Source organism: Protopterus annectens, chromosome 2.part1, assembly GCF_019279795.1.
Source record: "Protopterus annectens isolate FY-2018-M chromosome 2.part1, PAN1.0, whole genome shotgun sequence".
In the NCBI taxonomy this organism is placed as follows: domain Eukaryota; kingdom Metazoa; phylum Chordata; order Ceratodontiformes; family Protopteridae; genus Protopterus; species Protopterus annectens.
Window position 1 is genome coordinate 1,355,211,206 of NC_056729.1, and position 72,089 is coordinate 1,355,283,294.

A 72,089-nucleotide genomic window follows, 5' to 3' on the forward strand; every position below is an offset into this window, starting at 1 on the left:
TCTATTAACTTTTTAGATGTAACGGTTAATAGAAATGTTGATCACACTCTCAACACTAGGACTTACCACAAATATCCCCAATATAATACCTTATTGCACGCCTCCAGCATGCATCCACGCCACACAATCCGCAATATTCCTAAGTCCCAATTTATGCGGATGAAACGTATCAACTCCACCAATATTGGATATGTGAAAGCTAGTCAGGATTTGTTCCAGAGATTTGTCAGCAGAGGCTACAGACAACTAGATTTAGTCAAGGCCTGGGATTGGTCAACAAGTTTGGATAGGAACACACTATTGCAATATCAAACTGAGCATCGGGAACCATCTGCATCTTCTATCAGATTGGTTACTTCTTATGGTAGAAACCATAATGCGATTCGCAGCATTATTAATAAACATTGGAATATTTTATTGGCCAATGATCAGTTAAGACCTATATTGGGATCCCAGTGTCAATTCAGCTATAGAAGAGGCAAGACTTTGGGTTCATTGTTCAGTCATTTCAAACATAAAGAAAGTGGTTGGGCCATATACCAACAACTTACATTGTCTGGAGACAAACTACTGGGAACCTTTGCGTGTGGACACTGCGGGTCTTGTAAACAAATTTGCAAATCCAAACATTTTTCTAGTCAAAACACCAGCAAAGTGTATGATTGTAAGATATTTGGTAATTGCAGTAGCAGTTGGGTGGTCTATTTGGCCACCTGTCACTGTTCTGCTTTCTATGTGGGTCAGACATCCAGACCATTGAGGACACGCATTAATGAACATAGAAGTGATATCAAAAACAAGAAAGACCACAATGCTCTTTTTCAACATACTTTGAAACATCAAATGGCCCAATACACATTCATGATCATTGACAGAATTATTGGAGATCGTAACAACACTCAAGGTTGGCATAGCATTCTAAACCACAAAGAAAGATATTGGATTACCACATTGGGAGCACTTTTTCCACCAGGTTTGAATGATCACTTATGATTAACATTTTTGTGTTATATCATGATTGTATGATCATTTATTACTAATAATATGTATAGTCACTTCAAGTGTCTTGATACAAAATGAAATATTTTCATATTTATGTTTTTCAGGTTCCTGTGGATACCCTAGTAGATGTTGGATAATCGTGATTGCTCACTAATAACCACAAATTTATTGGGATCTTTCGTGTCACTAATTTATCATTGGTTTTCTGTTTGATTATATACATATATATTTTTTATATATATAATACACCTGTATTTGTGGTGTATTTCTTTATTATTTCTTTATCATTTATTATTTCATCAACAATGTATTATTAATATGTTATATAATCATAGGCTTTAATGTGTTGAACCCATGAACACACTGATTTTATAATGTTTATCAACAGTTTTTCTGTTTCTGTAGAAAGAATATACCATTAATTATGCAAGGTTACAATTCTCATTGGTCAGGCACTCTTATAAATATTCATGAGAAATGTCCTGAATTTGCTCTGTATCACTGATGAAGGCTTATATTTTATTGCCGAAACTGGTCTGATTATTAAAAGATATGTTTAATCAGCAAACTACTTAGTATATTTTTTCACTGTTTCACGCTTCTGCTGGCCAACAGTGTTTTTTGTTTCGATCCGACCGCGCAGTATCTACGTGCATAGCATAGTGTTTGATTGCAGTCTTTTGGCTATGCTGTAGGTTCATGTTCAGTACTGTTTTCATCAAGGAGGAATCTTCCCTTGAATTGTTACATCCAGCTTATGAGAATTCCAGCATCATTTGAGAAGCATTACGTTTATTCAGTGTGTTCCAGTGTGGTTCACCATTTTTTCGTTTTTACTTCCATGGTATACACGTGGCAGATGATAGCGTTTTTCACCAACGTCTGGGCCTTTGGATTACATTCGTTTAGTGGGGCTTCAGGACTACATTTACGTGTATCTCAGTATTTCAGCATTTCTGGAGGGATTTAACTAAACATTGTGTGTCATGATGTCGCTTCTGTAATTTGGAGCTAATAGATATTGACTTTTGTTTAGCCACTTGTGCTTTTCAAACCAACGTATATGTACATCGTTTCTCTGATTCTTGGACATTTTTTGTTCGGGATTGTGTATCATTTACGTATTTGGGCGGAGTTCTGCAACTTTTGTACACTTTTTTGATTTTCGTGCTGACATTTCTCATCGGAGGTTTGTTTTACATCCAGCAGACTAAAACTTGGATTTATTGATTACAGTTTGGTGGATTGTTATCTGAACCAATGAACATATTACTATTGCCATAAGGGAACTAAACTACGAAGGCCCTGGTATTGTAAGTCTCAACGGTTCTTCTGGAACATTGACATTTTATTTCAGTACAGGGACAAGAAAGTTTCTATATGTTCTGTGTGTACTAGGATATACAAGCATTTTTCTTATTTTGATTGTCTTCCTCTTTGCTTAAAAGGGACATATATCTTTGTGGATACAGATATTTAATTAATATTGTGATCTGTTTATCTGTTTATTTCAGTTTTTTATCTATCAAGACCCTGTGGTGGCATTATTTGTGGATTTATATGGCGAAAGTTACATCTGCAAGACATATTAATATACTAATTATCAGGGCAAGGTTATATATGCCTTGGTGAACACAGTTTGAGATTTTGCACACATCAATATATTGTTTTCATTCAGGTACCAGCTATCAGGTTATTTGCACTATTGGCTTGGCAACCTGGTTTCATTTTCATTGAACTGTTACTCTATGTGTTTGGAATACTGTTTTTTGCACTATTTTTGTGTATAATCACTATATTCAAGCCTTATTAGGGGAAGGTGAATTTTATATATGCTTTGGTACAGTACACTAAGTCACATATCTTTTAGGGTCTATCGATTACAGTTTGGTGGATTGTTAGATGAACTAATGTACACATTACTATTGCCATAAGGGAACCAAACTACGAAGGTCCTGGTATTGTCAGTCTCAACAGTTCCTCTGGAACATTGACATTTTTATTTCAGTACATGGACAAGAAAGTTTCTATATGTTCTGTGTGTACTAGGATATACAAGCATTTTCCTTTTTTTTGATTCTCTTCCTCTTTGCTTAAAAGGGAAATATATCTTTGTGGATACAGATGAATAATTAATATTGTGATCTGTTTATCTGTTTATTACTGTTTTTATCTATCAAGACCCTGTGGTGGCATTAATTGCGGATTTATATGCCGGAAGTTACATCTGCAAGACATATTAATACACCAGTTATCAGGGCAAGGTTATATATGCCTTTGTGAACATAGTTTGAGATTTTGTACAGATAAATATATTGTTTTCATTCAGGTAACAGTTATCAGGTTATTTGCACTATTGGCTTGGCAACCTGGTTTCATTTTCATTGAACTGTTACTCTATGTGTTCGGAATACTGTTATTTGTACTATTTTTGTGTATAATCTCTATACTTAAGCCTTTTTTAGGGGAAGGTGAATTTTTTTATATATGCTTTGGTACAGTACACTAAGTCACATATCTTTTAGGGTCTATTTCAATTTCAGTTCATCATTATTATTTGTCTTTGGGTCAAGTTATTGTACCCATTTTAAGACACATTGCCTATATTTCCTGTGACTTACTGGGTACATGCTACACCACTGTCATTATTGCGTTTTGATTGATTGCAATTTACTATTGTGCAGTATTTGGACTATCACATGTTTTTGAACTATATTTAAACATATACTGATCATAAGTCCTTTGATTACTGTTGTTGTGCCCTGCTTAGCATTGATAGTATTTATAGTTGGTTGTTTTGGACATCTTAGATTATTGTCTCTGGTATTGTTTACATGTTTGGCCTCAACACTCCGTATTGGCAGCATGGATTTAGACAAAATATTGTCAGGGTTATGTGCCGATCGGGAGAACATTGGTGTTTTTGGCATTGGGTCCTCACCAGGCAGTAACCCTTCTGAGTCTGGACAACAACTACCCCAAGACACTGATTTGGCATTTCAGTCCCTTACCAAGGGACTAAAAAATTTAAGATCCAATATTTGGCACCTTAAATTGTTTAATGCTTATTTAAGCAAGAATATTTCCCCCAGAGGACATAGGGTCCGGTTACAACCTTTAGTAGGGAGACCAGAGGACAGACTTAATCAAGAATGGAGAGAAGCCTTGCAACAGGCATCCATGCTATCTGTCAATATACTTGCACAATACTATGGTAGAATGGTTGATACTAATATGCGTGAGGTCAAAATTATGTGTGATGAATGCAAAAAATTCGAGTCACTTCCCACTTTTCAGCAATATATTAACAAATTATCAAAGGATTTGACAAATCATGAGACAATAACTAAACAAAGGAAAATCAGAAAATTTAATAGGGATAGCTTAGATTACCAAAGAGGATGCCCATTTGATATTCAAAGGCATGTTAAGTTTGTCAATGCTGATCAGGGCACAACAATGGTTAGGACAAAGAAACGACCAAGGTCGATTCTTAAGACTAGTGATAGAACAAACACTAGCACTTCAGGGGAAGATTCCTCCTTGACTGATTATGACAGTACTGGACACAGAGAATCCCCTACACATAAAAGAACTAACATGTCTGTCCCTTTAGACATGGTGTCAGGCATAGAGGGGGACGTAAACACAAACATAAAACACAATTCCCTAGAGGGACTGATACAGAAATTCATAACCTAACTTGTACTGAATATCATAATGTTTTAAACTTGTCTGATGTTAATTTGTCTGATGAACAGGAACAACTATTGAATAAAGGACTTGGATATGTACCTGGGTTTTTTTCAGATGAATATCATACTGTCAATGACATTATCAGCCTTTGTCGTAATTTAAATTTGAAATTGTTTTTCCAAGACAGGGAATCTCAATGATCCACAGAGTTTAGATTTCTTAAATCTAATTTCAAGCCACCCATGAACAAACATGTTTCTATTTTTATGCAATCAGTTCTTAGGGACCTGCATTTTGAACTCAAGGATTATTCCATACTGGGCCATAATTTATCACCTCAGGAAATATTGGCTTTGGATCAATTACATCATAATCATAATATTGCAATTTTACCAGCTGATAAGGGTGGAGCAGTTCTGGTTCTCAACATGAATTATTACCTTAGTGAGGGCAGATCACAATTATCAGATACCAAATGCTATATGCATATGGAGATTGATCCCACTCCTGTTTTCAAAAAGGAAATTGATTCCTTTTTAAATTTAGCTGAGGAAGAAGGGATCATTAGTAAGACTTGTGTCATGCATCTCACTGTTCAGGATCCACAAAAACAGATTTTGTATCTCCTTCCTAAGATTCATAAATCACTTTCAAAGCCACCTGGTAGACCGATTGTCTCTGGTATAGGTTCATTGACTGAACCATTATCTATGTTTCTGACACAGTATCTCAAACCTTTACTGAATTTAGTCAGGGCCAGATTACAAGATACCACACAATTTTTAAAGATCATACAGGAGGTTCAGTTGGAACCTACTTGGCTTATGTGTTCTTTGGATGTTAAGGCCTTATATACAAGCATTCCACATTGGGCGGGTCTCCAAGCATTAAAATAATGGTTAGATCGATCTGCTTTGTATCCGCCTGGTTTTAACACACTACTAATATGTATGACCGAACATGTGTTAAACAAAAATGTGTTTTATTTTCATGGGGAATGCTATTGGTAGCTTCAAGGAACGGCTATGGGAGCCTCATTTGCTCCCATATATGCCGATCTATTTATGGCCTTCTTTGAAGAATGTATGATTTATGAACCATTACATAACATCTATTTGGTGGAAATTGATATCTGGCGGAGATATCTTGATGATTGCTGGATGGTGTGGCGTGCAGATGCCACGTATCTACAAGAGTTTTTGGGTTACCTTAATGGCAATATCTGGGGTATAGAATTTACGGTGACCTATGATTTACAATCTATTAACTTTTTAGATGTAACGGTTAATAGAAATGTTGATCACACTCTCAACACTAGGACTTACCGCAAATATCCCCAATATAATACCTTATTGCACGCCTCCAGCATGCATCCACGCCACACAATCCGCAATATTCCTAAGTCCCAATTTATGCGGATGAAATGTATCAACTCCACCAATATTGGATATGTGAAAGCTAGTCAGGATTTGTTCCAGAGATTTGTCAGCAGAGGCTACAGACAACTAGATTTAGTCAAGGCCTGGGATTGGTCAACAAGTTTGGATAGGAACACACTATTGCAATATCAAACTGAGCATCGGGAACCATCTGCATCTTCTATCAGATTGGTTACTTCTTATGGTAGAAACCTTAATGCGATTCGCAGCATTATTAATAAACATTGGAATATTTTATTGGCCAATGATCAGTTAAGACCTATATTGGGATCCCAGTGTCAATTCAGTTATAGAAGAGGCAAGACTTTGGGTTCATTGTTCAGTCATTTCAAACATAAAGAAAGTGGTGGGGCCATATACCAACAACTTACATTGTCTGGAGACAAACTACTGGGAACCTTTGTGTGTGGACACTGCGGGTCTTGTAAACAAATTTGCAAATCCAAACATTTTTCTAGTCAAAACACCAGCAAAGTGTATGATTGTAAGATATTTGGTAATTGCAGTAGCAGTTGGGTGGTCTATTTGGCCACCTGTCACTGTTCTGCTTTCTATGTGGGTCAGACATCCAGACCATTGAGGACACGCATTAATGAACATAGAAGTGATATCAAAAACAAGAAAGACCACAATGCTCTTTTTCGACATACTTTGAAACATCAAAAGGCCCAATACACATTCATGATCATTGACAGAATTATTGGAGATCGTAACAACACTCAAGGTTGGCATAGCATTCTAAACCACAAAGAAAGATATTGGATTACCACATTGGGAGCACTTTTTCCACCAGGTTTGAATGATCACTTATGATTAACATTTTTGTGTTATATCATGATTGTATGATCATTTATTACTAATAATATGTATAGTCACTTCAAGTGTCTTGATACAAAATGAAATATTTTCATATTTATGTTTTTCAGGTTCCTGTGGATACCCTAGTAGATGTTGGATAATCGTGACTGCTCACTAATAACCACAAATTTATTGGGATCTTTCGTGTCACTAATTTATCATTGGTTTTCTGTTTGATTATATACATATATATTTTTTATATATATAATACACCTGTATTTGTGGTGTATTTCTTTATTATTTCTTTATCATTTATTATTTCATCAACAACGTATTATTAATATGTTATATAATCATAGGCTTTAATGTGTTGAACCCATGAACACACTGATTTTATAATGTTTGTCAACAGTTTTTCTGTTTCTGTAGTAAGAATATACCATTAATTATGCCAGGTTACAATTATCTTTGGTCAGGCACTCTTATAAATATTCATGAGAAATGTCCTGAATTTGCTGTGTATCACTGATGAAGGCTTATATTTTATTGCCGAAACCAGTCTGATTATTAAAAGATATGTTTAATCAGCAAACTACTTAGTATATTTTTTCACTGTTTCACGCTTCTGCTGGCCAACAGTGTTTTTTGGTTTGATCCGGCCGCGCAGTATCTATGTGCATAGCATAGTGTTTGATTGCTACAGCAGTGTAATAAGCCTGAAAACCGACACACAGAATGCTGGCATTGCTACATCAGTGTACTGAAAACTGACACGCAGAATACTGGCATTGCTACAGCAGTGTAATAAGCCTAAAAACTGACACACAGAATGCTGACATTGCTACAGCAGTGTAAAAAGTCTGAAAACTGACACGCAGAATGCTGGCTTTGCTACAGCAGTGTAAAAAACCTGAAAACTGACACGCAGAATGCTGGCATTGCTACAGAAGTGTAATAAGCCTGAAAACTGACACACAGAATGCTGACATTGCTACAGCATTGTAATAAGCCTGAAAACTGATACGCAGAATGCTGGTGTTGCTACAGCAGTGTAATAAGCCTGAAAACTGACATGAAGAATGCTGGCATTGCTACAGCGGTGTAATAAGCCCGAAAACTGATACGCAGAATGCTGGTGGTGCTACAGCAGCATAATAAGCCTGAGAACTGACATGCAGAATGCTGGCATTGCTAAAGCAGTGTAATAAGCCTGAAAACTGACACGCAGAATGCTGGTGTTGCTACAGCAGTGTAATAAGCCTGAAAATTGACACACAGAAAGCTGGTGTTGCTACAGCAGTGTAATAAGCCTGAAAACTGACATGCATAATGCTGGCATTGCTACAGCAGTGTAATAAACCTGAAAACTGACATGCAGAATGCTGGCATTGCTACAGCAGTGTAATAAGCCTGAAAACTGACATGCAGAATTCTGGCATTGCTACAGCAGTGTAATAAGCCTGAAAACTGACACGAGAATACAGGTATTGCTACAGCAGTGTAATAATCCTGAAAACTGACACGCAGAATTTTGGCATTGCTACAGCAACGTAATAAGCCTGAAAACTGACATGCAGAATGCTGGCATTGCTAGAGCAGTGTAATAAGCCTGAAAACTGATATGCAGAATGCTGGTGTTGCTACAGCAGTGTAGTAAGCCTGAAAACTGACACACAGAAAGTTGGCGTTGCTACAGCAGTGTAATAAGCCTGAAAACTGACATGCATAATGCTGGCATTGCTACAGCAGTGTAATAAACCTGAAAACTGAAACGCAGAATTCTGGTACTGCTACAGCAGCGTAATAAGCCTGAAAACTGACATGCAGAATGCTGGCATTGCTACAGCAGTGTAATAAGCCTAAAAAACTGACATGCAGAATGCTGGCATTGCTAGAGCAGTGTAATAAGCTTGAAAACTGACACTCAGAATGCTGGGGTTGCTACAGTAGTATACTGAAAACTGACATGCAGAATGCTGGGGTTGCTACAGCAGTGTAATAAGCCTGAAAACTGACATGCAGAATGCTGGCTTTGCTACAGCAGTGTGATAAGTCTGAAAACTGACATGCAGAATGCTGGTGTTGCTACAGCAGTGTAATAAGCCTGAAAACTGACACACAGAATGCTGGCATTGCTACAGCAGTGTAATAAGTCTGAAAACTGACACACAGAATGCTGGCATTGCTACAGCAGCATAATAAGCCTGAAAACTGACACGAGAATGCTGGTATTGCTACAGCAGTGTAATAAGCCTGAAAACTGACACGCAGAATGCTGGCGCTGCTAGAGCAATGTAATAAGCCTGAAAACTGACACGCAGAATGCTGGCGTTGCTACAGCAGTGTAAAAATCCTGAAAACTAAAACGCAGAATGCTGGTGTTGCTACAGCAGTATACTGAAAACTGACACTCAGAATGCTGGCATTGCTACAGCAGTGTAATAAGCCTGAAAACTGACACACAGAATGCTGGCATTGCTACAGCAGTGTAATAAGCCTGAAAATTGACACGCAGAATGCTGACGTTGCTACAGCAGTGTAATAAGCCTGAAAACTGACACACAGAATGCCGACGTTGCTACAGCAGTGTAATAAGCCTGAAAACTGACATACAGATTGCTGCCATTGCTACAGCAGTGTAATAAGCCTGAAAACCGACACACAGAATGTTGGCATTGCTACATCAGTGTACTGAAAACTGACACGCAGAATACTGGCATTGCTACAGCAGTGTAATAAGCCTAAAAACTGACACACAGAATGCTGGTGTTGCTACAGCAGTGTAAAAAGTCTGAAAACTGACACGCAGAATGCTGGCATTGCTACAGCAGTGTAAAAAACCTGAAAACTGACACGCAGAATGCTGGCATTGCTATAGAAGTGTAATAAGCCTGAAAACTGACACACAGAATGCTGGCATTGCTACAGCATTGTAATAAGCCTGAAAACTGACACGCAGAATGCTGGTGTTGCTACAGCAGTGCAATAAGCCTGCAAACTGACATGCAGAATGCTGGCATTGCTACAGCAGTGTAATAAGCCTGAAAACTGACATGCAGAATGCTAGTGTTGCTACAGCAGTGTAATAAGCCTAAAAACTGACACGCAGAATGCTGGAGTTGCTACAGCAGTGTAATAAGCCTGAAAACTGACACACAGAATGCTGGCGTTGCTACAGCAATGTAATAAGCCTGAAAACTGACACGCAGAATGCTGGCATTGCTACAGCAGTGTAATAAGCCTGAAAACTGACACGCAGAATTCTGGCATTGCTACAGCAGCGTAATAAGCCTGAAAACTGACATGCGGAATGCTGGCATTGCTACAGCAGTGTAATAAGCCTGAAAACTGACACGCAGAATGCTAGCGCTGCTAGAGCAATGTAATAAGCCTGAAAATTGACATGCAGAATGCTGACATTGCTACAGCAGTGTAATAAGCCTGAAAACTGACACACAGAATACTGACGTTGCTACAGCAGTGTAATAAGCCTGAAAACTGACACACATATTGCTGGCATTGCTACAGCAGTGTAATAAGCCTGAAAACCGACACACAGAATGCTGGCATTGCTACATCAGTGTACTGAAAACTGACACGCAGAATACTGGCATTGCTACAGCAGTGTAATTAGCCTAAAAACTGACACACAGAATGCTGGTGTTGCTACAGCAGTGTAAAAAGTCTGAAAACTGACACGCAGAATGCTGGCATTGCTACAGCAGTGTAAAAAACCTGAAAACTGACACGCAGAACGCTGGCATTGCTATAGAAGTGTAATAAGCCTGAAAACTGACACACAGAATGCTGGCATTGCTACAGCATTGTAATAAGCCTGAAAACTGACACGCAGAATGCTGGTGTTGCTACAGCAGTGCAATAAGCCTGCAAACTGACATGCAGAATGCTGGCATTGCTACAGCGGTGTAATACATCTGATAACTAACACACACAATGCTGCTGTTGCTACAGTGGTGTAATAAGCCCGAAAACTGACACGCAGAATGCTGGTGGTGCTACAGCAGTGTAATAAGCCTGAAAACTGACATGCAGAATGCTGGCATTGCTATAGAAGTGTAATAAGCCTGAAAACTGACATGCAGATTGCTGACGTTGCTACAGCATTGTAATAAGCCTGAAAACTAACATGCAGAATGCTGGCATTGCTACAGCAGTGTAATAAGCCTGAAAACTGACATGCAGAATGCTGGCATTGCTATAGAAGTGTAATAAGCCTGAAAACTGACATGCAGAATGCTGGCATTGCTACAGCAGTGTAATAAGCCTGAAAACTGACATGCAGAATGCTGACGTTGCTACAGCAGTGTAATAATCCTGAAAACTGACATGCAGAATGCTGGCATTGCTACAGCAGTGTAATAACTGACATGCAGAATGCTTTTTTTTATTGAAATAGAGAAGTACTAATGTTCATCTTTGGAAGATGCACACAAGCATAGACCATCTCTGTTTGGGCATGTTTAGGATTTTAGGATATTTTTGGTAGAAACTGTGTAACTATACATATTTATATGCTTTATATAATGTACATCTCCATGTATTAGTCATATAAAACTTGCTTAAGACTCTATACATCTTGCTTTGTGTTGGTAAACCCATATTATCTGCAGATGTTCTTCCCAGGCCTATATGGAAAAGGAGTTTTTCTGCCCAGCTGAGCTATCCTAGTAACAAATATAAACAAATTATGTTAAACTTACTGATCAGTTACAATAATGCTCTGCCGCTAAGTGCTTAAAGCTGGACTCACAAACCTAGTACAGTGTAAGCATTAGTGTCCAACTGCATTTCCCCAGGAAACAGCAAACAATGTTAAGAGCCTTACTTCATACATGTTTGCACCAAATTCAGATCTGCAGTGGCTTTAAGACTGCATCTGCAAAACTCATAGGTTCACATTAGTTAGTGGGCTTGCAGTTCTGGGGACCATTTAGGAGCTAAGCTCCCAAATTCATAAAATTTTAATATTTCCAAACACATTTAGCTAAGGGAAAACGCACAGATGACTACTTCGTTCAGGATGTAAAATACAAAGCCTTAGAAAAACATAATACACTTCACTGCTATAATACCACACTTTAATGTAATACCTATTCCTAAAAGCTGAGATCCTCAACGTTCATAAATGCTACAGGAATAAAATGACACAAAATAAAAAGTACGGTCCCTTTTGCACTTAAGATGGAGTTATGCCTTTGAACTAGAAAGGAAAACCAAAGAACATGTTATATAACAAGTGCCCCTATATTACTGAACTTTTAATTAGAATATGTACATCCATTTTCCTGGCATCCATATTTTCATATTGTAAACTGCTTCTAGAACTAAATTTTGTAGCATATTCTTGCATTGGTACAAATATATATATATATATATATATTTTTTTTTTTTTTTTAGAAGATCCTTTTGTCAGTAAATGTGTTTTGTTCATTTCTTATGTGATACTATTCTCCCAGGCTGTACCTGCAAATGGTCCATTGAGCAAACAAATATACATTAAAAAATACATGCGTGAATAAATAAACTTGCTAAGCCATTTAGCAGTATTCCACATAGTTAGTGAATGACAAAATCAGTGCTTTAAAAGTCAAGCCATATGGGTAAAATACTGGTCAAGCAACAGTACACAACAAGTCAGGGAAGATGTAATTTATTTGTCCCAATACTAGTTACCACTGATATTTTACAGAACTCTGTATTAAAGGTAACTTTTTCTCATACATAAAAATAAGAAACAGAGATTGGATAACCCAATATGTTAATGCCTGTGAAATGGGTAATATGATTACTTCAGTTAAAGATGACACAATAGTCAAAGAGTTTTACAAAAATAAATACGCATTAAAAAATAAATAAATAAAAGTAGGTGTTTTAGTAATGACCTCATATAAATTTCTAGGAAATGTAGCACTATTAGACTTGGCAAAAAAAACATAACATAAAGTATTATTACAAAATAATTAACCAAAGTCAAATCATAAAAAGTAACACCATTATTAAAGACTGAAGGCTAAAGGCAGACAGTTTAACTGCTGACTAGCTTAAAGCTACCAAAATCAGAAAATCACGTTCTTTACCCCATCTAATCTAAAACAGCATGTTAAGTATCTCCAGAAATATCATTGCATCTCTTTATGCCTCTTTCATAAAATTTTGTTTTTAAAGCTAATTAATAGGTGACCACTGCTAGCTCTTTTTAAAACCCAATACCTCAGACTGGGAAACCTACATACTGCCACCACATCTATGAGTCTGTAACAAACACAATTAGTCCTAATACTGGCAAGTAATGGATGCTGACCCTGCTTGAACTGCTGTGTGCATAACCTCTGAGGGAGATGCATTGGCAGTGAATGGAATGTAGTTACAGACATTATCTAGTTTTACCAAGACGAGTTTTCTTCAACTCCACCTTGGACACTGTAGTAAGCAGTCATCAGAAGGTAGATTTCTGAAAATGTGATGGCTCATGGAGATGATAGAAGCACTAAAATGTGTGGCAGAGCATGTCATTATTTTGTGGCATTTCCAACTCATTTGATTAAAGTGTATAATTTAGCATGTATGTTTTAAATTGTGCACCTCAACCAAATGAGCTGAATACATACATGTGTGTGTGTGTGTGTGTGTGTGTGTGTGTGTGTGTGTGTGTGTGTGTGTGTGTGTGTGAGCATAGGTGTGTATATAAATAAATACATACACACACACACACACACACACACACACACACACACACACACATGTATGTGTGCCTGTGTCTGTGCATGTGTCCATGTACACACAGAGGTGCAGCGGTTAATGTTGTTGCTTCACACCAAGAGGTTCTCTGGTTTGATTCTCAGGTGGAGTGCCTTCTGTGCAGAGTCTGCATGTCCTCCCTGTGTTTGTTTGGGTTTCCTCTGGGTACTGCAGTTTCCTCCACCCACATTCCAAAGACATGCATCTAGAGAGTTTCTCCATGGGCTTCCACTGAAAATAGTTTCTGTCCTAGTCAGGCATTCCCGGTCAACAAATGTTAAATAAATAAATAAATGTGTGTGTGTGTGTGTGTGTGTGTGTGTGTGTGTGTCTATATACAAACACACACACACACACACACACACACACACACACACACACACACACACACACATATACATATAAATATAAATATATATATACAAATATATATTTTATATATATATATATATATATATATATATATATAGATAGATAGATAGATAGCTATTTATGTATTAACTTATTTACATATTTGTATTTGTTAACCAGGATATAACAATATAACACAGCTCCACAAACCATTTTTGGATTCAGCCCGAGGAACATTATCTTATAATGTAACTTCCTCTGAGTTGCACAGTGCACACACAGACAGAGGTTGAGGCAATTTTACTTATATTTACTAAATTTATAAAGTTCCTTTCATAGGTTCATAGGTAGGTACTAGGCTATTGGCCCTAGGGCCTATATAAGCCTAGCCAAAAAGGTACCCTGGCTATCGCCACCCAAGAAAATTATTTTCCTGTCCCCGTCGAGCAGAGCCACAGAGGTGATCCCCGGGGTGAATTTCCTATTTCCCATCCAGTCATCAAGATTTTTCATGAAGAATGCTAATGAGGAGCTTTGTTTGATATAGATAGGTAGATGGTTCCAGAGTATGGGACGTCTCTGGGACAGGAATCTATCCCTCCAGCATGTTCTGTTTATTGTGGTGACAAGGTTTAGGTCCCTAGAGCATGTAACTCGGAAGGATTGGGATTTCTTTAAGTGCAGCATGTCCAACAGCTCTGGGTTTGACATAGCTTTGTATGTTAGGCAGAGATCACCTCTGAGTAGGCGATATGCGATGGAGTAAAGCTGGAGATTTTTGAGATGGTCTGCGTAGGGCATCTGTTTGAGGCCAGTAATCCTCTTTGTGAGGTATTTCTGTGGCCTTTCCAGTTGTTGTAGATGTCTTGTGAGGTACATACCAAAAGGGGCATTGTACTCTATAATGGGTCTAATGAGTGATGAGTAGAGGGGAACAATGACCTCTTTTTTCCTGGATGAGAAACCTTTTGTGATGAGGTGTGCCATGTAGAAGGATTTCCTGACTACAGTGGCAATGTGATTATCAAAGGAGAGACTACTGTCAACCTGTGTCCCAAGGTCTCTTATCAGACTTTTGGTGTTAAATAGACTACCACCTATGTGGTAGCTCATGGGTACAGAGTTTTTACCAAAGGGGATGACAATGCACTTTTTGGCATTGAGCTTAAGGCCATGGCTTTGACACCAGGAATCTGTCTCAGTGAGGGCCTTTTGTAGGATGTCCATATTGTTAGGAGTTTTGATTATGGCTCCTAGTTTGCAGTCATCTGCGAACTTCATTAGCCAAAGACCTTCTGTGTTACCCTGTACTTCAGAGAAGTAGATACCAAATAGGAGAGGACCCAGGACTAAACCCTGCGGTACTCCACTTGTCACTGGTCTGAAGTTAGATTTGGAGTCTGCTACTTTCACAGTGTGGGTTCTGTCAGTCAGCCAGTTGGCAACCCATCTTGTGACATAGAGATTTATACCTAGTCTAGTGAATATATCTATAATTCCAGAGTGGAGGATGGTGTCAAAAGTCTTGGCGAGATCTAGATAGGCTGTGTGAACCACCTTACCCTCGTCTATGGCTTTGGTGACTGCTTCAAAGAAGTCTATCAGGTTTAGGTGACATGATCTGCCTTTTACAAACCTGAACTGGGTGGGGTCCAGAGTTTGGAGATTGCCAATGTCTTTGTTTATAAGCTCCATGATGATACGTTCCATGGCCTTGCAGACCAGGCTCGTTAGGCTAATGGGTGGTAATTCCCGGGGTCCGTGGTGACTCCCCATTTGTGGAGTGGGATAACCGTCACTGTGTGCCATTCAGTGGGCACAAAGCCTGAGGTGAGGCTATCATTGAACATGGTGCTTAGGTGGGGTGCTAGATCATTCTGTAGTTTGTGTAGAATGCAGCCTGGGATGTTGTCAGGTCCCATGGATGCTGTGTTCTTGGCTTTGAAGAGTGTGTTTTTTACCTGTGCAGCTGTGATTACAGGAACTTTGCATTCTTCTGGTACAGAGATGGGCCCTTTAGGGAGTGAGAGGGGGATAAAGTTAGCACTGAACCTATCTGCCAGGATGTTGGCAATATCAGTTGGTTCTGTGTATTTAGTACCATTGTGCTGTAACTCAGAGCAGATCTGAGTGTTGCCATTGAGAATTCTTGACATAGCTATAGAATGCTTTGTGGTTGTCTTTAGAATCACTGGCAGATTTGTTTTCGTAATTAGCTTTGGAGGATTTTATGAGGGATCTCAGCTTCTTACTGAAGCTGACTAGGCAGTTCTCCAATCAAGGGATTTTACTATTTTTTGCAACAGTTTCTTTCTTCTGTTGTAGAGTTTGTTTATGGGAGGGGACCACCACATTGGCTTCCTTTTTTTGGAGGATAGCATCTTGGTTCTGTTAGGGATAGCACAATCCATGCACTCATGTAAGTGCTTATAAAGTGCATTTGTGTAGGATTCAGCAGTAATACCTCTATTGTACTTCTGCATGGGTGTAGTGAAGTTTGATACTTCTGTCTTAAGAAGCGTGAAGTTGGCTTTGGAGAAATATTTTAGGGTGGTTTCCCTAATGGGGGGTGGGGGCGGGATGTGGATATCTAGGGTGCTTAGCTTGTGGTCAGAGCTGACCAATGAGGAATTGACCTCTGGTGTGGATCACCAGTCGCCCATGTTGGTAATGACCAGGTCCAGGATATTGCTGCCTCTTGTGGGGGTGTGGATAAGTTGATCAAAGGCGTTGGAATTTATGAATTCCTAGTTAATGGTGGGGTAGTTGAAATCACCCATTATTACAGCATTGGGTTGTACCCTAATATTTTCCAATGTATCAAGAAATGAGGAGTGGGAATCCTGGGGCATGGTGGGGGATCTGTAGAAAGTTACAATTTGAATTGCGGTCTTGCCCAGAGTTAGTTGCACTTGGATAATCTCGGATATGTTATGCTGAGCAACTAGCCTGGAGGTGTGGATATCCTTAATGAATATGGATATGCCTCCACCTTTAGTATTTCGGTCCAGTTTAGGTGGCTGAAAGGTGTGGTATGAATTATAGTCTGGTAATGCAGGGGTGCTCTCTGGAGCCTTGAACCTGGGCTCTGTCACTGCACAGATGTCAATGTTCTCCATTTTAAGAAGTACCTCGACTGAATGCGTTTTGAGGTTTAGACTTCTAGCATTGAGTAGCATTACCCTCAGATTTTGCTTGCTTGTACCTGTTACGGTGGTGAATTTGTCATTTGAACTTTGCCTAAAAAAGGCACTATAGGGGTGATAAGAGCCTTAGCCAGTATCTGGAATCCCAAGGGTGACAGGTGCAGGCCATCTCTGGCAAAGCATTGTGGTGTGTCGATCATGTCATCCCAGGCAGACAGATACTGGATCCCCTTAGAATGACACCAGAAGTTTAGCCAATTGTTGAAGTCAATCATTTTGTCCTTGTACTGTGTTATCATTCTGGGTGATGGCAGGATGCTGCTCAGGGCTCGGGTCATACCTGCCTGGGCTACAAGATCGTAGAGCTCCTCCATGTCTCTTTTCATGTAGTCCAGGAGGTACGTCTCAGGTCATTCATACCAACATGGACAATGACAGAGTTATATTTGTACTTGTTGTGGAGTGACCTGAGTGCATATGTTATGTGGCGGATCCTGGCACCTGACAGGCAGCTGACAGTAACTTTCTCCTTGTTTAGCCTTGTTAGTGGAACATCAGTGTGCCTGACTATAGAGTCACTTAGAGTGTTGGGTATGTTGTTATGCCTTATGGGCTGTGGTTGAGTGGCACACTGAGTTTGTGGGCTATGTATCATTTGGGTTGTGTTGAGGGGGTGGAGGTTGGTTGCATTTCTGCTTTGGAGGTCTCTGTGGCTTGAGCAGATTTTTGTTGAGAGCCTCTGTGAATGTAGGTGTGTGTTTTGTATTGTTATGTGCGTGTTTTGGTGGTGTAGGTTTAGAAGGAATATGTGATGAGTGTGGTGTGGTACAAGTGTATACCTTCTCCTCTTGACTGTCTAGTCCAGTCTTGGGTGAAGAGAGCTTTGCTTCCAGTTTGGCTATATAAGTGCATCTCTCACAGGTTGTAGTGTTGGATGGTAGGAAGATAGGGTTGTCTGTGTACACGAGGCAATTGCTGCATTGCCCCAAGATGCCCAGATTCATCAAGTAGACAGGAGAAAACACCGGGAGCTGACCCTTAGACATGTCTGGATAGCTGCTGATTTATTAAGTACTAAAAACTGTTTTCCTCTAGACAAATGAGGAAAGTTGAGTGCTTAATGAAAGACCATGATTAATTTATTCAGAACTTAATTACAGATACATTCACTTCCTGTTGGTATTGTTTGATACTTCTTTGTCTTTAGTCTCCTCTTTGTATCTCTCTCCTGTCCATATAAAACATTAGGAGCAAAACTAGGTATTGTCTGATGCCATCTGTGTCCTGTCATGGCCCCTCAGTAGAGGACACCAGCTAAAGAATAACCAGATGATTTTTCGTAAGTATTCTGCTTCTGCTCTTCTAAAATTTCTACCCAGAGGGAAGGGCATTCTCTTATTCTGATGTCTGTTGCTTATTATACTGAATCTGTCGGAAGCAGTGCATTAAACCACTGCATTTGCATCATTCAATGTGTCTGATTTAAGTCTCACCTACCAAGATGAGACTAATTTCTGACAGGCTCAAAAGGGCAACTTCAGTTTCACCACATTACTCCACTAGATGAAACTCACAAAGACAAAGGCATTCGACTGAAATGCACATTTTATTATTTATATAATTAACATTTGTTAACTTAGTACAATGCCAATTTTCAGTGAAGGCCCGAGGAGAAACACTCCAGATGCATGTCTTGTAACGTGAGAAGAACCTGGAGGAAACCCACACGAATGCAAGGAGGACATCCAGACTCCAAACAGAAGGAACGTCAGCTGAGAATCAAGCCGTACAGCCTCTTGCTGTGAGGCGACAATGCTACTGTTTGTCTTTTCGGCTTTTCCCTTTTAGGGGTCGCCGCAGTAGAACTCCGGTCCGCTAATGACTGGCAGTCAATTTTTATGGTGCCGATTTGCCAGCCTGATGCCCATCCTTCAGCGTAGGCACGCCCATTCACGCATGTCTTTCGGAGCCCACTCGACTACGGGGAGGACATGCAGACTCCACACAGAAGGCAGTACAGCCAAGAATCGAACAGGAGAACCTCTTGCTGTGAGGCAACAATGCTACTGCTGTTGCTCCATTTTTTTTCAAGTATGATGATTCTGCATCAGACATGTCAGTTATAGCTCATCGAGGACATTTCTGTACACTCTTAGAAAGAACAATAATTCATTTGTTCAGTCTAACAGTCCGAGGTTTGAACCTGGACATTCTGGTTTTATGAGACACTATGACACTTAAGATCTTTTCCCTCTGAACATGTAACAGTGGATACAAATAAAGTGCACTGAAGGCAGAGGATTTCTTTTTACTTTTTTATTATGGTAAGGCATGATTTTATAATAAATGTATCCTGAATCCATACTGATAACTATCTCAGGAAGTTAATAGCAAATCTGAGTTTACTTGAAATTACATTCCTAACAAGACAGTAGTTATTATCACATATAGTAATTCTAGTTATAATAGTCGTAATGATAAGCATAGCAGGCAATAAGGCCTTAATGTCCAGACAGGTTTAGCAGTATAACAAAACTTTGTTCTGCACTGCTGGTTTGGACACATATCTGTCAGAACCTCAAACTAACATGTCAACACTCTGTTTCAGTTAGCCTATATAGTGTAATAAATGTACATAACATCCATATATTCTAACCCAATCTTATTTGCTTAGTGGTACTTTATTTTTTGATAACTCATCACTTCACTTTGCTGCACTTGAACTAGACATTATTGCAAATTTACATTTTTCTGTTAACCAAAACATCTGTCTTGCAAAGGTTGCTTGTTTAGATAGACAAGCAAATTACGAATTACAGCTTCTTGTTTTCCTTCTGTGGACTTCTCCCTACACATTTCTTTTATTGTAATTTATTTTCTCATTAAGTGTCAGAGCAGACTCTTAAGCTGTTATGTTCTCTGCCAAATGTACATTGACTCCATTGTAACATGCATGGCAAAACTTACACACACACACACACACACACACACACACACACACACACACACACACACACACACACACACACACACACACTCTCACTCACTGTCCCTGAGGTGCAGGTGTTATAAATGACCATCTGAACTTTTTTAGCCAATTGGAAATAAATTACATATTTACTTCCCTTTCTAGACAAAAGTGAATACTTAAGCACTGTATGTAACATCAGTAATTTAATAACTCACAGGCTCAAGTAATCGCAAAACCTATGCTATTGCAATAAAGGTATTTCATTATATCTTTGTTCCAGTGTTTTTTGGCTTATTTGTTAATGGACCAACATGACATTTGTTAATTATTTCTACCATCATCTGAGTGTGCATAAGTGTGTTTGTGCACATACACACACACACACACACACACACACACACACACACACACACACATCAGTTGTATACACTGAGTCCAGTAGACTAGATACGGTATTATCCAGAAACAGGAATAAACAACAAACACCTGGAAAATTTAAGAGGGAAGCTGGTAGAAGACATTATCTATTTTACATCCTTGCCTTCATTATCTGAAATATTAGCATTATCAGAAGCAGTCCATATCTACAAATTCTGTATAGAACTTGTATCAGAACTGCAGAACTAAAAGTGAAGAGCTCTCCTTAAGTTAAAGTGTACTGTCACTTTCAGAAGCATCCTTATTTTACAATTAATGTCATTTCTTGCTGTACTCCTCATGTTAAAGTTGCAAGTGATTTTTCAGTAATATGAAGGTTAGAGAGTGCTGTTATTTTGTTGTTGTTTACTCAGTTTTCCTCTATAGTCTCACCCACAAAATTATGTCATGGTGGGTACTAGACAACCATTACATATGACAGAAAGGCATTGTGGGTAAGACAATAATTTACTTCTTTAGGTGAGCAACTTCTTACTTACTGGAGTTTCAATAAAATATCATCAGGTGTTAATTTTCAATATAAGGGGTTCCACCTGCAAGAACTAGTTGGCAGCTTGTTTTTCTAGGATATAAGAAGCCACTACTGATGCATTTATTATGGAAACACTATAGTGTATACATAAGTTTAGGTAGTAAGGAATTGTGGGTCCAGTCTTTCGTGATGACATGGAAGGAATTTTCCGCTCTGATAAAAGAAATCAGGGGGCCATTCTCCCCAGGCCTCCACTGGAAATGGTTAATCTCTACCCAGTCAGACGTTCCTGGTTACCAAATGTCAAATAAATAAAATAAATTATGGACAAACTAAAATACATAAACAACACATTTTTTGCATTAAACACTATAATTTGGTATTGTGTATGGTAAGAAGGTTATAACCAAATCCAAAGGCTTGTTTTTTAGACTTGCTTAAGTAGTCTTTTAAGTAATCCATATTTAAAGCTACATGAATAACAAGTTAAGTGATCCAGTACCATACCACTGCTAACATCAATCAGACCTGTAAATAAATCTGGATATTTAGGAATCTATTTATGGGCATCATTGCAAGCAATGAGAAAGGCTACTCTAATGTGCCTCCAGCGGGGAGAAATAACTGCAATAAATGTGTTTTAGAGCTGTTCAGATTCATAGGATTCAAGCAACTGCTAAATATTTTTAACTTCAATTTTCTCAAAAAATAAAAGCTATATTTATTCCCCTGTTTCAACTACTATATAAAATATGGTTTACTAAATTCAAAACAGAAAGTGGCAGATAGTTTATGCAAACAGAATGAGGTAGGTAGGAAATTTAAAGAGATGTTGTTACAGTGTATAGTAGGTAAAAGATACAATCCAGGATGCACGAGTACAGAATAATGAATAGGCCTAACTTAGCCTTGCAGCATTACCGCAAATTGACCCTAACACTGCCTGGCAACCATCAGCCTTCCAGTGACCGAGCTGGCCCATTAGGTCCTCTTTGGCTGTCATCTAGGCAATGATGTGCTTTCTTCAATGTCCTAATACCCAGTTTACCATAGCAGCTGATGTGTTCAACGGTAATGCCAGCCTCCTATACACGGGCATTACTACTCATGCCCACATCTGACCACATTACCTATTGCTTGGCATGCATGGCCCTGTCAATGCACAAATGTTGTTGGTAAACCTACTATAACATCTAGCCGCCACCCTGTATCAGAGGAATAGTATCTGTGCTGCCTCCATTACCACAAGGGAGGGCAGGTCAGCATTGGAAGCTCACTTCTACAGTTTGTCATTGTCTCTTGCAACAGCCATGTCAATACCAGATCCTGGGGTTTCTGGATTGCAGGGCTTAACCCTCTCAGCCACAGAGCCAGCAGTTTGGATGTATTTTTATTAATGGCTGTCAAGCTGACTATGTTTCTCCAAAAAATGTACTCTGGATTATTTAATAAAGTAGCTTCTAAGCAGTGGTTTGCATTTTCTTTATATATTCTGTCTCAATATACTGTTTCAAAGGAATACATGCATATGACCGAGCAACTGATAGTCAAAACCCGTTTTCCCCGAACTTATATGTCGAAGCTCCAGGTGTCGAACGCTCGGAATGCCGTAAAAAATTTGGAATTCGACATTTCCGACTGCTCTACCACCTAAACAAGCGCTACCATGGGTAAAAAAGGGGGGGGGGGTATTTTGCATTTTGACTACATTGTGTTCGCAATTCTGCGCATTCACAGAACTGCTGTCGAACGTTTTCCAATCTATCATCTGCTGTTCATTCAAATCCATGTATACCCATTTTAAATTAGGTTATAAGGCTCTGCTCTAGTGTTTCCCATGCAAGGAAATGGAAACAGCCATTTTGTCAGTAAAACCAACCTAGTCATATTTATTTATTTATTTATTTGCCTTTGTTAAGCAGGGTAGAGCTCTAAGCTCAACAAGGACTCAACAAGGAAGCACTGTCCAGTTAGTTGACTTGCTCAGAGTCATAGTAGTCAAAGGGAGACTGATGGAATTAAACCTTAGACTACTGGGAGGTGCTCATTTTAATAGCTTGTCGCCTTAATACCAGACCAGGCTAACTAATTAATATATATACATATATTGGTACATACTCATCAGTTTGTGAAGTAAATGAACCAAAAGTTTGGTGGAAGCAAAAAGATGTCAGTGTATAAGTGTGTGGGGTCTATAGAAGCTGTTATCCAACAGAAAAAATTTACTCCATTCATCAAAACAAAGAACATGCTCCATTGTGGCTCTTAGATTATGATGGAGTGGGCTAGTAGGAATGAGCTGTAGTTTTTGTTAATGAAGTATCCAGCTAGGGATCCCAGTAAATCTTCCAAATACAAAGCTACAAGTTTTACAGTCAAATGCTTTACCGAATGAGAATTTTTATAGCTTCTTCCCTGGAAACTTGGGAGAGGGAAAGTGTAGGTATTAGATTACCACTTGCTAATGTAAGGGGTCAAGTATCACTAGAAATGTTTGACAGTATTTACCTTCTGTATCTGTGCTAATTTGGCAGCTTATGAACAGTGTGATGCTGAAACTGTCTCATTGCAACCTTACAGCTGTTATTTCTTTTTCTATGAGACAAGCTTTTCTTTTCCCTTTAATTTTGTAATACACCAGAAGGAAACTTTTGTCCCGAGTGGTGTTGTTAAACAGAGATTTTGGCATAACATTTGTGTTGTACAACAGAAACCAGAAGTGCAGAAAGGAAGCAAACTGTATTCACACAACTCCCCACAGGAGAGAGAATTTGAAAATGTTAGGAATTACTACACATCTGGACTAAGAAATAGATTTTAGTCTTGACAAAATTGCTGCTTCATTTATGGTTCATAGGTAGGTACTAGGCTATCTGCCCGAGGGCATTTATAAGCCTAGCCAGAGTGTGTTGGCTTTCGCCGCCCCCATTGATTAATTAACTGATCCTCTGTCAAGCAGAGCCAATGAAGTGATCCCAGGGGAGTATTTTCTTTTACCCATCCACTCATCAAGGTTTCTCTTGAAGAGTGTTCGTGATGTAATTTGGAATTTTGTTCCAAAGTATGGGGAGTCTCTGTGACAGGAATCTATCCCTCCAGCATGTTCTATTTATTGTTGTCGTGAGGTTTAGCTCACTAGAGCATGTGTCTTGCAATGACTTGGATTTCTTTAGGTGGAGCATGTCCATCAATTCTGAGCATGGCTTTGTAAGTCAGGCAGAGATCACCTCTGAGCAAGTGATATGCCACTGAGTACAGCCGGAGTTTTTTCAGTCAGGCTGCATAGGCCATATGTTTGAGAGCAATAATCCTCTTGGTGAGGGACTTTTGTGGTCTTTGCAGCTGTTGGAAGTGTCTTGTGAGGTACATCCCAAATGGGGCATTGTACTCTATGATGGGTCTGATGAGTGACGAGTAGAGGGGCAGTATGACCTCTTTATTTCTAGATGTGAACCCTTTAGTAATTAGATGGGCCACATAGAAGGATTTACTAACTACTTTGGCAATATGATTGTCAAAGGAGAGATTACTATCTACCTGGGTCCACAGATATCTTATTACCTCTTCTGTAGTAAGGGGGCTGCCACCTATGTGGTAATTCATGGGTGTTTTGTTTTTCCCAAACGAGATGACTATGCATTTTTTGGCATTTAGCTTGAGGCCATGACTTTGACACCAGGTGTCCACCTCAGTAAAGCCCTTTTGGAGGATGTCCGTGTCAGCCAGAGAGTCAATTATGGCTCCCAGTTTGCAGTCATCGGCAAACTTGGTTAGCCATAGTCCTTCTGTGTTTGCCTGTACTTCTGAGAAGTATATGCCGAACAGTAGGGGTCCCAGGACCAAGTCTTGTGGGACACCACTTTTGACTGGTTTAGAGTCGGACCTGGAGCCCGCTATTCTTACCATGTGAGTTCTGTCTGTAAGCCAGTTGGCAGCCCATCTCATGATGTAGGAGACTATGTTCAGGCCAGTGAGTTTTTCTGTAATACCTGAGTGGGGAATGGTGTCAAAAGCCTTGACAAGGTCAAGGTAGGCTGTGTGAACCACCTTTCCCTCATCTATGGCCTTGGTGACTGTCTCAAAGAAGTTAACCAGGTTTGTTTAGTAGGCATGATCTGCCCTTAACAAAGCCGAACTGGGTCGGGTCAAGTATTTGGAGGTTCCCAATGTCTTTGTTAATGAGTTCCATGATGATGCGCTCCATAGCCTTTCAGACCAGGCTAGTCAGGCTTATGGGGTGATAGTTACCAGGGTCAGTTGTGGCCCTTCCTTTGTGGAAAGGAATAACCACTGCTGTGTGCCATTCTATGGGCACGTAGCAAATGGAGAGGCTGAGGTTGAACAGCGTGTTTAGGTGGGGGGTTAGTTCGTTCTGTATTTCGTGCAAGACTCAGCCTATGACACCATCTGGTCCCACTGACACTGTGTTTTTGGCTTTTGAAAGGGCTGTTTTCACCTGTGTGTCTTTGATATTTGGGACACTTCACTTTTCCGGTATTGTTGTGGGCCCTTTTGGAGGTGAGAGGGGGGTGAAGTTTGCACTGAATCTATCTGCCAGGATGTTGGCAATATCAATAGGTTCAGTATATTTTGTGCTATTTTGCACTAGTTCAGTGCATATCTGTGAGTTGCCACTTAGATTCTTAACATAGCTAAAGAAGACTGTGTGGTTATCTTTTGAATCCTTGGCTATTTTTCTTTCGAAGTTAGCCTTGGATGATTTCATGAGGGACCTCAGTTTCTTACAGATACTGATCAGGAATGTCTTTCCTTCTTGGGATTTGCTTTTTTTCTGAACTAGTTTCCTCTTTCTGTTGTACAGCCTGTTTATTGCAGGGGTTCACTAAACTGGTTTCCTTCTCTTAGAGGAGTGAGTCTTGGTTTTGCTAGGGATGGCACGATCCATGCATCCTTGTAGGTGATCATAGAGTGCATTTGTAAAGGTTTCTGCATCTTGGACAGCGTTATCCTTTAGTGTGGGGGCTGTGAAACTTACCACCTCTATCTTAAGTAAGGTAAAGTTTGTTTTAGAAAAGTTTTTTACTGTGGTTTCCTTAGTTGGGGGTGGTGGTGGGGTGTGGACATCCAGAGTGATTAGTTTATGGTCTGATCTAACCAGTGACGGATTGACCTCCGGTGTGGAAAACCTGTCGCCCATGTTGGTGATGACCAGATCCAATATGTTTTCACCTCTGGTAGGGGAGTTTAACAGCTGATCCAGGGCATTTGAGTTGATGAATTCCAGGAAGCGCTGGGCCTGGAAATTTGTACTCGAGTAGTTTTCCCAGTGATTGCTAGGGTAATTGAAATCGCCTAATATCAGGGTGTTTGGCAGGACCTTCATGTTTTCCAGTGTTTCCAGAAAGGTGGAGTGGTGGTCCTGGGTCATGGAGGGTGATCTATAGCAGGCCACAATTTGCATTGCAGGTTTGCCCAATGTTAGTTGCACATGGATGATCTCAGAGGTATCATGCTGTGCCACTAACCTGGAGGTGTAGGTATCCTTGATGAATATGGATACACAACCTCCTTTTGTGTTTTGGTCCGTGTTCTGTGGCCGAAATGTGTGGTATGAGTTGTAGCCCAATAGTGCTGGGGTGCTATCAGGAGCCTTGAACCAGGTTTCAGTTACTGCACAGATGTCGATGTTCTCCATACCAAGTAGTGCTTTGAAAACGTGCATTTTGAGATTTAAACGCCTGGCGTTGAGTAGCATTACCCTCAGTTTTTTGTTAATTGTGCTGTTTACGGAGGTGGGTTTGACTTTTAAGCCTTGCCTAAAAAAGGCACTATGGGGGCAGCAAGAACCTTGGCCAGTATTCGAAAGCCTAGGGGTGACAGGTGCAAGCCGTCTCTTGTGAAGCAACGTGGCAAGCATGTTGTCCCAGGCTGACAGACACTGGATCCCCTTTGAATGACACGAGAAGCTTAGCCAATTGTTGAAACTGATCATTTTTTCTTTATACTGAGGTATCATTCTTGGTGAAATCAGGATGCTACTCAGGGTCAGGGTCATACCAGCCTGGGCTACATGATCAGAGAGCTCTTCCATGTCTCTTTTCATGTAGTCCAGGGAGGTATGTCTCAGGTCATTCACACCAACATGAACAATGACAGAGTCATATTTGTACTTGTTCTGGAGTGACCTGAGTGCTTGTGTTATATGGTGGATTCTGGCTCCCGACAGGCAGCTAACAGTAGCCTTCTACTTATCCAGCCTAGTGCATGGGATGTCAGTGTGTCTGACTATAGAGTCACCTATTACTAGTGTGTTAAGTATGTTATTTTGCCTTAAGGGCTGTGATTGTGCGGCACACTGATTTTGTGTTTTATGTGTTGTCTGGTTTCTGACAGGAAGTGCAGGTTGTTTGGGTGTCTACTTTGGAGGTCTCTGATGCTTTTGTAGGTTTTTATTTAGAGCCTCCGACTATGATTTTGTGTATTTATGTGTATTTTTTGCCTGTGCTGTTTTAGTAGGTCTGTGTGCAGCTGGAGTTGTGGTGCAAGTGTTAACCTTCTCCTCTTGACTGTCTGTTACAGTCTTGGGTGGAGACAGCTTAGCTTCCAGTTTGGCTGTATAATTGCATCTCTCGTATATGTTAGTGTTTTGTGGTTGGAGGAGAGAGTTGTCTGTGTACATGAGGCAGTTGTAACATTGCCTCAGGATACCCAGATTCACCAGCTGGACTGGAGAGTGCACCTGAAGTTGCCCTTTGGTCATGCCTGAATAGTAGGGTGAGCTGCTTAGTCACTTGGTTGGTGAGGGGTGAATAAAGAGCCTTGTCCTGCTGGGCAATCAGTGTCAGGGTACATTAGTGCTTGCTATTGGGTCTGAGCAAGTGCTGGGCTTTAAGATGCTTTTTGAGTGCTTAGGTTGAGAGTTAGACTAGTTTCAAAGGAAAAACTGAAGAGGAGACTTAGTGGAGCCGGGAATAATTTAACCGTAGCTAACCGGCAATGCCCTGTGCGCGAACCCGTGCAAACGCGTTTTTTATAGTAGGGAAAATAAAGAGATAGAAATTAGCCCAAAATGGCCAATAAACTACTAACGTCTGGGCTGGAACCACTCCTCCAGGGACAGATCGGTTGCTCAAAGCTCCCCTCTCTCACAGCTGAACAGAGAAACTTTCTTCTATCCAAGTAAGGTATGAGCAACTCAGAAACTAGTATCACAGCCCTGAATTCAGCACTAACCTGAAAACTGGACTATACTAGCTTCGAAAAAAGATAAGGCAAAAACAGTAAAAAATACACTTAAAACAGCTTTAAACTACTACAAACGATCAGAAAAGGCTATCGCACTTTAGTGTGTAGCCTACAACATTTAAACAAATTATTTAAACAAAAAACAACTTTTTAAAAGTGCAGGCAGTCAAATAAGTACAATATGTGAAAAAAAAACAAGGTTTTAAATCACAATAAACACTGGAAAATCTGTGTTTAGGCAGAAAACAGTTAAGTACAGCAAGAAAGTACAGAAAACTGATACTTAATCACTCCAAAGTCTCTCTCCTAAGCTAGAAGGCTTGTATCAGTTTAAGGCTTTCTAGTGCTACCCAGTAGGTTAGTTACAGGAAAGATGGGAAACAAGCGCAGATGTTGTCTTTTAAACCAGAAAGTTGAAAGAGACGGACAAACTGTCCAAATGGTCAATAAACTACAATTTCTGGGCCAAGAACTTCTCCTCTCATGGTAGACAGGCTACCTTTTGCTTACTACTCCCACTGATAAGCTAGAAGGCTTTCCTCCAACAGAGAAAGGCTTGCGGGGCTAAGAAGATTACCAACAGTCCTGGATACAGCAACTCTGTACCTGGACTAGACTAGTTACAGGAAAGGCGGGGAACAAGTACAAATGTAGGCTTTTAAGCCAGCAAGTTGAAAGAGATGGAAAACTGCCCAAACGGCCAAATAAACTACAATTTCTGGGCCAAAACTCACTCTTCCCATGGAGGATAGGCTACCTAGTTCTTACCACTCCCACTGATAAGCTAGAAGGCTTTCCTCCAACAAAGAAAGGCTTTAGGGCTCAGAAGCTTACTAACAATCCTGGATACAGCAACTCTGTAACCGGACTAGGCTAGTTATAGGAAAGGCGGGAAACAGGCACAAGTGCGGCTTTCAAACCAGAAAGTTGAAAGAGATGGAAAAAAACTGCTCAAAAAGCCAACAGCTACAATTTCTGGGCCAGGGACTACTCCTCTTGTGGTAGATAGGCTACCTGATGCTTACCACTCCCACTGATAAGCTAGAAGGCTTCCCTCCAACACGGAAAGGCTTGGGGGCTCAGAAGCTTACAAAGAGTCCTGGATACAGCAAATCTGTACCTGGACTAGACTAGTAACAGGAAAGGTAGGAAACAAGCGCAAACACAGGCTTTTAAATCAGAAGGTTGAAAGATATAGAAAAGCTTCCCAAACGGCCAATAAACTATAATTTCTGGGCCAGAAACCACTCCTCCTGTGGTATATAGGTTCCCTGGTGCTTACCACTCCCACTGATAAGCTAAAAGGCTTCTCTCCAACTCAGAAGGGCTTGGGGGGCTCAGAAGCTTACCAACAGTCCTGGATACAGCAAATCTCTACCTGGATTACACTAGTTATAGGAAAGGTGGGGACCAAATGCAAAATGGGCTTTTAACCAGAAAGTAGAAAGAGATGGAAAAACTGCCCAAACGGCCAATGAACTACAATTTCAGGGCCAAAATCCAATCTTCCCATGGTAGATAGGCTACCTAGTGCTTACCACTCCCACTGATAAGCTAGAAGGCTTCCCTCCAACACAGAAAAGCTTGGGGGCCTCAGAAGCTTACCAATAGTCCTGGATACAGCAAGTCTATATCTGGACTTGACTAGTTACAGGAAAGGCAGGAAACAAGCTTAGAATTTTATTTTTTTTATTACAGAAAAGCAACTAAAACAGCAGTAAATACAATTCAAAGTGTAGTGCAGGCCAGCACACCCGAGAGTGTAGCAATACTACAGCAAATACAGTTCAAATAAGTGCAATTAAATTAACAAATGACTAAAAAACAAGTGCAGAAGGCAGTAAATTAGAAGGCTACTAACAAGCAGTAATAAGTGCTGAGTAAGAGCGACTGAACAGATAACAGCACTCAGAAGAGCAACTAGGACAGTTACAGTAAGAGCAGATGAATAATAAATATATATATATATATATATATATATATATATATATTTTTTTTTTTTTTTTTTTTTTTTTTTGTGGGGGGGGACACAGCAGGATTAAGAGGCTACAAGGGTTTTCCTTCCCAAATGCTCTCTTTGTACACAGTAGGAGTGCCTGAAATCAGAATATGATCTCACTGCACTCAGTTGAGTGAGCAAATGAGATGGGCCCAGAAGGAGTATCCAAATACAAATCTACAAGAGGGGCGGGCAATTTCAAAGCCACCAACATTAATACCAAAACAAGAACAGGGAGGGTAGATGGGGAACTAACTGTAGAGAGACAGACACAACATCAGTTGAGTTAATATTCAGTGAAAAATACAAATAAATAAATGAAATACAGTACTATATGCAAAAGAGCAGATAAAAGTGTACTTAAATTCACTTATATGTCCAGCTGATTTCAGATAGATGTTAGCTGGCCAAAGTTCTGATATTAAGCAGAGATAACTCAAAATGTACCACTGATATAAGGCAAGACAGGATGTCAGTGATGAGCAGAAACTACCCCCCACTGCTATCAATGGCTACACAGAAATTCTAAAAAGCACTCTGTAGAGAGACAGCCACAACTTCAGTTGAGTTAATATTCAGTGAAAAACACAAATAAATAAATTAAATACAGTACTATATGCAAAAGAGCAAATAAAAGTGTACTTAAATTAATTTATATGTCCAGCTGATTTCAGGTAGATGTTAGCCGGCCAAAGCTCTTTTGCATTAGTCCAGTTTATAACACAGTTTTAGAAGTTACAACATGTATTTCAAAGGTAACGAGAGAGCATAAGTGGTTGAAAATGTTTGTCTCACACATACTTGTCAGTTTTCCCTTATTTTGCAGAATATGCTCCTCACATTGCATCTTATTTTCATTTTTCTGGTAAATGACTGAGGAACCTTTGTCCACCATTACCTTTGGCATCTGTCCCTCATTCTTGAGCAAAGACATTGAAAGTGCAACAAGAAACATTGAAAACCATCATACAGAAAGCAGTGGTGTAGAAGGGAGACAACTGCAGGGTCTTAAGTGTATCTACATTTGTGGCAACAGGCAGATGGAGAACTTACATTGCTCCATATGTGTCATCAACACACACACACACACACACACACACACACACACACACACACACACACACACACACAAACACACACACACACACACACACACACACACACACACACGTGCGCATACATACAAGATTACACGCACACACATACACAGACTCACTGCCTTCAATCACCAAGTGACTCACTGTAGCAGGGGTTTGGAAGACACTAAAATTTCATCTTGGGGCTAGGGAGGTGAATATACCAGATGCAATGTGTTATAATGCCAGACCACTAAGTCATACTTTAAATAAGACTACAAACCAGACTATGTCTGCAAGTTCTTAATGTTGTACCATTACCTGGTTCAAGGTGGCCAGGGAGTTGAGACATACAGTATTTTTTCTTCTGTATATGGGAATTGCTAATCCTGTCTTATTTGGATGGTGTGACATTTTCCAATGGACTGTTTGTTTTGTATCTTTGAGCACATCTAACCCAATAGCCCATGCATTACTTGAACACTGGTATTAATTAAACTTCATGTTTCAGACATTATCTGCGCAGATTTCTTTGTTGTAAAAGTAGACCTATGATACATTTCCAGTATTTTAGAATTCATTGTCCTTGTAATGCTGGACACTTCTGAAGATTCTGCTTCTTGGGGTTGTATATGACCTATGATACATTTCCAGTATTTCAGAATTCATTGTCCTTGTAATGCTGGACACTTCTGAAGATTCTGCTTCTTGGGGCTGTATATGACTGCCCATGATGCCTGTCAGACATGGCATTGTGAGAGTTAGTGGTCTAAGGGTCAGCTCTGAAAAGCAGAGCCACTTAGCTTTGTTACAAATCACTTGTCTGAGTCTCTGAATCCTCTGAGTTTCCTTGATCTGGGACTTTGAAGAGGACTTTAGATTTACAAACTTGATGAAGTCCTCTTCTTTTGTGCTAATAGCCACTTTTAAGGAATCTTTCTTTTCAGCAACATATGACCTGGATGTGTCCACAATTCTCTCTACCACTGAAATAATCCCTATTTGTCCTACTGCATACCAACTACCTATCTTAGCTGCACAGCCTCCTCAGTTCATAGTGGGATAAAGTCCCGACTATAACCCAGGCTACCTGATATCGTTATGTTAAACTCTTTTCAAGGGAATAGGGTGGGATGCATGCATGCCTGGGAGCACACTATGGTAAAGAGTTCCTTGTTGGAGACAAGGGAATCTTATTAATTAATTTATTTATTAATTTGGCATTTGTTTACCAGGAAAGTCCAACTGGGCTAAAAAGTGTCCATTTTCAGCGGAGACCTGGGGAGAAAAGCTGCACAATCACAATCTTTCAAAAATCAAGTATTTTAAATCACAAAATATCAGGTAACACTACACATCAAGTGCAAATATTTTAAATCACAAAGTATCATGTTATACTACAAAACATGAGTGAAAAAATGCTGTAATGAAAAGAACACAGAACATATGTTTCATAGTAGAGTGCAATCGAAACAAGAGTATGAGCTAGAGAAAATATGAGAGGAAAACCTCATTAGCCATATTATTTGTTACATAGATTTAGTATGAGTTAATTGTAATAAGATACTTAAGGAAATATTACAGATTGCATGATTAGAAACAGTGAGTGCAAACTGATCGATGTCTAAGTATGAGAGATGGTGTTCATGTTAGGGTTATAGAAAGATGCAGAGGAATGAAGACTATAGGAGGACAGCAGGGTAGGGTGTCTTAAGATACCTTAAGAAGTAGAGATGAAAGAGAAAGAGGGAGGGGAAAGGTCTGGAGAGATGAAGTGGCTAAGGTATGACAGTAGGGAAAACAAAAGAAAGGAGTTCAGTGGTTGGAGAGGGTTGTGAAGTGTGATTTAGTTTGAAGGGGATCAGTGAAATATAGTTAGTAGGTTCAGCCAGGATTGACACAGCAGCAGATCCAAGATTTTGTAAAGTATTCTTTTAGGAAGGCTTTAAAGCTGGGTAGGTTAGAAATAGCTCTGGTAGTTACAGGTAAAGAGTTCCATTTTTTAACACTGAGTATGAGTATAGGCTTTGTCCAGGGGATTTATTCAGTTTATTTATGGTGAGAAATTGTTTGTTTTCTGATCTGAGTTATTTTAGGGACATATATGTTAATTAAACGGGTAAGAGCTGGACCTGATGATAATTTGTGTATGATTGTATGTACTGTTCTAAGGTTAATGTAGGAGAGATGGACGAGGAGTACCAGCCAGCTAAGGGTATGTAGAGTTTTACAGTGATGGGTAAAAGATGATGAATTAGTAGCAAAATTGGCAATTGTGTTGTATCAGCTTTCAAGGTTTTTTTTTTTTTTTTATGAAGAACTGTAAATTGGTTAGACATGGTGCTCCACAGAGTAAGGAGGGCAGAAGTAAGGTTTTGGCTAGAGTAATTTTTTTGTGGGTTCATAGGTTCATAGGTGTTTACTAGGCTAATGACCACAAGGGCCTTTGTAAGCCTAGCCATGCATCTGAAATCTCTGACAAGTTCTGATACCATTGATAAGTGTAAGCATGGGCCTGGAAGATGAACCATTTACAGGTTACCTCTGTCTATTAGAGACATAGATGCCAAACTAAGGATGAATTTCCGGTTTTCTCAGAAATGTTTGTTTCTGTATAGCATGCCTATTTTGATGAGTTTTCCTGATATTGCTTTTGATGTGGAGGTACAATTTATGATTATCATCTATTGTGACTCATAATCCTTTGGAATTGTGGACTAATTCAGTTTCAGTGCCATTTGCCAAAAAAGATTTTGAAAGATGCTTTGTTAGGGGTGTATGATTTTGGGGTAAAGATGAGGAGTTTTGTTTTTTGGGGGTGAGTAGGAGTTGTGCTCTTATAAACCAGGCTTCAATGGAGATGACAGCTTGTTGAGTGATTTCTTAGGGATATTCGAAGAGCAGATGATGGTAGACTCATCTGCATATTGAATCAAGATGCATTCACAAGAGGATGAATGTAGGTTACTGATAAAAATATTGAATAGTAAAAGGCCAAGGATGGATCCTTGTGGGACTCCTGTGGAAGTGGGAAGGTATTCAGAGGTGGATCCTTGCCATTTTAAAGCTTTTTGCCTGTTGGCAAGGTGGCTAGAGAACTATTGAACTGATGAAGATGGCAGAGCCTGGGTGGAAAGTTGATTGAGGAGTTTACTATGAGAGACCATGTCAAAGGCTTTTGATATATATCCAGGTAAGTACTTATCCAAGTACTTTACCTGGTAAGGAAGATGGGATGTTGTGAAGGCATACATCACCTGTGGAAAGAAATGCCGGCTTCATGCCTTCTTCATGAGCATCACACTGGGCATGCACATGTCAGCTGGTGCTTAAAGCAAAAACTGCATTGCCCTGTTTATGACATCACATCTTTCATTACCCATACTGATTGCACAAATCTGTCCAAGAGTTACTTCTGTCTGCTTTACATTGTTTTATACCATCTTTAGATTTATTATCTTAGGCTTGAGTGGAAATTTTGCTTTATGTCTCCTGTCCATCATAAGCCGCATTGAGAAAATTCTTACGCCCTTAAGTCCCATGCTTATAACATCCAGGGCAGGCATGTGACTATTCCCCCTTATTATTATTATTGCATTATTTCTATAGTATATATAGATATTCTGTCACAAAGCAATGTAACTTCAATTTAATCTACTGTTAATATGCATGCAGTCTTGACTTTTAACTCCAAATATGTATGTCTCAAGTTTCTGCATTCATGTAGATGGATTTTGTCTTTTTTTTAGTGCTCTAATTATATGTTTTCCAGACTTTGTATCTAGTTACTTCTTTATCTGCAGTCAGTTTTGGCTAGCTTTTATTATTCCTGGATGCTTTCATGTACTGTATTATGTGTCTTCTGTTAATTATTTCTTTATATCCTTAAGTTATTTATTTATTGCTTTGTTAATGTTTTCACAACAGTTTGAATATGAACTGATAATGACTGGTGCTAGGTTTCTTGTCTCAGGCCATCCCTCACTAATTATGCATTTAGCTGCATTAAATTTTGTTAACCATTTAAAATTCTGAGACTCATTAATGCAAGTCCCAGAGTAGCAAGACTGAATGACTAAAAATGCAGATTGTGTACACTGTCAAACATTGCTGCTTCTCAAAGTGTTCTCTTTTCTCAAAGGAATGATGATCTTGGAGTTGGTATAAACAAGTACTGAGTACTTGGTAGGCTTGCCTTCCACAGTGAGTGTGCAGAGGACTTGGAACCCCAACCCTCTGCAAGAAATAACTTAAAGGAGAAAAGCAATATTTGACAATCTCTATCCTGTATTTTTCTTTTCATTTCAGGGTTCACGTTTTTGAGTTATGACATTTCAATAGGAATCCTTACATTTTTCCCTTGCTGTGTGGTATTTTGTATGTCAGAACTATATCTATGATATCAGAACCCAATGCAGTTCCCCAAACCAGTTATTTCTCCCCTAAATGCAAAGCTGAGGAGCAAAAAAAAGTTGAAGAACAAAAAAAGAAAACCAGCAGTACTTCTTACCTGAAACTTATAGTAAGTTGCTTACCGATGGTTACTTCTCATCTGAAATCTGTAACAAGCTGTTGCAAATGTAACAAGGAGTGTGATAGTTCAGATCATAGCACATTGTGCACTTCAGTGCTAAAACCATCTTCAGTGAACCAGTAGATCATCGACATACATACCTGAACTTCTGTACATAGATGTTCTAGAACGACAGTGCCAGTGGTGCAACAGGTAGCACAATCATGAAGACCAGAGGGCTGTGGGTTGTATTCCCACTAGAGATGACAGGATTGCTGACACTACAGTGCAGCATTAGGAGGTGCGCCACTCTTAAATGTGTCATCTGTCAGGTGAGGCATTAAATTGAGGTCCCATCTACTTGAGTTGGTAGTAGCTCATGTGGATGTAAAAGATCCCATTGCACATATCAAAATGAGTAGTTCATTATTTACATAATCCATAAGTATTTACACAATCAATAAGTATTAACACTCTTGCTTATTTACATTATGTATACATGTTTTCAACTATTTACACTTTATAGATACACTATTTGCAAATCACATCCTTCTTTTACATTTTACTTCATCATACGAAACATATACTTATTACTTTTTTGACTCCCACTCCAGTTTGCACAACCAAATCCTAATTTTTTTCAACATCATTGCCAAGTCCCATCTTTCATAAAACATGATTTTTCTTAACTCTCTGATTCCAGATCACCCATAATATAACAAACATTTTCATCAACATTTTCAACCTCTTTCTTAATTGTGTTACTATAATGCCCAAATTCAGTCATGTCCATATTTAAATTGTTCACCTTTTTAAAATGTATTCACATGCTTCCTATCTATAATCTTTTCCCATAACATTTGTGATCCTTTACATTGTAAAAAAACATGTTCACAGCTTTTGAATTCATCACAATATAAACAAACTATGCCTTTTATACTTTTTATGATATATTCCCCTTCACTGGTAGTTTTTGTATAGATAACCTCCATGACAAATCTTGACCTTCTATACGTCCTTCACATCTTTTCATTCAGGCACTAATAGCATTCCTTTTCTCAGTGATGCATTCCTTCCATGGATGCAGCCTATAATATGTTTACATGATCTTATCATACCATTCTTTTCTATTCTCAGTTTCTTTCACATTTATTTTCCACAAGATAATCTTATCTTCATAATTTTCCATTTCTTTATTATAGCAACTCCTTTTTTAAATTAAAAAAGTCATCTATTCCATTTTTATACTTCAGACTTAATATTTTTGTTAGTAAAGAAACCTCTTTGTCCTTTAAATGTTTCATTACAGTATATAAATTTAATGATGGCATATAAACTATAGGGTTTATTAACCCTAAACCACCTTTTTCATCTTTCACATAGAACACGCCTCTTTTCACAAGGTTCACCCTAGTTCCCCAAATAAAAGAAAATATTACATTCTATACATCTTTCTCTAAGTTCAAAGGTATACTAAAACTACTGGTTAAGTAAGTAATCTTTGCTAACAATGCGGAATTTATTAAGTATACTTTCTTCTTAAAGGAAGGTCTAAAAGACTTCCAGAACATGCACATTTGTTTTATTTCCTATATTGTTTCTTTCCATATAGACTTTATACTTTCTTGTTTCCCAAAGTTTATTCCAAGGATCTTAATTCTTCTTTGTCCTTTAAATGTTTCATTACAGTATATAAATTTAATGATGGCGTATATACTATAGGGTTTATTAACCCTAAACCACCTTTTTCATCTTTCGCATAGAACACGCCTCTTTTCACAAGGTTCACCCTAGTTCCCCAAATAAAAGAAAATATTACATTCTATACATCTTTCTCTAAGTTCAAAGGTATACTAAAAATACTGGTTAAGTAAGTAATCTTTGCTAACAATGTGGAATTTATTAAGTATACTTTCTTCTTAAAGGAAGGTCTAAAAGACTTCCAGAACATGTACATTTGTTTTATTTCCTATATTGTTTCTTTCCATATAGAATTTATACTTTCTTGTTTCCCAAAGTTTATTCCAAGGATGTTAATTGTATCCTTATTAAACTCAACTCCACCAATCTTTCCCTCAAAACCTAAGCCTTGACTTTTATCTTTATTTAATATGAGCCCAACAACCTGAATATTTTTTTTCCATTTGTTTCATTGCTACATTCATGCTTGTCTCATTTTTTTGTATAATATCAATATCAGCTGCATAATTTAGCAAAATGGGCAGTTTTATCCCTTCGTGACAAATATAACTCATATCATCCATCTCCTTATTCATGTATGTAGATATTACATTCATTACTAACATAAGTAATGTACCACTCAATGGACATCCTTGCCTAATACCCTTCTCTAACTTTATATCTTCACTCAACCATCCATTCATCATAATCTTCAGTATATTACACTTATATGCAGACGTACATATGTTTTTAATCTTCTTTCCAATATTATATACATTAAATATATCCCATAATACTGAGTGATGTATTGAATCAAATACTTTGCTTACATCTTCTACCATTACTTTTGCTTGAACATTCCTCACTACTATGTCATTTACCAATTCTCTAATTATTAATAATAAACCTTAAACGTTTTACCTCTTACACCAAATATGTACTCATAAGCAACATTGCCTACTTTTTCTGTCATCATTTTTTGTAATATGTTCATAAAGATCTTATAGTCCATATTATTATTAATACAACTGATTTCCAATTCTATATTTCTTGCTTCTCTCTTTTTCCTCATATGAACCTAATGAGACCTCTGCATAGCTCCTTATACATAAAACCTTAATTCAATCATTCATTTAATAACTTTATGAACCACTGTTTTTTTTTGCTCTACCATCAAATTTTTATACATCTTATATTCTATTCTGTCCAGTCCTGCAGTTGAGTCCAAATTAATTGATTTTATTACCTGTTCTAGTTCTTCTATTGTTATATCTCTTTCTAAGTCCTTATTTTCCATGTCAGAAAATGTACATAGCTTCCATTCCTTCCATGTCGCAGATTCATTGGTAAATATTAAGCTAATTGCCTTGAAGGGCAATTTTAAGCGTAGTCAATTAATAACCTGAGGTCAGAATTAAACACTGTATCATGTGTCTATGAGGTGAAGACCTTAACCATTATGCCGAACCCACCCTCATTCTCTGCTCTTTAAAAAATATCCTAATATGTTCTTTTACTATATTCATAATCCTCTCTTGTGTGCTAGATATCCTACTTGAAGAATCTTTAATTTCCCTCATTACTCAGTTATTCTCTTTAATTGTTTTACTTAAATATGGTGCAATGTCTTCTTTTTTCCTTTCAAAAGGTATCTTAGTTTCTGTAAGAAATGTTCTATTTTTCTTATTCAATTCATATATTTTCTGTTTCTTAATAATAACAAAAAAACTTGTCATTCTTCTTTAAACAATCAGTCAAATCATTATTTAAGTTCTTATAGTTTGTTTTTCCAATATAAATTTTCTCTTTCTTCTATGTCACAGAATATTTTGTACTTCAATTTAAAATTTAACCACAATTCTGATCAATCTTTATAAAATGATTTCATTTCTGCATAATCTTGCCATACTTGCATAACCTCTTTTTTTCCTTTAACATTCCATTTCATTTAATTTATTCTTTTTATGCCTTTCCCTATTATTATATAATCATCATTTCCCTTTACCATAATTCAAATTGCCCTGTGATCTGAGAAACCTGTCAGTTGTGTTGTTGTGTCTTTCGGCTTTTCCCGGTTAGGGGTCGCCACAGCAGAACTCCGGTCCGCTAATGATTGGCAGTAGATTTTTACATGCCGAGTTGCCGGCCCTGACACACAACCTTCAATGACGGTACGCTCATTCAGGCATGTCTCCACGCAGAAGATGCTCTAGCTGAGAATCGAACAGGACAACGTCTTACTGTGAGGCGACAACACTACCGCAGCACCATCACCGTAGTATCTGAGAAACCTGTCAGTAATGCTCCTTATTTAACTATTACTAAACTTTCTGACAATAAAAATAATCTATTTCTGTTCTTTTCTCCCCTCTTCTATACATCCAAGTCTCTAGATCCATATTTTAACTGTCTGTATTTTATAATGTCCTTTACCAATTTAACATTTTTGTTATCTCAGATTGCAAAAGTCCCCTACTACAATTATTTACATATTAATTGCTACATATTGCATTATTTTTCTGAACATCTCTTCCCTTTCCTTTTTTATCACATATGCATATATTGCAATAATTCTCATAAAATGTTCTCTCCATCTTACATCAAAAACAGTAATTCTACCTCTTATGACTAATGTAATATCTAACACTTTAATGGTATCTTTATATAAGCATTCCCGAGCATGTCTCTTTCCCAAAATTTGATATCATGTTTTTACCCCACCACATTTCCATTTGATATCTTTCTATTTTTGACAAGAATCTAATGTCTTCAAAGATATAATATAGACCCAATGTTATTATATTCAAAGAGCCAGTTCAGCAAATGGCATTTTACATCAAAATGCCTTTCAGCGAACTGTTCATAGTGAGATCGTGGTATAGTGAAGATTGGAAAATTTGCTGTTTTCTCACTGTAGTGTGATCTTGGATTAGGTATATATAATTAGTGAGTGTGTGGAGGGTGCAGCCACCCAGAAGAGCAAGTTTGCTAAATGGCAGTTCAATTTAAAATGCCATTCGTTGAACTGACTTTTCGAGGATATAATACAGACCCAATAACATCACTGTCTTATACCACTCCAAAATCCCTATACTTTTTTCCAACTTCTTAAAACTATTTACATTTAATAATAAGACTTTACACATAACTCTACTTTAAATGGTGGTATATAGTCATCCTTTCCCATTCTTTTTTTTTTTTTTTCTTTTTTACGTCTTTTATACTTTTTCTTTTCCTTTCTCTCACTCTTTTTTCAATTAAATTTATTTTTTGTTTAACTATATTCCATTTAACATCATCATTTTCACTTAAACCTCACTCTTCTTCGTCAATATTTTCTATATTTAAATCTTTTTTCCACTTTTTTTTTTTGGTATTATTTGCTCTATATTGGTAATACTACTATAATTTCCCTTTTTTCTAGTTCCTTTTCTATGACTTTATCCTTTTTACCTTGTTTTGTTGCTTGCTCTGTTATGTCCAAAACTACTTTATATTCTCTTTCACACCCCCCAGATGTCCCATTTTTTTAACATTTATAATATTTAGATTCACATTTTTTTGCATCATGGCCTAAGCCCCTGCAAGTAAAACAACTGTTTTCATATTTGTTTATTTAAGTGATCTGTTTTTCCACACAAAAAACACATTTTTGGCTGTCCCCAATATCTAACCAAGCCTCTGTCTCCTTCAACATTAATACCACTTGGAATATGCACAATACATTTGTCTTCCAGTTTCAATATCATATTCAAATTCCATGCCCCAGTCCATAAACCTCTGTTATCATATACTTTTGATATATTCATTACATCATTATATAGATTTAATAAATACTTTTTTAAAGTCTCTTTGTCAACTTCAGTTCTAAATTGAATGTTATTTTTTTCTTAGCTTCCCTAAAAGAAGGCCCAAGTACATATAAGTTCCGTGGAGAAAAGTTTTTCTTTTTTTCATACTCCTCTATAAACTTTTCCATTATCTACCCAGTCTCGAATAATGTCACAAAAAGTCTCTTTATTAATGTGAATAAAATCTCTTACCTCATTTGCTTTAACCTGGAGCATCTTAATTCCTTCATCCCATGCCTTATATCTGTCCATTTCAGTATCTTTCTTCTTTTCAATTCGAACCTTAAATGATCTTTTTCTTTTGAAACTCCTCTCTTTCTTTTCTCTCTTGTCATGCATCCCTTCTTTCACTTTATCCACATACTTCATACTGTTGCCCTTTATCCTTCTGTATCCTATCCATCATTTATCCCCATGAGATGTCCTTTCCACTCTCTGGCTCACTCTCCTCTACCATATCCAATAATATATTATCCTGCAACCCTCTCGACTGGAGAGTTGTAACAACAACAATTTTTCTGAAACAGTTCTTCTGTATTGACATCCAGCACCTTATCCTTCCTTTGAAAAGACTCACTCACCTTTTCCTCCATCTCCAACCCATTATGTTCATTGCTCACCTACTACTTCACCTCTGATTCCTTCTTCGACACTTCTAGCACATCCGCAGTTTGAATAACATCACCAGCACCATAATCCAAAAACACCTTATCATGCTCTCCTTCTACCTCCATGTTTTTTCAAACTGCCTTCCTGCTTCTCCAAGCCACCTACATGCCAGTCAGGAAGACAGAAAGTTCCACCATAAAAAGAGTCCCCATATAGCAAAAAGAGTAGGGGAAGTTCCCTAATGCCTGGGGCAAATTTCCTTCAAGTAGTGTAAATAACACCTTGGGTTTCCACTGAAAGAGGCCACTAACCTAGTGGGACTACTCTGCTCAACAAAAGATAAACAAATAAATTCTAGTTTGAAGCCATGATTGAAAAACATGTATCTGCAATTTGCACTTGTTTTTCTTGTTTGTGTTTAACATCAGTGTGATATTTCTGCAGATATAATGAAAACCTTTGAATGCTAACTGAAAGCAATAATTTTTTTTCTCATTATGGTCTTATGTGGTTTGTGGTGAGTCACATCTAGGACCTGCGTTTCACAGACAAATGCTGATAAAATGTCTCGAAACTAAATACAAATGTTTTCCATTTTCTTATTTTATATAACAGCTTTTAAATTCTATGCCACTAGTATATCATTTTGTAATAATACTGTACTCAATCAAATTTCTGAACCATCTGTTGATAATACAACTGCTTTCTCACATCACATCTGCTTAAAGAATCTGCTTCAGTGTGTCTATGTTTGTTTGCACAATCAAGGCTCTGAAGCATCTACAGAAATAATGATTTTCACACATCATGACACTTCAACACAGCACCTTTCATCAGCTTCTGTAAAATGACATAAACTGCACCAGTATGTTTTTGCTGCCAGTGCCATAACATATCACTGTGACTCTTCTAATGCAGCAGTAAGTCAGACATGTTGTGAATAAACATACATAAATAAGTAACGTTACACAAAAATCATTAGGTTTCATTTTTACAGTTAGGCAAAAGTATTTTTAGATAGCTTTGATTTTATTTTGATCTGGATTCAGCATTGAATTCATTAATATGACAACTAGTTATTGTATTTATTGCAAGCCAGATCCAAACTTTAATCAAATCAACAAGTTTCTTTATTGTTCTTTTACAAGATTGCCCTGAATGGTCAATGTACTCGTTTTGTGTCACCACAAAATAATTCCTCATTAAAATAACTACTTCTGTTGGTTGCCTGAAAACATCATTTATTTGAAAAATGTTAGGTGAATCAGCTGTACTAAACTGTAGTCTTACACAAGTGAATCTTCCAAATGTTGTACCAAAAGGGCACAAAGGTGACATTTTTCATCAAATTTTATTTACCTAAGCACTAGGAAGTGAATACTATCCAACATCTGTGAGAACAGCACAGCCCCCTGTATAGGGCTCTTGAATCACTGATTTACATAAGAAATTAGTGCTTGTAGATTCTTTTTTTTTTTTTTTCATTCAGAAATACTTTTTATTCTTTATTTCACTCTTTTGAAGTTCCACTGGTTTGTTTCATTTGGTTGAAGCTTAAATAATTTCTTTGTTGCTGATTTATAATAGAAACATTTACAAACTGCTTCTTTTCCTAGCTACATTCTAATAAACAGTTTTACACTCTTTGACCCCAGTGCCTGTTTGCCCTAAGCCCAATCCTGGCCAATTGGGAAAGAACATCATACAAAGAGTATGTCCACTGTTGAGTCAATGAACATTGAACCCTGATGAATCCCCAAACTCTAATCATTGAAGAACAAATTACTGAAATCCAAAATGTAAGTGTTTTTTGCAGGGGGGGGCAGCACCTGTACACCCCCACACCCTCTGAACTTATACATACTGACTCCATGGTCGCACCAACCTGAAGAAGGGAGCAACTCCACAAAAACACTTGGGAAATCTCACCAACAGAGATTTTCTATGGAAAGTAGCATTCAGCAATATGATCTTGAGCATCTTCAGCCTTGGGCGAATCAAATCTCATCCACCAGTAGTTTAATCTTTAGACAGCCAATGGGATGGTTTGAGGATTTTCTCTTTCTTGCTCTCTCTCTAGCTTTATGTTTCCCACTCAGGTACCAAGATTCTGAAGCCAAAGGGGCATGTGCAATGGGCAGTCACACTGGTCACTCTTCAGTTTAGCAAGAAGCATTGCCAGCGTGCAGCCCTGGCAACTCTTATCAAGAAAGGGAAGTGGTTTGTCAAATCTCCACCAGAGAAATCTCACTTCTCCATGTACTCCTCAAACATTGCTGCCCTCCTCACCTCCTAAGAGAGGCGAGCAGACCATAAACCTTCAGTCCTCTCCCTCCCTGCTTAGCTCCTCTTGTACCACGACCACTAAATGAACCCCGATCAACTGGGTTACAGCGAGTGCTCCATCCCTCTGTGCTGTGAAGCCAGGCAATAGTCTAATTAACACAATCTTACACCCCTGTCATTCCTGCTGACTCCACTTCTGTTATCAGTTCTGTTATTTTCAAAATAACTTGCATTTGCTTCATTCTGTCGTGTTATTTTTTTGGTTTATCACTCACCCAAAATGACATTTTTTTTGCTTAGTGCATCTACTTTAGTATTCCATCAATCTGGACAGTGTATCATGCTGCATGCAGTTATACCTCCATAAATCAGCATAACACAGGCAAAATGAGTAAAACAGTACAACAATAATCAACACATCCAAAGTGGTAATTAAATATTAGGAAGTCTGCTGAGACAGAAAAAAGAAAATAAACTAAGAAGAAATGTATTCTTTGGTTATGGGTATCAGGCTAATGAGGAGGGCTCTACTATTTTTTTATATTGTTGAATGTACACAGTACTTGTTCACAATCCAGGTATAGCAGCCTGAAAATTCAGAGTCATTGGGTATTAAAGTACAGGATGACATTAAAGTTCTACCCATTATAACAACTACCTCTACTGTATCAAAATATTATAGGTTAAAAGTAAAGAAGTCACTTAAAGCACACAAAAGTCACTAGCAAATCATTTAGAAGGTTGAAATCTTATCTGAAAACACCCCTTCACAGAGCCAGATCATGGTCACATGAGCCTGCAGGCAGAAGAATGGACCAGTCCCCTCCCCACAACCATTCTGGTATCCCATTCTTTGTCCCCCAGTTCCTATAAACACTGCTCAGATCTGTTAGCATGCACGCTATTTTCTTTTTTTATTTTTGAAATGAAGGCAAAGATATGGATTAAATTTAAAACTTTTAATTTAAGTATCCATTGTTGATCAGGTTAGTTCCAGTAGGCTGGTAATGTCTTTTCATGGGAGACCCTGGTGGTATTTATACTACAAGGAGAAATTTGACCATGGCATTGGGGAAGTTCCCTCTACTCCCTTTGATAGCTCAGGTGGATGTAAAAGATCTTACAGCACCTAAAATTAACACTGACAGATGGGGCATACTAACACTGCTTTGAAAGTTTATAGCACAAACACTGAGGAACATTTGCTAAACAAAACAATTGCACATTGAAAACAGACAACATGAACAACAGGAAACTTATCTTCCCTTGAAACTCACATTCCTTGAAAATACACTGAAACTCACATTCACATTCTTTAAAAATGTACCCCTGTAGTTTTGAAGATTTTTTCCTCTTAAGCAGTGAAACAAACTGTGTGAACGAATAAACTGTGATGACTAATTTAGTTGCTAGTTGGTGTAGAGGATTAAGGGTCCTGTCTGCAACAACCAAGTACAGGGTTTAAGCCTAAGCAAACTAATTAACTAACCTGCAATCCCTAACTATGGCATTACACACACATTGCTCACAGCTTGTCCCCAAGGGAAAAGCAGTATGTAGAGACAACTCTCTATGTGTTTGGCAGCAGTTTCAGTACATGTTTGTTCCTAAAAGAAAGCTTCATTTTAATGTGTATTGCTGTAGTAAGAGCCCCAAGTTCTCTGTGTGTTTAAAGTGTTGTGCATGCACTGCATAAAGGATGCATGACATATGCACAGAGAGTGTGCCCTTAAAGAAAAAATGGATGGATGCAAAATAATGTAAATTCTTTTTTTTAATTGTTTACCAACAATTACATGTTGTGGCAGCCCTCTAGTGATGGATTCATCTGGTCTTTCACAATCCTATTTAAGCAGTTCTTTAAATTCAAAAACTTTACAGAAATGAGAAAAAATCTGGTGTGTCAATATATAAAGACAAAAATGACAAAACAACCTATTTTTATAATATTCCATCCCAGAGAATATGCAGTCTTACAATCTAGCATTATTGAGTACTGGTGCAGAATGCAAAGGTTGTCTTAATATTAGTCAACATGGGTTTACAGAAATAACACTTGCATTAAAAGCATCAAACACAGTGATTTTTAGGCCTTAAGGGCAATGTGATACACAAGAACTGACATTTCCAGAAGTTCATTGCTAAATACTTGAATGGGCTTTAGAATGACAAGTTATATAAATGTCACATTTTAGTTATGTGGTTGGAAAAAGCTAGCATTGCAGACTCTGAGCAGTATTGAAATGTTTTTGCGCTTGTATTACCAGGTTTTTTGCTCTTGTAATACCTCAGCAAGATCCTGCCTGGGTGTCCTGCAGAGTTCTACAACAGCAGAGACAGAAAAGGGAGACTTTGAGTAGATTAAGTACCTCTGTTTTGCTTTTTATTGCTTATTTTTGCTAGTCGCACTATTCCGAGGATTTTTATTAACGTTGCAACCTACTTGAACTGTTTTTTGAATTCTAATACTGTTTGCACTTTAACAGATCATTTTTAAGTTTTTTTCATCTGTTGAGGGCTATATACTCAAGTGAGGTAGCCATTTTTCTGCTTTAAAAGTGTTTGTTTTACTGTATCTGTTTTAATTTTTGAAAAAAACTAACAAAAAAATCCTATCTCTCAACTCGTTTCCCACCTTTCTATAACCAGTAGAGTCCGGTTTTCAGATTTTGCTAAATTCTGTGCTGTTTTGTAGTTTCTGTGTTGCCCAGACCTTACTAAGATAGAAGGAAGCTTCTCTGTTCATCAGGGAGAGTGGTGACCTTTGAGCACCCTGTCACTGGAGGAGTGGTTTCAGCTCAGAATCTGTAGTTTTATTGGCCATTTTGGGCTATTTCTATCCCTTTCATCTTTCTGTTTAAAAACCCATGTTTGCGAAGTGTTGCACATCTGGCAGTGCCATTTAACTAGGGTTAAACTATTCCCGGTGCCAGAAAGTCTGCTCTTCTAATTTTCCCCTTAGAGCTAGCCAGTTTTCTAGTTTTAGCACTCAAAACGGTTTCCTTGTGCTCAGCACTTGTTCAAAACTCATTGCGAGCACTAAATAATCTACAAATTACTGCAGCACTCAACTTTCCTCACTTGTTAGGAGAAAAACAGTTTTTAGTACTTAAATTAATAAGCACCTATCCAGGCACGTCTAAGGGTCAGCTCCCAGTATTTTCCCCTGTCCACCTGATGAATCTAGGCATCTTGGGAATATGTAGCAATTGCCTCATATACACTGGCAACCCTCTCCTCCTACCACCCAACACTACGACCTGTGAGAGATGCACTTATATAGCCAAACTGGAAGCCAAGCTCTCTCCAGCCAAGACTGTACTAGACAGTCAAGAGGAGAAGGTAAACACCTGCACCACACGACACTCAACACATAATCCATCAAAACCTACACCACCTAAACCCACACATAGTAACACAAAACACGCACCTACATTCATGGAGGCTCTCAATAAAAATCTGTTCAAACAACAGAGACCTCCAAAGCTGAAATGAAAGCAACCACCACCCCCCAACACTACCCAAATGACAAATAGCCCAGAAAATCAGTGTGCCACTCAACCGCAGCCTATAAGGCAAAACAACGTACCCAACACAATAATCACAGGGGACTCTGTAGTCAGGCACACTGATGTCCCACTCCCCAGGCTAAACAAGGAAAAAGTTACTGTCAGCTGCCTGTCAGGTGCCAGGATCCACCACATGATGCAAGCACTCAGGTCACTCCACAACAAGTACAAATATGACTCTGTCATTGTCCATGTTGGTGTGAATGACCTGAGACGTACCTCCCTGGACTACATGAAAAGAGACATGGAGGAGCTCTCAGGAGCAGACTAGCCATTCATGTCAAGCAAAGTTCCTCATTAGCTCTCTTTAAGAAAAATCTCGACAATTGGATGGGAAATACGAAATTCACCCCAGGGATCACTTCTGTTGCTCTGCTAGACAGGGGTGGCGAAAGCCAGGGAACATTTTTGGCTAGGCTTATATATGCCCCATGGCCGATAGCCTTGTACCTACCTATGAACCTATGAATACTTACAATTTATTCCAGTAGCAACACCTTTTACACAAAGTACAGACATTAAATTATTTAGTAATGTATTTATTCACATTTGATTACCAGGAAAGTCCATATTGGTAGAAACCCATTTTTAGTGGATGGCCAGGGGAGAAAAGCACCAGATTATTATAAAACATTTTTAAGAATAATAATTTTACAATCTTAAAAAATAAACCAAAACATCTGCATTTAAATAATTATAACAAATTAGACATAATATAAAAACATCGGTTAAGAATCAATACAATGTATATGACAATAATTTAATATTTAGAGAAATTTTAGAGAAATTAAAGATAAGTTAGTCTAATACAAATAAGAACTGCAACATTAAGTGAGGAAAAAACAGAATTCTCTCAGATTCAAAATATTTTGTCATACAATATTTTGACAAATAAAGCAAAAACTCTGGGTTACTTCCAAAGTGAACTTAAATTATGGTATTCCCCATATGTAGTTACAGTACATCAAAAGTTAGTTTTAACTCAATCAACACAGTCATCCCATTACTGCAAAGAGAAAACAGGGGTGTAGGATAGATCTAAAAACCCAACAACTGAGACAGAACTGAAACTGATGATTGCTCAACACATTCAAAACGTATTCGCATTTCAGTTCTTTGTTAACTTGTCAAAACTATCCTGTCTGAATTTTAACTTTCTTCCATAAAAGAAGACAGTTTCTTCATATGCTGCCTCCACTATGTCTCCATAAATCAGCTTGGATGTCTATAACTACTTTACAGGCTTAACTCTTACATCTGCATCTTACATCTGCATGCAACTTAATACACTTCATATTTCCTTCAATCACCCTATATAAAGTTACTTGTATAGTCAGAAGAACTTCTTATAAACACATTGTAAGAAAGCAAAAAAATGGAGTATCTATTCTAATGCTTGATACAGTGATACAGCAGCTGGGATTGCTGATAAACATTGCTTGCTTGCTTGCTTCTCCAGTTTGGTGCTAAGTCAGAATGTCTTCTCTGCAAAGGTTACATCTCCTTCCTGTTTCCACAGAGGACATGGGCTGCAAAGGGTGCCCTGGTTCCCACCCATATCCTAAAACCAAGCTATAGGTGAGCTGGTGATCCTGCAATTTGGGCTTCAGTTTCCGTGATGTGTGTGTGTGTGTGTGTGTGTGTGTGTGTGTGTGTGTGTGTGTGTGTGTGTGTGTGTGTGTGTGTGTGTGTGTGTGTGTGTGTGTGTGTGTGTGTGTGTGTGTGTGTGTGTGTGGTGATGTGTGGTGTGGTGTGTGTGTGTGTGTGTGTGTGTGTGTGTGTGTGTGTGTGTGTGTGTGTGTGTGTGTGTGTGTGTGTGTGTGTCCTCTGAAAGACTAGGATCTTATCCAGGATTACTTTGTATGCTTATTGCCTACTGAGTGCAAGGACAGGTTCAGGCTTCCCTGTGACCTTGAACTGGATTAAGTGGGAAATCAAAAAAATTGAAAGAATTTGATATATTAGTTGATTAATTAAATACACTTTGAAACACTCTGTATGAAATTATTTGCTCTACTGGCAAATGACCTGCTCTCATAACTTCATTTTATTAGCTAAGCACGTAACGAACGGGCCGTAGACTGAATTTCTAGTTCTTTCCTACTAGAATGAATTAATTCATAGAAAGAGTAGAAACATCAAAAGTAGTGAAGCTCATTAATCCAGCACAGCTCTTAAAAGAAATATAGACAAGTGTTACTACAATAAAATAAAAAAACACCAAAGTAGCACTTCCAGAGACAGAGAAATTAGTGTACAAAACGTTTATTTCAGCTTTTGTCCAAGAAAGACTTCATCAGAATAAATCCCAATAAAAAAAATTGCATTTTATACTCAATTCATCCAATCCCTGGAAAAAATCAATTAACCAGTTAATTATCTAATGCCATTTTAAAACTTTCATTAAAACAATAAAACCTGTATAACATAAACACATAAACACATACAAAACTTTCTTATCTTGTTTATTTATCTATTTTCATCATTTTATCTTTTTAAAACACTTTATATTAATCATTTTTTTTCAAACCTGAGAATAAATAGATATATTTTGTGGTAAAGATAAAGTTTCTCTAAATATTCAGTAATGCACTTGTATTTCCTACAGCTGTTTTCTCTCTCAAAGGAACAGCATTCTGCTGGATGAGCTACATTTTTTTAGTTTATATGTTTACTATGTTTAAGTCTGTTAGAAAGTGATACCCTCAAGGTTGTCCCAAGGCAACTTAAAATAATGATCTAAAAGCCGAATACAATGAGCACAAAGGATAGATTTCAGCACTGATTAATAAAAGTCTCATTAGACCAATCATTGAGTATAATGCCCCTTTTGGCATGTATCTGTCCAGGCACACATGTAACAACTGGAAAGACTACAGAGATATGTTACTAAAAATAAACAGGGGGTCTAAACAACATATCATTCATGGACTGACTCAAAACCCTGTCACATTGGTGTTATTAGAGAAATGTGTCTAGCAGAGTTTGTGTGGATTATAATGGTCAGCATCAAACTGCACCTCTGGAGGTGTGGATTTTTATGTTTGTGCTCCAGCACTGATTTATTGTGTGTGGTATTTTTTTTCTTCTTTTCTCCTTGGTTGTGTAACTATGGAGTGAGCTTATATAGGGGGGTAAGTTGCAAAGACATCCACATGGGGGTGCATTGGGTGCTTGCTCCTCTACAAAAGCATTTTATATGGTATTATATGTATTGTGGAGAAGTTTTTCATCAAATGGGTTCAACCAGCTGGGTTTCAATCAAATGAGCATTCAATCAAATAACATAGATACACACACACACACACACACACACACACACACACACACACACACACACACACACACACACACACACACACACACACACAGACACACACACATACGCACACATATATATTTATTAATCCATGTTTCACTGAGATGATACTGCAGTCATGAAATTCCTTGTAGATTTGTAAGGCATAGTCAAGATGTAACTTAATTTAAACTTAACAATATTTTGACATTAGATGCTTTGAATTCAAGTTGGCAGACATGATGGACATCTGTCTTGGCCTCTATGTGATATGAATACACTCTGATCAACTGACTTGCTCAGATCCACACAGACTGGAAATGGAGAATTAGGGGCTCAAACCCAGGAATACAGAGAGAGAAGCTTGTTATGTTCCCATAAATTTACCATCCTGTGCTAACTTATGTTTTGATATGAACTTCAGTGCTCTGCTCTACATATTATCCTCCACTGCAATAGGTTAAGCCAAATGACCATAGGTCATCTTTATCTTTTATTCATATCAGACGAGGGCTACCATCATCCACGTTCTAACTCCCATTGTTAGAAATCAAAATCAAAGGGTAAAAAGGTCAAACAGACAAATCATTCAGTAAAAAATGCAAGAAAAACATGGCCAAGCTAGAGTTTGCACTGTGTCATACCTTAAACCACCTATACTGGGGTATATTCAGACCAATAATGCCAAACCCCACTAACTGTTGACATGCATGTTTTGACCTTTTTAGCGACATCATCAGTAGAGCATAAGTGGATTGTTTGGCTAAACTTTAGAAATGCAGAGCTTACAAATAAGCCTGATGTCCATAAACATTAAGTTGCGGTCACTAAAATTGCTGAAACATACATGTCTACAGCTAGTTGGGTTTGACTTTATTGGCCACTGAATATACCCATAAAGGCTTAAAACATAAAAAGACGTGGGCATTCAGCAGCCATGTATCTGATACCCTGTATGTCCTTAAGGGGTCATTGCATATATCCCATGGTCTTCCATTACAAGTGGTCTAAGGTATGACCAAACACAGAAAATAAAAAGAAGGGCACACCACAACCCTGAAAAGTGAAACACTGCTTTATTTAAAAATGAACCAAATGACTAAGCATTTTCACCAGTACATCCCAGGCTTCATCAGAGTCATAAAAAATACACATCACTTCCCTTTTATAGCTTATTAAAGTGACATGACACAATATTAACTGCTGCCATTAATACTAACACATTATGCAGCTGTGTCTGTACATGGGTACATTGCACAGTTGATGTAGGCCTAGGTACAGTCCACCAATCGAGGGTTATCTGGTGGTCTACCATACTATGTCATACCACATATGGATGTGTGTTGGTAGTCTGGGAACAAGGTGGTGGATGTATATGAGGATACAACCTAGAATGCAGCATTTGCCACTGTCACCTGTACCTGACTCATCTGTGATGCATTATGTCAGAGTAGTGGTCTTTACATGTGAGAAGCCTTTATGAATATGTGTACACCACCACCAAGATTTAAGGTATGACTCTGCAAGTACTCTAGCTTTGCAATCTAGTGCCAGTCTACAAGAACCAAAGGGGCATTCACAATTGTGAGCAGTATAGTGGTATTAAACACCTGTCAAACTTTATGAAAAGTCCTAGAGAGTGTAACTGATAAACAAATATGCAAAGCAGTAGAAATTAAGAGGAAAGATTAGCAGTTCAGATTCAGTTCAGGATGCAGCACAAGCAACCCAGTGTTTGCTGTGAGAGTGACAGCTGAGAAGAAAATTGAGATGAGAAAAGATTCCAGCTGGATATTCCTAGACTTAGAGAAAGCATGTGATAAGATGCCAAGAAAGCTGATTTGGGCAATCCTGCAATGATTTGTAGTCCAAGAAACATTAGTAGGATTAGTGTGGACTATGTGCATGTACCTAATGACATAAGTGTGAACAGAGTTTGAACTGAGAGAGGGGTTCCCAGTGGAAGTGGGTATGTATCAGGGTTCAGCTTTGAGTCCACTGCTGTTCATACTCATGATAGACTGCTTTAGCAAAAAGGTTGGAGGGGACAGATCAGCAAACCTGCTGTATGCAGATGATGTGGCATTACAGGCATACTCCAAACAAGAAGAGACTATTTTTAGATCTATTTAGACCTATACCAATTTTGTTCCCCTTTCCAAAATACTTGAAAAATGTATTCAAAACCAATTGCTAAACTATCTCCTGCTGGAAGAATTCCTTTCCCATTACAAGGTTTCTGTCCTTCCCATAGTACTGACACTGCACTAGTAACCTATAAAGATACTGTAAATAAAGCTACAGATAAAAGCAAACAGTTTCCTCCTTATTTCTAGACTTGTCTAAAGTCTTTGACACAGTTTGTCAGAGCAAACCTCTATTTCAGATATCCTCATTAGGTCTCTCTCAACCCACCCTTCTATGGTTTAAAAGCTACCTCTACAGTAGGTATCAGTCAGTAAAATGGCTCTCCAAGCTCTCTTCTTACCTCCCAGTCAACATCAGTGCACCACAAGGCTCTATCTTTGGTCCTTCCTCTTTAACATTCTCAGCAACACCAACCAGACATCCACATAACAGGCCTCCCTAATATAGTGCACAGATGACTCCATGCTGATTTACAAATCTGACAACATGGCACACCTCCAAAAATGTACTTGGGAAGATTTAACAGCAACTGAAATTTTGTTAACACTTAACGCATGGCTACTGCCCCCCCCCCCCCCCGGCCCTCTCTCATGATTTAAAGTTTTCTCTCTTGATGATACAACCATTGCAGTCACTTTTCATATCAAATTATTAGGGATGATAGTGGACGATAATCTTAAATTTGACCTGCATATATACATATAGAAAACTGCATAAGAAAAACTCATCAAAAACTAGGGGTGCTTTATATAGCCAAAAACATTCTCACAAATGCAACTAAAACTACACTTGCCACTACTTACCTCCTCCCTTCACTTCTTTATGGTGCACCCATCCTTATTAGCCTTTAGACGTCACAAAATTCAAAACTTGAATAATACTATAACAAAGTTGCTAAATTTGCAGCACATACCCCTTTCAGAACCCACAACTGTATAGCACTACAAACCCTAAACTGGTTAGAACTACCCCCATCAACTAACATATACACAGCTTCTTACCACCTATAAAATTACCCAGAATCATCTGCTTATCTGGAACTAAATAACATTCTACACAACTATGTTCCCAGTCATCATTATGATCCAATGACCAAAAACTCCTGGCTGCCCACAAACCTACCAAATCTGCTGGGCATTGTCTATATCTGTACCATGTTGTTAAGGCCTGAAACTCCTTACTTGTACCCATCAGGTCAATACCATCCCTCCCATCCTTCAAATTTTTTCTGAAAGACTTCCTAGCCATAGGTTGGCTCTGTTTTTGCTCAACACCCAGATAAACTATATCCCTAAATGTGAACAGATACCTATTCATACCTTAAACCTCCTTACTCTCCCTTCTTCACTCATTTCCTTATTTCTATAATTTTCTCTCCCCTTGCTCTCTTTCTATATATATATACCATGGGTGGGAGGATGACATAATGCTTAAGGTGTTTACCTTGCAGACACAAGGCACAGGGTTTGATTCTCACATGTGGTAATTGGCTAGGCTTAAAACTGCCCACAAGGGCAGTTAGCCTAATACAAATCTATAATCCTGCTTTCCTCTCACTTCATATTGCAATTCCTCTTTGTGTTATTCTAATTTAACCTTAATTTCTCTATAAACTGGCAAAAAATTCTCTAAATATGAAATAATTGTGATATAAATCATATCTATTTTAACCAATGTTTTCATATTATGCCTAATTTGGTATAATTATTTAAACTGTAGTTATTGTTTTTTGTATTATTTTTAAAGATTATAAAACTATTGCTCTTAAAATGTTTTGTAATACTTCGGAGCTTTCTCCTCAGAACTCTGGTGAAAATGGATTCCTACCCAGTCAACCTTTCCTGGTAATCAAATGTCAATAAATAAATAAGATCTTCAGCAAATGATAAGGAATGGAATGCAAAACTGAAGGCACATGGGAAGAATCTGAGTACAGATAAGACAATTGAAACAGTAGGAAATACGGGATATCGGAAGAAACTGAAAATTGACATAGAAGAAAAACTAGTGGAACAGGTTAACGGCTTCATTTTCTGGGGGAGGGGGGGTTGAGGAAAATGGAAGTCTGAATGAGGAGGTCAAAGGAAGAATCAGTGGAGGTGCAGCCAACTGACACAGTGCCAGGGGTTGTGTATGACAAAAGAATGCCAAAGAAGTTGAAAAGTAAGGTGTACAAAACATTTGTATGACTAGTATAACTTTGTGGTACAGAAATCTGGGCAGTAAAGTGAGAGCAGATGAGGAAGCTAGAGATGATGGAAATGAAGTGCTTGAGACAGGTGGTAGGATGCATACTGTGGGACAAGTGAAGAAATTAGGACATAAGAACAGAAGGCAAAGTAGTTCCAGTTGCAGCAAATATTAAAGAGAATAGATTACAGTGGTTGAGGCTTATGTGTGGAAAAGCAGAAGACAATCTGTTGAAGAAGATTTGTGACAGACAGGAAGAAAGGAAGAGGATGCAATGCTGTCTGGCAAAGAGGTTAATGGATGATGTGAGAGAAGACCTGCAACAATCTGCCATAACTATCAAAGATGGTACGACAGTGACATTGAATCAAGAGAGATGGTGACAACTGAGGCCACACCCCAACCCTGTGGAGAAAATGAGGAAAAGGTGGTTTTTACTGCTGTTGCTGATAATGATGATGAGTGTTGTAGGGACGATCAACTTTAAAAAAAAATCTCCATCATCATGGGAACACTGCATGCAATTTTAAATTACAAGAAAAAACTCAATAAAATTTACTACATGCAATAGGAATTTAATGCATTTAAGAAACTCCTGGCATAGATACATAAAAGTTTTCCTCACATCTTTAAAAACTGACGTGTAGTAATGAGCCATGATTTTCTTCAAGATGTTTTCTAAATATTTTTTTTCTTTCTTTCACAAAACTCTGTCTCTATAAATGAACTGGTATTATAAACTGACTGTCAGTTGTCATTCCATGTACTTTCCCCTCTGAAACAGAAGAAGAGTGTCAGTACACAGACATAATGATGACCAGAAAGAGATATGTATATCACCCTTGGATCCTTTCTGGGAAACGTTGAGATCTTCTGATTGTTTTGTCATGAATTTGGGGATAACTGCTTATACAGAGAACCACATATAATCCCACTGTGAAATGAAAGCTTCTGGTAAAATTATGATGGTTATTTTTTTCATGAGTGTGAATATATTTACCTAAGTAGTGGTTATACCTTTGTATCTTTTCTATTTGGGACCTATGTGCCTTCAATATTTTACCAACTATGAATCAGAAGCATTGTTGTCTGGTCTTCCATGACCATTATCCCTGCTACATTTTATGTACAAACAGCTATGCTCCTGCTGCTTCTTATGTTTTTTAGTTATCCCATTGTCATTTTTCTTGTTAACTAGTTCCTTAAGTACCTTCTGTCATCTCATTACTACTAGTTTTTTATAACTAATACTTGATAACCTCCTTTGTCCCCCATACTAGCCCTGTTAACTTGCATCACTTGCCTCGGTACTTGTTTCTCTTTGTACCTGCCCACATGTACCTACCTACTTAACTATTGCTATCCTTTGCACTATTTAGTTGACCCTATACTTCTGTAAACAATCTGCTGCTCACTTATCATACATTCATTACTCAAAAAAGATTGATTACCACTTAGTTGCCAATCATTAATTTACATCCCTGGAATCATTACATAACAGCATTTCTATCATCATGGAGTCCCATCTTTTTCTATCCTCTGCCTTAGGCAGCTTGCTAGCTAGTGCTTGGCATTTTTAGGCAGTGTAACAGCTGCTTAAATATTACTGGTAACCCTCTACATCTCTGCCAATATTTTGCTATAGAGTCAGTCACAAAAACATTCAAAAATACAGAAACAAAATCTAGTAAAAGCATAATGGAATTAATAATATACAGACGTTGCTCTCTGCTATGTTAAGTTATTTCTTGAGCAGTGGCAGCTAACTGCAAGATACTTGCAAATTACTATTTTTGAAAAAGGGGAATTATGTGCCCCCCTGGTTACTGAAATCTTTCTCCAAATGTACACTCCTCATGTCCTAACCATCTAAGGTATTTTGTCAACTGGTTTTGTCTGAATTATTCTGCACAAATTCTTTCTCAAGATTCATCATGTACCTTATACCTAGGAATAGTTAAGCAGGCAAATGCTATATACGAAGCTCCCTTTTTATAGACAGTAAGATTAAATAGTATTAATAATACAGAGGACTAAAGCTTGCAGAGGATTATGTTCTAGGCTAACAAGTTACTCCCTGTGGTACAGGTTTGTATTCTTTCAGCCTTCATAGGTTCATAGATTAGTACTAAGCTAACTGCCCTTGCAAACCATTTTAAGCCTAGTCAATTATCCCTTGTGAGACGCAAACCCTACACCTTGTGTTTGTAAGGCAAACACCTTAACCATTAGGCCACCCTCCCAAGTAGTCATTTGCCTGTTATGCAATCCTGAGCAAGTCTCTTAACCAGACAGTGCTTAGGAGCGGGTTTATATTAGAAAAGTGAAGGTTTAGCTTGTCGAACACCTAAACATCAACAGGTAAACAGCAAAAGCTTAAAACCGCGAACGGCCACTTCCACAAATTTTTTCATAGGGAAAAAATGTACTTGGCTGTTATCGGGAATTTGTCCTTTTCATTAATATAGAGAGATCTTGGAGATGGTATATTTAGTTAGGGCTGTGTGGGGGCCCCCCACATCGGGGGGTGTTGGGGCAAAGCCCCCACTTAATTAGGTTTTCAAAGTTTGTTTTAGTGTCCCACAGCCAAGCAAATTTTTTTCCCTATAAACAAATTTGCAGAATTTGCCATTCATGGTTTTAAGCTTTCGCTGTCTACATTTAGATGTCTGACATACTAAATGGTTGATTATATAATATAGACCCTTAGGAGCAGCTGGCAATATAGGTTTGGCTCCTTAACGGTCTCTCAGACTGCATACCTTTGAACCTATAATCAACTACATCTCATTTAAGAAATCATATTACCTGCCTAGAAAATTTGGTACACTTTCCTACCCATAAAGGTAACTAAATCCTTTTTAAATAACAGAAGGTCCAATGTTTGCTTCAAACTGTTAGTTAAATATTCCATTCACTGTTACCCTCAAGCACAACCATTTTCCCTCTTGCAGTTCTATATGACTTTATAGCCGGATTAACATACTTATTCTGAGGTAAAGATAATGTGTTTGTATTCAAACTCAGTATGGAAAAGTAATGATAAATTACAAAATCATTCTGAGGTCTGTATTCCATTATCAAGTGCCCCCTCAAACATCTATATCAAGAATAAACTCAGCTGTCTTAACCTTTCTTCATATTCTAGATAACTTATTTCTCATTTTGTAAGGATTCAAACACACTGCTGATTAAGCAAGTGAATATGACTCATGATTTTGGGTGGTGGTGGTGAAAGTTGTGTGTGTGCCTCAAAAGCATTAAACCCACTCACTAGAGTATCTTGCATTACCATCTCAAGCAAGGTGTTACATAAATCTTAATTATCCCTTAGCATCTGCCTCAGCCATTAGAATGAGTTGCTGCAGCCTCTAAGCAGATCTGCATCTAAACACTTCCACCGAATCAAACTCCTCTCCTGCTCCAGTAATGCTCTGAAGCTCCTCTTTTTTCACATAATATCTAGAGTGCCCTAGAAGAGCAAGCACCAACACACACACACACACACACACACACACACACACACACACACACACACACACACACACACACACATATATATAGGTCCAATTTCTAATCTCAAAATACTGACATTTCAAATTTCATTATTTCCAGACCAGAATCCTGAAAGTCCAGTACTTTGAAAGTTCACTATCTTGAATCTCAGAATATCGTGCAGGGCAGATAAATACACTGTATCACTTTAAGAGGGTGTATGTAGTACAAACACTAACATGGCTACTGTGACGTTTCCCCCACTGGGAAGTCAAGGTACCGTGTACAAAACAACAACTTCTCAAAAACAAAACAAAGTACTAATTATAAAAGGATATGTATTCCATCTGGAAAACAGAATGGCATTAAATATACTGATCCCAAGGATATTGCCAGTATCCTGGAAGATCAATTCAGTGCCAACTTCACCCCCTCTCACCCCCTAAATGGCCCATCTCAATACCGGAAGATTGCCAAATTCCGGTAATAATGACCACACATGTAAAAAACGCACTCTCCAAAGCTAAGAATATAGCATCCATGGGACCAGATGACATCCCGGGCTGTGTACTACATGAACTACAATATGAACTGGCACCTCACCTAAGTGTCATGTTTAATCATAGCCTCACCTCAGGTTTCGTGCCCACTGAGTGGTGCAGAGCTACAGTTATCCCACTCCACAAGGGAGGATCCACCTTGGATCCCGGAAACAACCATCCCATCAGTCTAACAAGCCTTATCTGCAAGGCCATGGACCGTATTATCATGGAACTTATAAACAAAGACATTGGCAACCTTTAAACACTGGACCCCACCCAGTTTGGGTTCGTGAAGGGCCGATCTTGTCTCCTGAACCTGATTGACTTCTTCGAATCAGTCTACAGAGCCATGGACAAGGGTAAGGTGGTCCACACATCCTATCTAGACCTTGCCAAGGCCTTTGACACCATCCCCCACTCTGGAATCATAGATAAACTTACTAAGCTGGGCATTAATCCTTACGTCACCCAATGGGTTGCTAACTGGCTTACTGATAGAACCCACACTGTAAAAGTAGCCGACTCCAAATTCAGCTCCAGACAAGTGACAAGTGGAGTACCACAGGGTTCAGTCCTGGGACCGCTCTTGTTTGGCATCTACTTCTCTGAAGTACAGGCCAACACTAAGGGACTCTGGCTAACAAATTTCGCAGATGACTGCAAACTGGGAGCCATTATTGAATCCCCAAATGATGTGGATACTCTACAAAAGGGCCTTACAGAAACAGATGCTTGGTGCCAGAGCCATGGGCTCAAGCTCAATGCCAAGAAATGTATAGTTATCCCCTTTGGGAAAAAAACATGTATCTGTGAATTACCATATAGGTGGCAGTACACTAAACACCGAAAGTGTGATAAGAGACTTAAGGACCTAGGTGGACAGTGGTCTCACCTTTGCCACAATAGTCAGGAAATCCTTCTATGTGGCACACCTCATCACTAAGGGATTTTCATCCATAAAAAAGGAGGTCATTGTCCCACTGTACTCATCCCTCATTAGACCCATTACAGAATACAATGCCCCGTTTGGTATGTACCTCTAAAGACATCTGCAACAACTGGAAAGGACGCAGAAATACCTCACTAAAAGAATCACAGGCCTAAAGCAGATGCCCTACGCTGACCGCCTTAAAAAACTCCAGCTATACTCTGTTGCATATCGTCTACTCAGAGGCGATCTCTGCTTAACATACAAGGCCATGTCAAACCCAGAGCTGTTGGACATGCTACACTTAAAGAAATCCCAATCCCTCAGAGCCACACACTCCAGGGATCTAAACCTTGTCATCACAATAAACAAAACATGCTGGAGGGAAAGGTTCCTGACGCAGAGACTCCCCAGACTCTGGAATAGATTGCCCATACATGTCAAGCAGAATGCCTCTTTGGCCCTCTTCAAAAGGAACCTTGACGATTGGATGGGAGAAAGGAAATTCACCCCGGGGATCATGCCAGTCGCCCTGCTAGACAGGGGTCCAGGGAAGTAAATAGTGTGGGAAGAAATAGCCAGGGAATTGTTATGGCTAGGCTTGTATAGGCCCAAGGGCTGATAGCCTGGTACCAACCTATGAACCTATAAAAGACCATGAATGTGAAAAGATACTGGTGTTGCAAATGGAAATCACCCATGAAATGCAAAGGTGGGCTTACAGTTTTAACTGTACCTACCAGTGAGCAGCTATTATAGTCGGACTCACACAATCATGCTGGTGACCCGTCAAAAATAGAGAAATAAAATGTATGCAGTGAATTGAAGCACAGGGCTGCAGTATCCCGGAAAACACCATGTCTACTACTGGAAAATGCATTAGTGTCTACCTCTGTGGATATTCTGCCTAGTTACCAAGTAGAAAAGCCTTAATTTCACAGGTGGGAAGAGTGAGGAGAAAGGAGAGTACTGTAAAAGGGAATCTAAATATTAAGTTGCAAACATTGAATATACAAGCTTACTCTATTAAAACAGGTGTTTTTTAGAAAAAAGGGTAGTAGATGATAACAGTGACCACATCGTGATTGTTTTTATCACAGTTAATAACTTATATGATCTCAGTTGAGCCACGATTTGGCTCATGGATGGTACCTTTTTTTATAAAGGGCTGAAATGCAGGCAATTGTATAGCATTCATGGTCTCATGAAATACAGGGGGTACAGTAAGTTAGTACCTCTCCTCTATTGCTTGATGACCAAGAAGTCCCTAAAAGCTTACAATTGTATGTGGCACTGTATCTTTCATCTGTTGGCAGAACAGGGTTTACAGACATCATTAAAATACGTACTCTGTGATTTTGAAATAGCCACAATTAAGAGCCTAAAATCTAACATGAGTGGTATCTAAGGACAGTCTATTCCATTTTGGCAGAAATATCTGTACAAAAGTTTAGCAATTGGGCTTAGCCTCCATATATAATAGTAACATGTCCTTTCAGTTAGCGGTAAAGAGTCTAATAGCTCTGGCTTTTCTTCCAGAAGAAGAAGTATCACCGGCTTTCCAGTCCTTAAGGATCACGTTTCCTACAGAGGCTAAAGAATTTGTTAAATACTTTGCAGACTGGTATGTACTGAGTAGGATAAGAAAATTCACCACATAGACTACATCATTTTGCAGATTCCCTTCCTTGTTTCCAATTGACTTTTGGAATATCTACAAGTTGAATAACTTATTTCTCCCACAAACTCAAAACTCGGTAGAGGTGTGGCACTGAAGGTTGAAATGTTTGTTGGGTGCCAAGGCAACGGATCTCTCTGCATTGATGACAATATTAGCCACAGAACAAGACAGGATGAATGAACTCAGGAATCGTATGGCTAGCGGATGTCCGCCGCCGCCCAAGAGGAGAAGAGTACTTCACAGATATAGCCAGTTTCAGGCTATCCTAAACAATAAAGAGTAGCCTATACTACTACTGACTTCCTGAAGGCTATACTGAGAGTCCTGCAAATGTAAGAGAACACCTTCCTGCATATATTCGATGTGTATGACGGTGTGAGGTGCATATCACTTTTCAGTGAAGGAACACATTCTACGGGAATATCGGTTACACATCAACTCAATTTGGTTCTGCAAGCGGTGGAGGGTAATTAAAATAAAAAAAATGTTGCATACTGAAAATTTGATATTCCAAAGTGTCAGTATTGTGACTTTCAACATTCTAATAATGTGAGTTTTTGAACTTCCGGGATTCTGGTCTCGAAATACTGAAATTCGAGATTTCAGTATTTCAAGATTAGACAGTGGATCCATATATACAGAAAGAAAAGAAAAAAGAAACTAAACTGGAGAATTAACTACTTAATATTCCAGTGTCAGTGGCGCAAAATGTAACATACTCTCTTTTGGTTCAGAAAACTGTGGGTTCTATTCCCACAACAGGGAGATGGATTGCTGATACTGCATTGTAACATAAGGGGGTGCTGCACTCTTAAGTCTGTTGTCTTTGGGATGAGACGTTAAACTGATGCTCCATCTGCCTAAATTGGTGGTAGCTCAAATGGATGTAAAATATCCCACAGCACTCGATGGCCTGGCCAAAGTTCCCCTAGCAATATAAACACCACCTCAAGTCTCACTTGAAAACGGGCTACCAGTCTAGTATGACTAACCTGGTCAACAAAGGCTAGATAGATAGAGATAAATAGATTGATAAAATCTCTCCAGGCCTTATAGGTGGTATGTTTAAATGGATGGAAGTGGCAGGACACCTCTAGAGTAGAAGTGTCTGGCAATTCTTTGGGGGGGTGCATAATTACCTAGAAGGAGAACTGAGGAACCCCTGTTTTTTTATAATTACCCCTGTGTCACTGGTTGAAGCCAGTCTAGAAACCATCACTTTCAACCTGATGTCTGTCAGAAAGATGGTTGAATTCCTTGTGTTGGATTTTTTTAAACCATAACTTTTAGGCACTCATCTGAGTTTGATTAAATGCCTGCTGAGAAGTAGAAAACTTGATAATCACCATCATGACTGTGTTATGGTGATTTTCACTTTTCTCCAGCTTTTCTTTCAGCTTAGGACTGAACAGGTCAATGCCACCAAAGAGAGCATAGTCATGTTGAAGTTCACAACAAACTGCAATGGTTGAGCGAGGTATGCTTACAAATTGTAATGACTGCCACTGTGGCCCTCTTTGTCTCATTAATTGTACTGTGTTGCAGTTAAAGAGCGAGCTTTGATGTCACACAAATCATTGAAACCTGTAATTGCAACTTTGTTTACAGATTGCATTGTGGAAACTTTTGCAACAAGCAGGACATTTCATCAGCAAAATCACATTAAAAACAGTTCATGTGTGAAAAATAGTTTTGTGCATTGAGAGAAAAAGGGGTGTATGCATAAATATGTTACCTAAATGGTCCATCATTCAGGACCCTTGACAGGATGAAGGATCAATGGATTTCTAGCCATGAGTCATCTCGTTAGGACCATGGCCACTAGTATGGAGTCATTCAACAGAGTTCTCATCCAAAAGCAGACAGGAAAGCAGGTTGGCATAATGATTAATGTATCTACCTCTCATCTACAAAGTACAGACTTTGATTCTGACCTCTAGTTATTGTATGGGTTTATAATAGTCTGTGGACTGATAGCCTAGTATGAACATAAATTCTTATTCTTTGAATGGCTTGAAGACTTTTCCCATTGTCCTTAAAAAGGGAACTCCATGCCAAAGGCCACCATCTTGTCTTTGGAGGGGAAACTACCAAGGAGAAAGATGGAGCAAGGAGAAAGCCTACTGTATGATTTCTTCTAATGGAAAAGTGGGATCTACAGGTCAAGAACCATCTTTCTCACCAAATCTAGGATATCCCTGAACTTGCAGTCAACAGAAGTGGATAACAGGGAATCAACTCCATTGGCCACATATGAGCCCAGAGTGAGAGACTATAATGAGAAGTTTATCTGCTTCCTCCTACTCTTCTTTTATTTTAATATACTTGGTGAACAATAGTCCAAGAATATCTTCTAGGTGGAGATTGGGCAGCTCAGGGCTGTGACCTTTTCGGAGGCTGGGACAGGGTTGCCTAAAGAGAACATCCTTTGTGGAAGTGAGGGTGGCCTTTGCTATCATCCCATTGAACCCCCATTCCCCTACACCTTGTTGGGGTACATGCATTAGGACTAGGGGAATCTAAAAAAAAAATAGAAACCCTCAAACCACTCCTGATGGTCCCTCCGGGTTGACCATTCCCACAGTGATGGAGAGCAAATGGGTTGACAATTCATGCAGGTGGCTGATTATCGACCAATGGGTTGTGGGGCAAAGAGTGCAAAAAAAAGTGTATAAGAAAATGAGGGTGGTATTTCTAGAAACCATGAGCAGAAAAAAAGTTTATTTTCTCGTAGTATGAATGATTATGTCTTGAGATCAGCCTAACCTTATACAACTTTCCTAATAAGACTAGTGAAAGAAAAATGACTACTGCCTTGCCAATGTGGCATTAAAAAAGGCAAGATTTTTTTCTTATACCATTTGGTCCAAAGCAAACACACTGTCAACATTAAATTTTATGATGCAAATGCTAGTACTATAGTGCATATGAATACAATGATATGTCTGTATCACACAGCTTGATAACCAACATAAAACTGAAATAAAGGCCTTGACCAGTCTTTGAACCCACTCCATTGGTCACGCAGGAAAAACGCCAGCAGATTAGTTTCAGAAGTTTAAGAATTATCAGAAATACTAATTTCCCCTATAAAATTTATTTTAACAAACTGCACCTTTCTGCATGAGTGCTTTATGCAGATTATACTTTTGATAATACATGTACATGGACCGATGATAAAAACATAGTTTTCTACATTTTTTGGAAGAGTACTATAACATTTAGAAAAGGGTGGTCTTTGCCTAAAATAATTCAAACATTCTCTCTGGAAAACATCCTTGACAAATATTACTGTTTTATTAACCACTTTCATTCATTTTCTTTGGTCAGTAGGAACATCTTTGTACTTTTTGTGAATGGCAGCAACATTGAGAAAATACAAGAGTTCAAAACAAGCATTATTTATAAGGCAGTAATGCATATGACCTTTAACCTCTATCTGATATACCATGAAATACTTATTGTCTCCATTTTCCTTTCAGTCATTTTTTTAAATAAGATAAGACGATGTGTCACACCTCTTTCCTGCAGTTACGTCCAGACAGAGATAAACTACTCAACTGGATTGCCTTTTCAAGTCTGCTAATTGAAAAACACCATGTAACTTATAATTTGTTACCATGTAGATTGCATGCCAGCATGAAATCTTTCTCTCATTCCTGATTATTGATTCCAGGGAAGCTCTGCTGCAGGTGTGATGGAATGTTCAGCATTCATAATTTCAGTACTTTGATATACGCACTGACAGGGGCCTGACAAGTGGATTTTTCCACTGAGCAACACCATTAGCAAAAAAAATCACTTCTGTTTATTTTTAGAAGTCTTAAGTGCTTTGTTCCCTGTTAATCAAATGATTTAATTTTCAGTGTTTCTCTCTATAATTTCAAAGACAAGAGGTCAGAAGCAAAGGCAGGTTATGCTTCAATAAACAACATTTCCAAGTCGGTACCTTTTCATTGGAGTGTGTATGTCAATCCTATGCCCCAACCCTTTGGTGGGTATCCAGTTTCCTTCCTTATCTCAAATGCATACTTACAGATGGAATGGTGCTCTTCTAAATTACTCATAAATGTTGGGGAGTTGTAGTTTCATATAATAGGTAAGGTGTTTACCTCACAGACACAGGGTATGGGGTTTGATTCTTACCTTGGTGAAATTGGGTGTGCTTAAAATGTCCCACAAGGTCAGCTAGACTAGCAATTCCCTAGAAACCTATAGGTGTATGTGTGTGTCATGTAAAAGACTAATGCCCCATTCAGGATTAATTTCTGTCACATACTTGTTTCTTCTCAGAAGAGGCTCTTCATGTCCCTAAATAAGTCAAAATAGGCATTGTAAAGTTAATTACGAGTCTTTCTTTGTCAATGTATCAATGGAATTTATTTCTCAATCAAGGGACATCTTAGTTGTTTTATGCATATCAATACCTCCATTTAATTTAATTATTTATAAATCCAACCATTTCATCAAAGAAAAAATGCAAAGTTCATTGTAATTTATTCTGGAAAATGGCACAGTGTGTACATTCTATTTCTTTTTAGTTAATATTATACGGTTTAATTCTCTAGATCTTCCATGTTCGACTGTAGTTTTCTTTCTTAAAAGATATCTGTTTAGAGCTTCCTGGAGTTTCTCCTGTATAGACTTTGGCCCAGGTTCCACTATACTCTTGTTCTGACAGACAACATATGTAAAATCACAGTATAATTAAATGGATTTGATATAAATAATTATGTCTTGTTAAAATGACATGAGGCAAAGTGAACGTATATCTACATTCCCAAGGTCATAAAACATACAAACACATTTTTTCACAGGTGGCAAAGCTCTCAGCCAGTGACAGCCCCTAAAGCCTGAAATATATGTACTAACTCCATGGTCAAACAAACTTACAGAAAGCCCAGAAAGTTGGAAAAACATAAAACTCATCTTTCATTCTTATTTGAGTCTAATTTCAATTATACCAATCCTGTGAACTTTTAGTTACCCAACATTGTCAGCATCACCCAACCAGAGGTTGACAAACCATAGATTTGCATTATAAACCACAGCAGATGTAACAATATATCAGGAAAACTGTAGAACACATCATATTAAACATCATTTATGACTGCAGGCCTAACACTGTGAATTTCCTTACTTCTTACTCCATTACATATGTTATTGGAGTATATATCTTATTAATATCTTACAGCCTATAATTATGTAATACAGTCTTTCCTTAGTTATATATTTATCATAAACATTCATTAATTTATACTATTGTTCCTTTTGAAAAACTCTTTTTATTCTTTGCTACACTACCACTGTTATACGCATTTCTAGCATTTTATAAGCTGATTAATGTAAGAAATATATACAATGTCTCAAACAGAATCATGAGTCACTCCTTCCTTGACGTTAAAAATTCTTCTTCTTCAAAAAAAAAAGAAAAACAGATAAAAAAATAAACACACAATTCACCTCCTGTCAAATCATTTGACACCTTCATTTATTGCATAATTTACAAAGCAGTGACCGCCCTATCTGAAGATTTCTTCCTAAACCAGAAAAAGCCCATAACCACAGATCTCTGTTGCAAGATGTAGTGAATTTAATATAGTTCTTTACCATATTGTGGTTAACAAATCTGGGAAACTCTTTAGCCAATATATTTGTGAGCATTTTCATAGCACACTACTTTTCATTTAACAATGACACAGGCATCTAGTGTCTCAACATATAACTAGTTTCATTCTTTCCAATAACTGTAAATAGGACATCATTAAAATCAGAATTGCCTCCCAGATTAATTCAAAAAGATCAACAAAGAACTCAGTAACAATTCAGATCCTTCAAAAGTAAGGACTATTAATTGAGAATTGCCACCACTGCTAAGGTCATCCACAAAGTCTTCTTCAGGTATGTGAGAAAAGTTAGACATAATGCACTGCAGAGTTCAAAATATAATAATATACGTAGAATAAAGCCTACAGAATAAAGTTCATGAATTTCATGTATAGGTACACACACAAAACCCAGAAACAGTGGTTGTAACAGAAACTTGGTTAAAATAGGACACAAAGGATGACAGAATCCTTCCTCCAGGATACAATATTCTTAGAATGGATAGAAAAAAAGAGAAAAGGGGGTTGAGTAGCTATAATATTTCAAAATACCCAGGAAATCTTTCCTTATGAAAATAAACCTTCTCAAAACAGTAATGCTGAAATACTCATGTCCTCACTTAATCTATATAACAAGAAAGACATATGTATCATCAGTATCTACATATCACCATGAAACAACATCCCATTTGCTGAAGAATTACTCTACTGGGCCTCATTCAAAATAAAATAGGAATTCATCATACTTGGAAATTTTAATATTGGCCGGCAAATGTTAAATAACAATACCTCAGACCAAACCATAAGCCTATTTGGCATCAGGAACATATCACTGACTCTAGAAGATATAACAAAAGGTCATCACATTACATTACTGTTGACTGGATACTACCAAAGTTTCCAAATGAAATCAGTTCCAATGGATGTCTCCCAAACACAGTAAGTAATCACATACCAACTTTTGTTATAAGGAAACAAACTGATATAATAATGCAAGAAACCTTTCCAACTTTAACATAGACACACTAACCACAGCCCTAAAAGCAGTCAAGTGAGAACTATGGCATACCATCCCAATGATCTAAGCAGTCTAACTGTTTAGCACGACTTTCCTAATTTATTTATTTATTAACTATTGTTTATTATTAACTATGTAATAAATTATTTATTAGTAGTAGTAGTAGTATGATTATTATTAATATTATTATTATTATTATTATTATTATTATTATTATTAATATTATTATTATTATTATTATCCACCCAGACTAAATAATTAATGAGAGGCAGGAACAGAGGATGAAAAGCTGGAAATCTAATAAAACTGAAAGAAACCTATAAATGTTTTATTTCGTCCTAAGAAACAAAACAAACCACAAAATCAAACAAGACAATAATTCATTCCATTTTAACTTACAAAAATCTAATTAAAATAATCCTAAACTTTTCTGGTCCCCTATAAATAACAACCTTATTTACCCAAGCTATGCCACCAACCCACAATCAACAATATCTCTAATTTAATCAGGATAACTAGTCAGTTTAACTTCTTCCTATTCATACTGTCACGTCCCTAAATAATGCCAACCTTAGCGGTCAAACAGCACCCATATCCATAACCCACAAAACCTCAGACTGATGTTTCTACATCAGTGCCCACAGCTACAATCAGAAAATAACTACTTAAACATAAACATACATACTTAGATACAGACAACCTAACAGCCGAATATATCAAAGCAGCTGCAGATGTTCTTGCATAGTCAGTATCCATCATAATCAACCACTCCAATGAATAATGCTATGTCTCTTTATTTGGAAGAAATCCTTTATCATCTCATTGCTCATGGGTGGCACCTCCACTGAATTGGCTACTGATAGATCCATTATCATACTGTTCCTCCTTGATAAGATATTAGAAAAATGTGTACAATCCCAACTGCTAAAATATGTCAGCAGCAGCAACCTTCTATGTCCCACACAGCACAGCTTCTGCTATTATCACAGTACCACCACAGCCCTTCTAAACTTTATAACAACCATAAACCAAAATCAAAATTCAGGTAACTGAACTTCAGCTGTATTCTTAGATATGTCAAAAGCTTCTGACACTGTCTCCCATGTTAAAATCTTACAAAAATTAATCTCACTAGGATGCAACTCTCTATCAATCTCCTGGTTTACTAGCTGTCTCACGAATAGGTTTCAAGGTGTAAAATGACGTAACACTTTCCCTTCCTTCTTTCCTCCCATCTCAATTGGCATCCCCCAAGGATCCATTCTCGGACCCATGTTCTTTAATATATTCATGAATGATGTCCATAGAGCCAGCAATCATGCCATCCTAGTTCAACATGTAGATGACTACGGTCTCATATGGACTGCCAAAAACTTGAACAAACTATAATACTTAACATAAGAATTCCTCACATCAAATGAAACATGGCTATCCAACTTACATATTTTCCTAAATCCCCACAGAAAAAAAACTAAAGTTATTCACCCCTAAACAACTCACTAACCAGAAAAATAACTTCATTATAACATTGTCTAATAATACAAAAATAGAACATGTATACCATACAAAACTGCTAGATGTGATCATGAGAGGCAACCTAAATTTTGAACACTACATAAAAGAAAGAGTTAATAAATCCATCAAAAAATTAGGCAAGCTCTGAAAAATCCCACCTTATCTAACTAAATCATCATGCAAACATAACTTCAACCTTTTTACTTCCAACACTCCTCTATGCTGTTCCAATATTGATTAATCTACAAGCCTCCCAATTGACCGTCCTGGAGCAGTGCTATAATAAAGTTGTCAAATTTGCAACAAACATGCCTTACAAGACTTACCATTGTCTTGCCCTGCAAATACCATCCTGGTTAGAATGTCCCACTACCTAACCTTCTTACAACTAACCACTACACACAGACTCATGTATAAACCAGTCCAATACCCACCATTAGATAAATTCCCCAAATCAACTTGAACACTCTGGAAATGAAATGCTCCTTCACATAACTCCTGCAGCTCATGTAGTTGTCTCCTTATGCTCCTCATGTGTCACCAGAATAGGGAACAACATTCCCTTGCAGCTCAAATTGACACTAACTATAAATTCACACAATTAAATATATATGAAGAGTTTGTGTTGCCAGTCAACCAATATATTTTGGAGGTTTCTAGGAAACCAAATTGTCCTGAGAAAACCATGACAGATATTTGGTGAATAAGCACATTCCCCTTAGATAGCAACTGGTAACCAGTTTTGAGCCCTTAAGCCTTATGTTATGAAGGACCAAGCCAGTGAGCTCCACAGATTATGGCCAGCATTCCCTTCAAGCTAAACTGAGATATGCCCACCTACACACAGGGAACTAAACCTTGATGGAGCATTCTTCTGTCACAAGGCTAGTCTATCACGGGGCTACTAAATCACATGTAGTAGGCAAATAGCGACAATATTAATAAAGATGCAAGATGTAATTATTGCAAAAGCAGGCACTGTGGGAACAAAATTTCACTTACTGCTATGTTGCAGGGGGATGTATGTTAGTACATCAAAAAAGTCAAGAAATTAAATGCAACTGACCGACCACAGTTGGTTGAACAGCTGTTGTTGTTGTTTTTCGGCTTTTTGCCTTAGGGGTCGCCACAGCGGAACTCCGGTCCGCTAATGATTGGCAGTAGATTTTTGACAAATGCCAAGGTGCCAGCTCGACATTCAACCTTCAACGAAGGCACACTCATTTATGCATGTCTTTCGAACGCCCACCCAACCGCAGGGAGGACATGCAGACTCCACACAGAAGGCACTCCCCGCACTCCAGCCGAGAATCGAACAGGAGAAACTCTTGCTGTGAGGCAACAATGCTACCGGTGAAAATGACCCACTCCCCACTGTACAATGATCTAGAACATTTAAAAGCTGGTGCATTTGCTCAGCTGTACCAGATTTTTTTCCCCATTCAACTAGTTCTCTGTCGACAATATGCAAGTAATCCATTACAGTATTTTTCTTAAATTTGATGAAATAGAAATTAAAATAGATTTAGACGGTATAATAACTCTTTCTGCAAATTTTGTTGGGACCAGTGTAAAAGTGTGGTGGAATTTACCAGCAGCAGCTAAGATGTTGTGTAACAGACGAGATTCATAGCCTTGTGGTCAAGGCTATGGCTGAAAAGGGTCAGTGAAAGATCACTTCACTTACTTGGTTAACAAATAAAATAGGGGTGATGACACTATTCTGTGTTTTATACATTTAGCCTTGTTAAGCAACCATGACACATCATATAAAACTGCTTAAGTGACACCCTGTCCCTCGCTGTAT